The following is a 72,089-nucleotide window of genomic DNA, read 5'->3' on the forward strand; positions in this document are numbered from 1 at the left end:
GTCGGCTACCCCATTAGCCTCCCTATAAACATGTGTGAAAGACACCACACTAATTAAAGGACATTTACGAAATATGGATTCCATACCGATCATAATGAGCGGGCGACTGCTTGTATGTGCGAATGTGAAGATCAAAAGAAATACTTTCATGTTCAACATCTACGTGTTGGAAATGGGTTGGGACGACCAATGTACCTACCGGTTGTCCAGAGTGGATCCAGGTCTAGACGTAGACAATGGATCCAACAAGTCAGGTAATGATCCATTTCATATTGATCCAAACAAGGTCAAAACCTAGATCTGACTTGGTTTGACCAAACATTCTCGATATGTATAAGTAAAAAGAGCATATAAAAATATCATTTATGTTTGGAAAAGTTTATATAAGGTTACATCCTTAAAATGTAGAAATACAGATGCTCCTAAAAAATTCATCAAAGAATATTGTTTAATGTTGAAAAACCCTCCAATTGATCCTCTCGACATAAAGATGTATGAATATGATAAAAAGAAAGATTTTGAGTCCTGAAAATGGCGCATCTTACAACACATTACCTAGATTGTCCACTTTCAAGATTTTCATATGTTTGTAGATCTACTTGATTTTAACTATTTTTGGAGCTTATAATTTTATAATTAGATATAAAAATAGATATTTAGATAATCCTAATTATTTTTTACACCATAATTACATGTTATAATAAAATTTGAAGGTGATTGTTTAAGGTTGCAACCTTATAGAAACCATATCCTGTTTTTTTTAAGTACAAGGTGGTCACAAGAACTCTTGTTCGGATTTCAAATGAGGTGAATGTGAGTGTGTCATTGACTAAACTCAAATTTTGAAAAAATGTTTCTCAAATTTCAGGACACACCCCAAGCCATCCAATTGACATCGGATGACTAAAAGTAATTGTAACCTCAGCGCAACAAAGATAAATGATATATATATATATATAGATATATATATATATCAGGCCAAAAACAAATGAAGCAAAAATGATAAAAAAACACCGGAAAAGGAGGGCCTGGCCAAGCTGAAGCGGGTGTTGTGCTTTGATACCACTTGTTGTGTGCGGAAGCTCTAACCCGATGGGTTGATTTTCGGCAAATAAAGTACAATAAATAAAACATGAAATACATACTACAAGAACATAAAGCTTTACGTGGTTCACCTAAGAGAGCTACATCCACGGGCATGGCAAACTGAAATCCACTATACCAATGAAAGTTACATCAAAGATTTTGGATCAAACCTCGACAAAATATCCAATTGAGCAAACTCTTTTAAATCTGCTCTCCCAAACGGTGCCATGCCAATTCTCTCATCTCTATTCCATAACTAGACCACTATCTAAGTAGATAATAATTTTGAGAACAAACAAGACTTTATCTCATTAAAAGGGGAAACAATTCAAAATCTCCATGAGAACTGCTTCTCTACAAGAAACCAACCTCTCACTTCTACGAGAGTATTCAGGAGGCATCATCAATGTTTCTCTTCATATGAAGCTCTCTTCTCTCTAAGAGGAAATGTAATGTTTCTCTTCATAGGAAACTCTCCTCTCTAAGAGGAAATTACATCTTACGTATAAGAGACTTTATTTCTCTCTTTAGAGGAACCACCATTCCCATATGGTGACGTAAATAGGGCACACAAAATTCTCTACACTTTTATCCCATATATATAAGATTAGAAGTCTATGCTATATCACATATATCTCAAAAGACCAAAAGATATATCCAAGAGTTTCTATTTCTCTTAGGAAACTTATCAAATATCAATCTCAATCCCACATGAATATCTCAATCCCACATAATACGAAAATATCTCAATCAATCCCAAAAAATTTGCTATTTATTTATGTAGGTTATTTTGGATAGCACCAAATCCAACAACAGGCTGGCACTGGCCGTAGCGTAACCCTAGGGCAACAATTTATGGCCGAGGCTATACGTTTTTTGGGGCTGTCCAGGTAGAAGAAGTCTTAGAGCGTCAAATGGACCATTGGAGCTCAAATAGTCCTTCAATTTATGGGAAATTGAATTAGCATTTAAACAGTGGTGGTCAAAAGGACATTAACCCACAAGACTTAAACTTTTTGTAAGTTTTGGCTTGGGATAATTTTGGGTCGAGTCCTTGTGAGGGTTGATGCAACTAGTCTATGGGCCTAGGTTAATAGTAAAATTTATCAACACACTTAAAAATTGAACCGTCTAAAATTTTATTTAAGGAGTAATTTGATAAATTTAAAAACTCATTTTGATACGTCATTTGAGAGCAACTTGATATTTCATCAAAACAATGATAGGCTATTTGTAAAGATAAATAAACAAGAGTAAGATGTTAAATAGTTCACATGTGATGAGTAATTTAGTAAATTTCCCAAATGAGGTATAGATGCAAGTAACTTTGGTGCCATACATGGTTTGTAAACAATCTTTTATTATATAAGGAATTGAGATTGGGTCAACATGGTGTAGTTAGGTTTTCATAGCACAACGTCGCAGTTCCATTCCTATGTAACTTTGTAAAAAAAAGAAAAAAAAACATTCTTTTATTTTATACATGCTCGTTCTATTTATAGTGCATAGAAATCCCTCCTATCTTATAGTTGATTAAATAATATGATTGTTTGTTTTTTTAAAACCGAACTTCAATGGCACTATCTTTTGTTTTTCTTCTAATATGATTATAAACTTAGATGTATCTTTTGTTTTTCTTCTAATATGATTATAAACTTAGCTGTATCTTTTGTTTTTCTTCTAATATGATTATAAACTTAGTTGTATCTTTTGTTTTTCTTCTAATATGATTATAAACTTGGTTGACGTGGAATACCTACTCTTTTTAGCTCCCCCTTCTTTCCTCTTTCTCTCTTTCCCTCCATGTCTTCCCCTTACCGCTGTTTTTCTTTTTCTTTTTCTTTTTTCTTTGTTTCTCTATTCTCTTATCCTCTTTGTTTTTTTCATTCACTCAATGAAAATCTATTTTAACATTAAAGCAAATATTTATTATATATTAAGCAAGATTATAAACTTAGTTGATGCGGAATACCTACTATTTTTATCTCCACCTCCTTTCCTCTTTCTCTCTTTCCCTCCATATCTTCCCCTTACCGCTCTTTTTCTTTTCCATTTTCTTTTTTCTTTTTCTCTCTATTCTCTTATCTTCTTTGTGTTTTTCATTCACTCAATGAAAATATATTTTAACATTAAAACAAATATTTATTATATATTAAACAAGAGCAACACCCTTTCTATTTTTGTGTGACATGTCCCTGTTTTTTCTTTCCTAATAAATCTCCTTTATTTTACAAAACTCAGATCCCTCTCTCTATCAATGTTTTCAAAACTCTTTCCCTAAAATCCTCTTTATTCCCCTCTTGCTCTCTTTTCCGACTACAATCACGATGCTTCTTTCAAATCTAGGTATGCTTTGGTTATTATTTTTTATGGATCTTAATTTTCTCTTTCCTCTCATGGTTTTTCCATGCATTTTTTTCCCTTCTTTGAGGAGAGTTATTTTTAAAGCTATTGAAGTCCAAAAAAAAAGATAACAAAAATTCTTTGGATTTATCATTCTTCTTCATATTAATTGCAACATGTTTTAAAAAAATTATTTTATATATATATATATATATATATATATATATATATATATATATATGGAGAGAGAGAGAGTTTAGCATACCGAAACCAGAGAGATAGTTATTTGAAGTAAATAAATTTTAATGAAGCTTATTTGAAGTTACATCTGTTTTGGTCATTGTTTTTATGGATCTTATTTTTTTTTCTTTTATCTAATGTTCTTTCCATGCAATATATATATATATATATATATTGGGTGGATAGTAATTCTTCAAATAATAAAAATCCAAAAAATTAATGGTTTGAATATAATATGTTATGAACACAATAATGGTTTGAATATGAATATTGGTTATTCATTCTTTAGCTCATACCTAATCTATGGAGGTCAATTTAGAAGAGTTGAATTTAGAAGGTGCTAACATGAAGGTAAATTTGTTGGTTGTTCCAAAGCAAAGTATACAAATTTGTTGCAAGCCTTTTTACTAAAAGACAAAGTTCATTGCCAGCATTTCATATGCTTTGGATTTGTTAGAAATCATGTATTAATAAAATTGTGATTAAAACCTTTCTTTTTGACTCAGGTGCAAAAGTACATGATACAAACTTATAGGGGGGCTAATCTTCAGAGGGCACAATAGATCTGCGAGATAATGTGAGTGTTACCCTCATGGGTGGCATAATATATTTAATCAGTCTTTTTATCTTCACAAATTTAGTCACCTTACTTCTATTATTATAGACTAGCATACGTTTACCCCTTTGCATGCATGTGTCTTCATAAAAAAATCATTGGGATTTATCATTTTTCTTTCATACTAAATGCAAACATGCCCAACGTGTATTATTGGAATATTTGTCTTTAAAAATAGATAAAAAAAAAACAATGAGAGTGAGAAAGCATGATTTGTCATAGGCAAATATGGATAGAAAGGTATTTACCAAAAACAATGGATAGGAAGGCGCAATGAGATAGAGTTTCTTCATTTTGAGAACGGAAATTCGTTATTTGGTCAAATGATGCATGGTAAATAAATTTCCATGAAGCGCATTTGAAGTTATACTTGTTTTGGTTATTGTTTTTTATGGATCTTATTTTTTTCTTTCCTCTAATGTTGTTTCCATGCAATATATATTTATTTTTATTTTTTATTTTTTTACAGAGGTTGAATTTAGAAGGGTCGAATTTAGAAGGTGCTTATTTGAAGGTAAATTGCTTAGTTTTTCCTAAGAAAACTGTACAAGTTTATTGCAAGCCTTTAACTTAATAAAATTGTGACCCAAAACTAAATTGTGACCCAAAACTTTCTTTTTTACTTAGGGTGGTGCAAAACTAAGTGGCACAAAATTGTAGAACGTCTAATCTTCAAAGGGAATAGTAGATCTACGAGATACTGTAAGTATTACTTTCGTGGGTGATATAATATATTTAATCAATCTTTTTATCTTTACAACTTTAGTCATGTTACTTTTTATATTACAATCTCATAGGCTAGCATACGTTTAACCCTTCCCATGCATATCCACAATCATCATTTTTGTCTTCATAAAAATTCCTTGGGATTTATCATTCTTCTTTTGTAGTAAATGCAACATGCCCAACATGTATTAGAGGAATATTTGTATTTAAGAATAATATATCATGATAATTTATTTAATGATATATGGCTTGAAAGAGACATTAATATTTAAATCTTAACTTAAGAAATGGGCTTTGATTGCCTAATCTCAATTTGTTGATGACACCAATTTGAATTTGAAAGCGGATCCTACCTCTGTCTCCACTACTACTCAAGAAGCCCTTGAACTTAACTCTATTGTGCGTGCCTAACAGCAACGAGTCGAGTAACGAGTCGAGTGTAGCTAGCGAGTGTAGCGGTAGCGAAACGAGCCCCTGAAGGGGGTCGAGCTCCCTTAACTTAAGGAGCGAGGGGGTCCCTCTAAAAAAGCAAGGAGCGGGCCTTTTCTCTCTCTGTCCGTAAGCGTTAAATACCGTAGTGTAACATATTGCATTCCAAATATGAGAAAAAGTAGCCAATAAAAAAATTGAGCACCTTTCAATCAAAAAATAAAATAGCATAATCGATTTAGAAACTATTGAATATCAAATAGTAAAATATTTTAAATATCTTATTCTTATTTATAGAAAAAACAACATGTTTTTATTACCAATGCTATAACAAACCGTGAGAAATCCTCACAAATAGGTTTTTATAAAAAATTTAATATAAATATTTTTAAAACCTAAAAAATTATTTTCCAATTTTTCTAAATTTATACTACATAAATATGATTTGGACATAGGGAACCCTCAATTTCCCTAGATTTGCAATTTTTTTGTCTCCCTCTAATCTTTTTTTATCAGAAATAGTACATCTAAATTATTTATTTCTTTCATGGTTTTAAAGAAGGAAAATTGTTTCATACGGGCTGGACCGCATTTCTACGTATACAGTCTAGAACGGGTAAAGCATCCATCTTAAAGATGGATGCAAGTAGGTGTTCCATCTAAAAACAATAGAAACTAACGATCCAAATGTTTTCTTATTAGAATTATTCATTTAGTTTTAAAATTTATTTATTTTTTCATATTCATGATCTCCGTGTTAAACTCCATGTTAGAGGTTACACATCCTTAAAAATTAAGTCCTAAATTCCATCTAAAAATAGATTTATTAGGAGGCCGGCATTTCTACATATGCAGGCTTGGCCGCATAGAAATTGGATCCTTAAAGAAATCATAATTATTTACTAAAATTGTTTAATTGTGAGGATAAATTCAATAATTTCTAAAACCATGTTGTATTGAAAATATTTTTCAACAATAAATGTTTCCGTGATTAATATTAAATATCACGTGCATATTACTAGTATTTATTATGCATATGATACAAGATGGTTTTGCGGCATACAAGTTCGTTCTCTAATATTGTGAATTGAAACCCGCCCTCACGCATAGTGATGAAAAAAAAAAAAAGGGAGAGAAAACAATATGACGTTTGGATCTTCAAGACCTTACTTTATTCGTTCTCTAATATTGTGAATTGAAACCCGCCCTCATGCATAGTGATGGAAAAAAAAAAGGGAGAGAAAAAAAATTGACGTTTGGATCTTCAAGACCTTACTTTATATGATGAGACATTGTTTGGGGGAATAGAACGCCCTAATATTGGCAATTCTCTTTATTTTATGGATAATTTCATGAATAAAATAATGGTAAAATGACAAAAATAAATAAATATTGTGAATGAAAAATTAGGTAAATGGGACAATTATTTACACCTTCAAAACTCTTATGTTTTCTTTTAGTTGGAAAAAGTTTATATAAGGTTGAAATTTTAAAATGTAGAATTAAAGATGCACCTCAAAAATCCACCGGAAAAGGTTGGTTTAATGTTGAAAAACCCTCTAATTGATCATCTCAACATCGAGATGGATGAGTATGAAAAGAACAGATTTGGAGTCCTTTAAATAGTGCATCTTAGAACACATTATCTAGACTGTCTATTTTCAAGATTTTCATATATTTATAGATCTGTTTGATTTTGACCATTTCCGGAGTTTACAATTTTATAATTAGTTATGAAAATAGATTTTCAAATAATCTTAAGAATTGTTTATACCAAAATTACATTTTATGATAAAATTTGGCGGTGCACCTTAATTGGATTATTTAAGGTTGCAACCTTATACAAACCACATCCTCTTTAGTTTGATATAATGCTTTTTTTTTTTCTTTTTGGGTAATTAAATAGGGAAAAGAGGCCCCTACCCAATTTTTCAAATAAATTATGAGTTAGCTTTTTGAAGGTATTAGTGGGATGATGTTAGTGGTGGGAATGAAAACCACAACGTGGTCACTAGGACGATACCTCTACGACCCCAATTTGATATGGTGCTTTTACTTAATACATTCACTTTCATTTTTGAACTTCTACCATACTTATGGGATATTAATATGAATGGGAACTTAGGCTAGTGGGAAAACATTTTGGACGTACATCTGTTGTACCCTTTTACAAAATGAAAAAGTTTTATAGTTTTCAACCTTATATTATAGGAGTACGGAACACATCAAAATCCTAACCGAAAAGATTATTCTCACATCTAAAAGCCCTACAATTAGTCTTCTCACCCATAAGATGCATCACATTGTGTCAACTTAAGATGTATGAAAAGAAAATAATAATAATAATAATAATAATGAAAAAATATTTCTAGTCCTGAAAATTCTGTAATTGTGTGATACATTATCTAAACCATCTATTTTCTAAATTTTTATGTGTTTATGAATCATTCGATCTACACTATATTTTGAACTCCAAATTTCATAATGAATTGTATACTATGAGACCATTTATCCTTCTTACAAAGAGGTCACAATTATTCATAGCCATCAGATGTCAAATTGGATGACTTGGGGTGTGCCACGAAGTTTGAGAAAATTATTTTTAGCATCGAATCTAATCATTGACATGATCACAACTCCCCGATTTGAAATCTAAAAGACAAGAGTAATTGTGAACTTCTTGTGCTAAAACTAAATGGTCTCTTTATATACTTTTTATTTTATAATAAAGGTTAAAAATAGATTTTATGGGCATCATAAGGGTTTTAGGCACTAGATCTGTATCCTTTAGCCCTATTTAGATATGGGCCCTACTTTGTTTGTTTAAAGTTGACACCTTATACAAACTACACCCTTAATATTCTTTTGTAAGTGAGGTTTATGTAAGGTGCTGAACTTATGTTATAGAAGTAAGGCACACCTCTACATTTTGCCAAAAGATGTAGTTTTGATGTAGAAAACTTTTCAATGATTTGTAAATCTATTTTCACCCCTCATTATAAAATTTAAAATTTCAAAAATAGTGCAGATCGAGTAGATTTATTTTTAAAGCTTGGAATTTTTTATTTTTTTTCACATCCATATATCTTGAGGTGGAGAAGATCAATTTGAAAATTGTCGAGCATCAAAATGCTCTTTTTTAGTGTCTTTTTGAGGTGCGCCTTGCTCACGCATTGCAAGATTGACGCCTTATGTAAAACAATTTCCTATGTAATGTAGTGATTTAATAGTTTGATACATTGATTAAGGTAAACAAGCCCCTCAAACATGTGCTAATCACAATAACTGAAAAAGGAAACCACTCCAAATGGACGTCCCTCCCTAAAGATTGTGATGTTAGTTTGAGGACAGTTTACAAAACTGCCAAGTAGGGTAGAATGGTTGAGAAGCCCGGGTCATGCTCTGATACGGGGTTAGTTATTTCCATCACAAAACGTGTATAAAAGGGCCTCCATGCACCCTCCCCATATCACCAATTACATCTCTCCTCCGCTTCTCATTCTTTTCACCAGCTGAAGACTTGATGTTTTCATGCCTTCCGCAGGCTTTCTTGAACATGGTTCTCTTCTCATTCTTTTAGCCAGCTCAAGATTTGATGTTTTCATGCTTTCCACAGGCTTTCTTGAACATGGTATTCAGACGGGCCCTCTTCGAGTTAGCTATCGGAGATGCAATGTTGAGTAACAGGTTCAAGAAATCTGTGGAGAAACATGGAAACAATCATGACTCTGCGTTGCATATTTGAAGGTGAATACAATTTTTTCAGAATGCCGGCCAAAGAGGATTTTCTAGATGATGATCAGTAGGTATTTGAGAATGGCGAGAATTCCAAATTGTTTTAAAATTCAAATTGAATGGTTGTGGTCCTGTCCATGTGCTAAGATCAATGAGTGTGTGTTAAGAGATCAATGCTTTAAAAATCAGTGTGTGAAATGGTTGTGAAATGAAGGGGAGACATCAGTTTTACGAGCCAATTATGGCTGCATTTTGATCAAATATGATGGCCAAAGGTGAGTCCCATGTGATTAGCGTGTGAGCTTGATTTATTAGTTAATTGAGTAGGGCTCCGATTCTGCTCCTAAACTTTGCCGCAATGACTCTTTCAAGTCTCGGCTGAATTTGTTCTAATAAAGCCCTGCAAATTCTGGCAGCCCAACAAGCTTTTCTTCTATTTGAAATCGACCAATGTTTAGGTTTTCAATCGAGAGATACAATATTTTTGAAGATGAATTTTACAGAGAGTTTTCCATAAGGTGCTGAGGTTTTTGCTACAATACATGTTTGCCCAATCTATATAAGGTCCCTAACACCCCTCTAGATTATGCAAGAACCAATATATATTTTGCTACAATACATGTTTGCTCGCCCAATCTGATTTGTAGCATAATATAGAATGAATTTTAGAGAGAGAATTCAATGAGCAGAGGTTTTTCTTGGTTACGGAGTGATGAAGGATTTACTCGCAGTTATGACCACACATATGGGGTGCAGGAAGAGGCAACTGGTAGACTGGGGGAGGGGTGGAGATCCTTTTCCTATTGACTATTGAGAGCCTCAGCTCTATATAAACTTTAATGTACTAATGTTAATATACGTCATCATGGTTTGATTTGCGGGATGTCGGAGATGAGGAATGTTAGAGGAGGGACTGCGCTATTTGGAATAAATTAGAGGCAAAAGCATATATAAGGTTGCAACCTTAAAATGTAGAATTACAGATGCACCTCAAAAATCCATCTGAAAAAGTTGTTTTAATGTTGAAAAACGTTCTAATTGATCATCTCGATCTTGCCATCGATATATATGAATATAAAAAAGAAAAAGATTTTGAATCTCAATAATAATGCAACTTAGAACATATTATCTAGACCACCCATTTTCAAGATTTTTATATGTCTATTGATCTACTTGATTTTAACCACTTTTAGAGTTTAAATTTTATAATTAGATATGAAAATATATTTTCAAATAATCCTAAAAATATTTTACGCCAAAAGTACATGATAAAATCTAGAGGTGTGCCTTAATTGGATTGTTTGAGGTGGCAACCTTATAGAAACCAGACCTTAAATTAGAATCTACAATCTTTTTTAACGGGGCACATACCCATACCTCCTCCCATGATTCAGAGTCATGTATACACCCTCTGTATACACCCTCCTCCCATGAACGTCGGCATGGTTGATGGGGTGCATGAAATATGTCTCATTTTAGTAAATTTTGGTTGGTTGCTAAGAGAGATTCGTATAGGATAAAGGTGTCAAATTCCCACATATTTACCCAACTCTTGGTATTTTCATTTCCACTTTGTACATTGGATTTCAAAGGTAGTTGTGAAATTTATGAAGGTACATGCAGGAGTGGATCTTCATAAGTTTGGGTGCGTATTTACACAAAAGCCATTAGTGGAGAAATTATAGTAGCGAGTTTATTTCAAGAATATATAGGGAATGGCGTTTTATTTCTGGGGATATATTTGGTCATAATAAAGTTATAAGACGTTATTGTAAATTTTTTTCCTCTCCTTCATATTTTTATATCTAAAAATTTAAGGGAAAGTATAGAATTAGATCATTTACCTTTGATACAATTGGTCACATTAATCTTGACCATTGGATGTGAAATTGGGTGGCTGCAATTATTCCACTTACTAAGCTCAAATTTCAAACGAAGTTTCTCAAACTTTGTGATGCATTCAAGCTATCAATTTCTCATCAAATAGTTGTAAGGAATTGTGACCACCTTGTATCAAAAGTAAATAGCCTCATTGAATATGAAATATAATTGTTATTGATGTGATCTTGATTTTCAGAAATATACTTAATGTTCAGTTTTCATATAAGATAATTATTGATGGGGTTTGTTTTTGGGGCATGCTTTCTATACTTCCCCTCCCTATTCAACTATTTATTTTGAATGGACAGTTGAGCTGACCCCAATCACAATGTCACACCTCTACACAATTTTAATTTTAATTTTAATTTTTTTCTACAAAGTATTTTGATATTAAATTTGAACTTTCACTTCTCTCTTAAATCTCTTAAATCGCACTTCTAAAAAGTATAAAAAAATATTCTCAATAAAAAAGATGACCAAAATTCTTTCAAGATATTTTGGTTATTGTAATTTATTGAAGATATTTTTTTAATATTGCTTTCAAGTGCTCCATTGCAATGATGGTACAACTAAAACTAAAATACTCTGAGCATTGCAATGATGCTACAACTAAAACTAACATACCCTGAGGCATCGGTCAGTGGCTCATTTCATCCAAATTGAACGGCTGGATGGGAGGAAATATATAACATACTTCTAGTAGAAGAAGTATAAAAACTCACTTAATCCAAATGGAACAGCTGGATGGGAGGAAGTATATAACATACATCTAGTAGAGGAAGTATAAAAACCTTTCCTAGAATTATGTAATTTTTGTCCTCCTTATTGATACGGTAGAAATAGTATACTATTCAGTTCTTTTATTTGATGGCTTTCGGGTTTTGTTTGGTGTATTTTTTGCCCCCCCTTATTGATACGATAAACATAGTATACTATTCCATTCTTTCATTTGATGTCTTTGGGCTTTTTTGTTTATGTTTGAATTGTTTCTTTCTACCATAGGAAATTTTGAAAAACAAAATAGCGAAGATTTATATACGGTCTAGAAAACATTTTTGGTATTACAAAATGGACCATATTTTATGCAATGTTACACAGAGATCTTGACTTTTGTGATTTACTTTTATTCTCCAATTTTGCACTCATTGGACCATGTTTTTTTATTTTTTATTTTTTATTTTTGTGGTTTTTTGGGCCATTGGTTTCCCTTGATAGCGTAATCAGATATTGGAAGCATAGGATGACCCATAGTTATAGCTAATAGACCAGTCCAATGTTCCCAGCATTAGACTATTATTTCATCCTAGTTTTGATTATTTTGGTTTAAAACGTCAAATAAGTAAAAAAGCATACTATAATCGCTTAACTCCTATTCATGTCGATTTATCAGTGTAATTAATAGGACCACCTGATCCATCCACTCTATATCATTTTAGGTAGGTTGCACCTTTTCTCTATTGTCACTGCAGAAAATCTTCCCTGATAAATTTTCTTATGCAGTTCATTAAAAATAAAAAATCACTAATATATGATTCATGTACGGGGTAATGATCTTATTCAATTTCTTATAATGAGAAATTTATGGTTAACAATGATGTAATATTCCACAGATTCTTTGACAATGGAAGCACAATTTGACCCATTTTAGGGGGATATTTTTCCCATTTTTGTGTTTTTGAGAGTTATACCAATTTTTGGTTTGCCTTATATAGTTGGTCCTACTTTGTTGAGCTTATGGTGCATGGACAAATTTCAATATTGAATATCTTAATGTATATCGTTGAAATATAGAATCATTGAACCAGAGATTATATCTTTGAAGCAAAACATAATTATACCAATTACCGTGGTCCTAAGCAACGACCTTTCATTGGTTTGATGGACCTTTTTTTCTGTGTTGCATTATGGTATGTGATTATCAACACTTAATCTAATTAATCAAGCCCAAATATTTAATGTTTTTCATTGATAGAGGTAGATATCTCATTCTTCCATACAATGTAGAATATCATGTTATTAGCATTTGATTTCTAATATTTCAGAGAGATTAAACCAGCAATGGTTAAGATACAATGTTTAAAAATGACTGACTATGTGCAATACACTAAAAAAGCAAACATATTGGAAGAATTAGTCAATCAAGTTATAGAAGCATTCAATTGCTATTATGATCTATGCATTAAATAAATTCTTACACGGTAAGAACAATTATAAAGAAGGAGCTAAGAACAATAATAAAGAGGGAGCTGAATTACATGGGAAAATTGTTCCCAATGCCTATAGGCGAAAATGAGTAGTAATTTTGTCTATCTTTATCACCATCCAAATTTCATCGCATGGTCACAGTTGTCCGGTATTATTTCAATTTTAAATTTTTTTTTACAAATCCAAATTACTTGAAATTTGGAGCGTGTGTATATCTTAGTGAGATGTACCTAATAAAAATGTGGAAAAAATAATTCACAAAATATAAATTGACCAAAATACTTCTGAAAATTAACAAGGGTATTTTGATCAATTTATATTTTACGAATTATTTTTTTCATGTTTTTATTAGCTGAGCTTCACTTAGATATACACACGCTCCAAATTTCAGATTATTCCAATAAATAAAAATAAAATGAAAATTGAAATACTACCAGATAACACCGTGCGATGAAGTTTGGATGGTGATGAGGGTAGGCGAAATCACTGTTCATTTTCACCTATAGGAGTTTTGCAGTATCTTTCAATTACATGTTCTATAAATTTTGTATGTGTGTTTACTGTGACGTATATTTTTTGAATTAATACAAAGCATTATGATCTCTTTTACTTATAACATGCATCACGATATGGTGATATTGAAAAAAAATGTCAAGTCACCCAAGTCAAAGATAACCACGACATAAAGTAAAAGGGGTTGTATACAATGAGACCATCCGATGTGAAATCCGATAGCTTGGGAGTATCATGAAGTTTGAGAAAAATTCTTTTGAACTTTGAGCATGGTCAATAGAATAAATGCGGCCACCCAATTTCACATCCAATGGTAAAAGATTATTTATGACCACCTTGTACCAAAGGTAAATGGTCTCATTATATTATTTTCCCAAAGTAAAGTATGACTTGGCTGTATATAGACGAAAATCTTCCCCTCATGACGAATCTTTCTTTCATGACAAATTGAAGATGGATCGATTGCCGAAGGTAGGGCATAATTTGGGAAATTTTTTGAGGGTCCATTTTATGGGAATTTATAGCTGGAAAGGAATATGATGACTTTTGAGAGAAGTATCCCAGACTTTGAGGTTATTTTTTTTTTTTTTTTTTGGAGAAGTTCAAAGATCTTATTAAAAGTTCAAAGGGGTTACAGGGAAATTATGGAAATACAACATCAGAAACCACTAAGTTGGTTAAGGATGTGCCATTCTTCGATAGAGTATCTATCAAAACATTGACCTCCCTATACACATGAGCAAAGGAAAAAGAAATAGAAAGATAGAAAAAACTTGAAGCAAGAAGGAACGCAATTCCCAAAGAACCTTCTTCTCCCTCTTACACCAGTTGATAACATTTAAAGAGTCCCCTTCCCCAATACAAATTGTCCTAATGTGTTTCCCACCGAAGAGCTTAAGACCCTGAAGAAGAGCAAAGAACTCAGCATAATTTGCAGATTTCTCCCCTGAAGGACCTGCATAAGTAAACATAATTTTTCCTTCCCAATCCCTCACAACACCTCCAAAACCCGCTGAGCCCAGATTCCCTAAGGAGCTACCATCAAAATTCAACTTAAAAGTTCCCCTAGGAGGTGAAGACCGTAAGCTTCTTGGCTTACAGTTGCGGACCCCCAAATGTAGGAGGTTAAAAAAATTACACCTCATATCAGTTTCAACAATATCTTTCCCCATTTTCAAGATCGATAAATACATCCATATAGCATGAAGAATTTTATCCAAGATTCTAATAGGAGGCAAACAAATAGTTAGGAGGTTATTAAGAGCAAGATCATGCATAAAGTTTGGATATGGTTTGAAATCACTTAAGGAAGGTAGAGGAACTTCTATGTTAGAGATCCCTTTGAATATGCATTATCTCATTAATCTGAATGTGGTTAACATAAGGCTGAAAGGAAGGTGGGTGTCTCTAATGGCTAGTTGTTTTCAATTAAACTTTGATGGTAGCTTTTGGGGAATCCAGGATTGATCGGTATTGGAGGAGCTCTTCATTAAAGTGTGATCTTTTGCTTTGTTCATCCAATTGGAAGAGTTGTTTGTATTAGTGATGGTCATGTGATCTTTTGCTTTGCTCGTCCATGTTGATGTGTCTCAACAAATCACGTTGATTTGACGACACTTGTACAAAGACTTCAATTGACAGTGGACAAATTTGGTGGGGTTTTTTAAAGATCGAAGGGGACTCCCAAAAATATAATTACTTGCTGTAAAAGGAAGTGACGCCACCATGGAAATTGCGATCCTTGTGATTACAGGTTATGGATCGTGCCAGAGGTCTCCTTAAAACATGGCTAATGATATGGCAGATGGATTAGCTAAGCTTGGGCTTCTCTTTTGTATTTATAAGTTTCTGATTCTTTGTTTATTTGAAGAGCTGTAACCTTTGATTGAGATTAATAAAATTATGTACTCTTGTTATTAAATAAAGAAAAATGAACACCCACACTTAATCATAATGAATGGGTGCATGCTTCTATGGCCAAACGTGGCGAAAAAAATAAATACTTCCATGTTCACCCTGGAGGGGTGGGAAACGGGTCGGTTTGACCCGTAGACCCACTGGTTGGCCCAATTAGGTCCAAGTCTAGCCTCATAAAATGGACCCGATGAGTTGGGGAAGGATCTATTTGACCTTGACCAAAACTAGGTTTGGTTCGGAGCTTATGTCCTATGGATCAAGTACAATCTAACCAGAGTTACTCAGTATATATAGGATATTTTAATGGAAAAAGTTTATATAAAGATACAACCTTATAATGTAGAACTACGGATGCACCTCAAAAATCTATTGGAAAAAGTAGTTTTAATGTTGAAAAACCTTTTGATTGATCATCTTGACATCGAGATCTATGACCATGAAAAATAAAAAGATTTTAAGTTTAAAAAATAGTGCATTTACAACATATTTTCTACACCATCCATTTTCAAGATTTTCATATGCTTATAGATCTACTTGATTTTAACCATTTTTGAAATTTAAAATTTTATAATTAGATATGAAAATAGATTTTGAGATAATCCTAAAAACATTTTACATCAAAATTATATACCATGACAAAATTTGAAGGTCCACCTAACCTCTACAGCTACGGATGCATTCATATGCCAACTGTACCCTTTTAAAATATGTATATAAACTTTATATTATATAAATAACCAATTTTTTTATTATTCTACTTCTAAATTCATACTAGATGCAACCTGAGAAGTCAGGTCCAGGTCCAAATCACTTGGACTTGACTCCAACCCAGGACTAACATACACTTAGTCGGGTTGGGCCCGAGTTAGGATCGACCCAAATCCCTCCCAACCGTTTACAACCCTATCACCAATTGCCTGTATCAATCCTTGAAGGCCACTTTTAATGCGCAGTTCTTGAATAGTCCTTCAATTTATGGGACAGTTGTCCGTTAAATTGAATTACTATTTAAATGGTGGTGGTGCATAGGACCATAACCCACAAGACTTTTATTTTTTTTTTTGCGAGTTTTGGGCTCCGCATTTGCCAAAGATATAATTTTTTTTGAGAAGATGACAGAATTTAACCTTTTCTTCACAACAATGGTTTCAATGTCCTGTATCATCGTCGTCATCTGAGCTTTATAAAAACTATTCAAACTATTTGAAGTGGACGAACCCATTTGTAACATTAAAAATTACAAATTCGGTTCAATACATCAAGTATCAAACAAGAGACTAATTGGTGATAATAGAAATCCAATGAGCACAAAATATAAAAATTATGGGACTTTTTTGGTTCAAAAAAATAAAATGGATAACTATGATAATTTCCCATATACATAATTACAGATTTCTATTATATATTTTATAAAAATGTATACAATGAGACCCATTATTTTTATTACAAGATTGTATGAATTCCTACTCAATAGATGTCAAATTGGATGATTTGGCTTAGTCACGAAGTTGAAGATTTTTTTTTTTTTTTAAACTTAAAGTCTTTTAAATGACACTCTTACCATTGCCAATTTGAAATCAAGACAAGAGTGATTATGTCCTCCTTATGCAAAAAATAAATGGTCTCTTTGTATACTTTTCTATATTTTATTCTATTATATTTTTATTACATGGGGTTGGTTCTAGATCTACGTCTGGTCCCCCATGTTAATATTGGGTTGGGTCCTAGTGAGGTCCGATGCGACTTGTGTACGCCCTATGTTAAATGAAATTTATCAAAATACACTTGAACTGTCTACATTTCACTTAAGGTGTGATAAATTTTAAAAATCGTTTTGATGTGTCATTTGTCAAGCGATTTAAAATTAAAGAATGATGGGCAATTTTTAATAAGATAAATAAAAAAGAATAAGATGTTAAATAGTTCAAATGTGAGGAATAATTTGGTAAATTTCCCAAATAAGGACAATATGCAATTCACTTGCGTGCCATACATGGTTTATCAACAATCTTTTACCATGCAAGCTGGTTCTCTTCTAGTGTATAGAAGTCCCCCTTCTCTTATAGTTGATTAAACAATATGAGTTTATTTTTCCAAAACCATATTTCATTAATACTTTCTTTTATTTTTCTTTTTCAGTGATATGATTGCAGACCTAATTGAATGGCACATTTAGGGAAAAATATGGAGTAAGTTCAAGTCAATTTGCATATCATACAAGGTGGTTTCACTGCATACAAGTTTGTTATCTTTTTCGAAATAAAGAGGAAAAAAAAAAAATTGTACTTCATACGATGTGAAATTGTTTGTGGGAATAAAATGGCCTACTATTAGCAATTCTCTTTTATCTTATGGATAATTTCATTAATGAAATAATGGTCAAATAAAAAAGAAAGAAAATAATATGAATGAAAAATTAGGTAAAAGGGACAAATATTTTAGGGGAGCGGTTTGTATAAGACTGAGGCCCTAAACAATCAAAGTAAGGCACGCCTTCAAATAGTGTTGAAAGATATGTTTTTTAGTACTGAAAATCTTTGTGATGACCTGAAAATTATTTTCATCTATAATTATAATATTTAAAAATAGTATAGATCGAGTAGATCTACTTGAAAATCTTAAAATGTACAGTCCAAAAAATGCATTACAAGGCGCACTATTTCCAATTCTCAAAATCTATTTTTTCTTATGTCCAAACATATTGAGATTGAGATGATCGACTTAAGGATTTTTTGGCATCGAAACAATCTCTCTAGTGAATTTTGAGCTGTCTTTAATTTGATTATTTAAGGTCTCACCCTTATATAAACTTTTTCGATTATTTTATACCTCATAACTGTGTTCTCTTTAATTTGATACGGTGCTTCTATTTGATTCATTCGCTTTCATTTCTGAAATTCTACTTATTTTCAGGTTAATGATATGAATGGAATATTAGGTTAGCGGAACACATTTAGGTGCCCATCTTATCCTATTGAAGCCTTATACTATACGAGTAAAGTGCACCTCTGAATTTTGCCCGAAGATGTAGTTTGTGTAGAAAACTTTGTGATGACCTGAAAATCGACTTTCAACCCTAATTATAAAATTTAAAATTTTAAAAATAGTGCAGATTATATAAGTCCTACAAACACTTGGAAATCTTGAAAATAGAAGGTCAAGATAAATTATTACAAGTTACATCATTTTTATGACATGAAATCTTTTTTTTTTGTGTGATATCCATATACCTTAAGGTCGATAATATCAATTTGAGAATTTTCAAAAATCAAAACACTCTTTCTTAGTGGTTTTTTGAGGTGCGCCTTACTTTTTAAAACATAAAAACCTTTATTTAAAGGAAAAAGTTTATAGAGAGCCAAGGCTCTAAACAATCAAATTAGAGCCCACCAGAAAAATTTCACTAGATGGGGTTGTTTTGATGCCCAAATACTCTCAAGTTGATCATCTCGACATCAAGATACATTGGCTAAAGTAAAAAAGCCCCTTAAACATGTGCTAATAATCACCACAACTGAAAAAAGAAACTACTCCAAATGGACGTCTCTCCTTAAAGATTGTGATGTTAGTTTGGGCATAGTTAACGCACTGCCAAGTGAGGCAGAATGGTTGAGAAGCCTGGGTCATGCGTGTGAGATGGGCCCCAAACAGGTATAAAAGGGCCTCCATGCACCCTATCCATACCACCAATTATATCTCTCCTCCTTTTCTCATTTTTTTACTCAAAGTTGAAACAATTTCTCTGAGAAGATTGAAGATTTGATGTTTTCATGCTTTCCACAGGCTTTCTTGAACATGGTATTCAGACAGGCCCTCCTCGAGTTGGTTCTCGGAGATGCATTGTTGAGTAACAGGTTCAAGAAAGCTGTGGAAAAATATGGAAACGATCATGATACCGTGTTGCATATTTGAAAGTGAATGCAATTTTTTCGGAAGGTCGGCCTTTTCTCATTCTTTCCCTTATCCAACCGTCCATTCTGGATGGAGGGTTAAGATTGCCCCAATCACAATGTCACGTTTTTACACTATTTTACTTTTAATGTTTTTTCTATAAACTATCTTGCCACCAAATTTTGTATGTCCAATCTTTTATTAAATACGCACTAGCGAAAAAATATAAAAAAAAAATTTTCAATAAAATAAAATGACCAAAATACCCTTAAAAAATTCAAGGGGTATTTTGGGCATTATATTTTATTAAAAACTTATTTTTAATATTGTTTTTATAGGTGAGCCCTAATGAGAAGATTACACGTACCAAATTTCATATTCATATAATTTTTGTAAAAAAAACAAAAAATAAAATACTTTGAGACATTGGATTTAAGATCAAACGATGATTGTTTGTCTTGATCAAAATTGGACTGCTGGATGGTTGGAAAAGTATATATCTTCTATGCTGTAGAAGAAGCATAGAAATATTTCTCATTAGAGATTACATATCCTTAAAAATTACGTCTAAAAATCCATCTCAAAAATAGACTTTTAAGAAAGTGACTCATTTTTACTAGGATATTGTTGTTTTGCCTGATGATCGTGACGAGCATGCTCATGTAGAAGCATAGTGTGCATTAATTCCCTGGGGCAAAAGAGATATTTGGAAATATTTTTATACGAAAATTTGAGATCTACAAGAGAATCATTAGATGGTTATTTTTAAAAGAAATTAAATTTGGAGTTCCTCATCACTCTTGCTCTCCAAAAGTTTGAATTCTTCTGTATTTGAGGTTGGTCTCTAGGCTCAAGAGGTCATGTCCCCAAAATTCAAGGTCTTAAAAATACACATAGTATGAGTTCTACCTGAGACCAAATGGACAATAAGCTCCTCCAGGACCAGCATATCTTTTACATGTACAACAATTTCCATCGGGAGCAAACTGTATATTAACTCGCTCGGGCAAAAGCCATTAAAGTCGGGCAAATATATGAGCGATTTAAATTGAAGATCGAGGAAAAGAGTAAATTTCGAGGAATATGGGGATTCCATCCACCAAAAGGTTCCAAGGCATTGTTGTAAGATTATGTCTTTTGCCTTAAAAGGTTTTTATTTATTAGACTAAATATGGGTTGGTTTCTTAACATGATTGGGGTTAACATATTCTATGACATTCCTTTCATTTTCATTTTGTAAGCAAATTGGCCTGGCTTTCATTTTGTAAGTAAATTGGCAGCACGCTGTCCCTCTAGATGGCCAGTCGATGCTCCCGACTTTCGGCGTGAAGTGGCGGTGGACTTGGTGTCCGAGTCCCACGCCCATGCGCTTGGGTCGAAGTACACCTTAGCTTTTGAAATCTGAGAATGTTCTTTAATGTTGGAAAAAAAAAAAAAAATATTTAATCCCATAAATAGTGCATCTTGCTACATATTATCTAGACAGTCCATTTTCAAGATTTTCATGCGTTTATAGATCTACCTGATTTTAACTATTTTTAAGTTTAAAATTTTATAATTAGATACAAAAATACCTTTCAGATAATCCTAAAAACTCTTTATAACAAAATTACATATTATGATAAAATTTAGAGCTACCGCTTAATTGGATTATTTAAGGTTGCGACCTTAATAGAATGTCTTATCCCCTTCCATCACCGTCTAATACCTAACCTTAAACAATCCCCCCCTCCATCCCAGCGACAGCGACTAGTTACACAAAAAATTACATGTTCTGATAAAACAACTGGTTGTCGCCGTCTTCACCCTTCCATCACTGTCCAGTAGCTGGGATGGACAATGAGTTGGAAAGTGATGGGGGAATGCTAGTCCCACAAAACAAGTCATTAATCTGGAGGTCTTATCCCCTTCCATCACCGTCCAGTCGCTGGGATGGACAGTAATGACCCCTGTTAACAATATTGCTCCAAATATTACAAAATAAAAATGAAAAAAAAGAAAGACAAGCATTAGATTATTACTAGGGAAAATTATAAAAAACTCCTCAAAAGATATTATCTATGCAACTTACCCCCATCGAAACCATTTCTCTCATTTTTTTTCCCACAATAAGCTTTCTATGCAAAATTCCCCCAAAATAAAAAGTACTTTTTTTAGATGAAAATGCCGTTCCCATATAAAAAAATCAATTTTGTGTGATTTGACGCCTCACAAGTTCTACTGCCGGAGTGCCTTTTGCCACTGTCAGAGCGATGTGTCTCACAAGTTCTATTGCCGGAGCGTCCTTTGCAACTGTCGAAGCGGTATTGCTGGAGCGCCCTTGGCTACTACCGAAACGCTGTGTCGTACAGGTTCTACTACCGGAGAGAGAGGCGTGTGAGAGAGAGGCGTGTGCAATAGTATTAAGGGTAGTTTAGTCTTTTTATTTTATTTTATTTAGGTTGGGGATTATTTGCATAAAAAATTTGTTATAGGGAAAAAACTGAGAAAAAAAATTAGTTTGAGAGTAAGTTGCACAAATAGTGTAGTCTTCGGGTTTTTTTTGTAATTTTTCCTTATTGGGTTCGAATGCTATTGCCACTGCCCCACTCATACTAATACTAATACTAATACTAATACTAATACTGCCACTGCCCTTGTGTCCTCCGAAAGGTTACCGACTCTTATTGAATTCTCTTCGTTTCTCCTCCTCATTTCAGTTCCAGCCTTTCCAACCCCACCAGCTCTTGGTGGGGCGACATAAATGCCCTTCGTGGACCCATCTTGGGCAGGGACAGTGGGTCCTTCAGTTGCTGAGGCCTGTCAATGAAGGAGTTGGTAGGTGGGTTATTATACAAATCCTACTACTTCATGGAAGATATCATCCTTTCAGGAATTTCATGGAGGTAGGTTTAACTTTAAAAAAAAAAAAAAAAAAAAAGCAAACTTTATGGAGGATGCAAAACTACAAGCATTTTATTCAACGGTAGTTTAGAATTAATGCAAAAACAACAGAGTTATTCTATCATAAATGAAAAAAACCACAGTAGAAATAGGTTGCAGATCTCCATTTGCCACAGGCAATATTAATCCAGTAACATCAGCAAGATATTATTTGTGAACTGCAACCAAAAGAACAAAAAAATAAATAGTTCCCACCAGAACTAGCACAATCTTCTCTTTCATGCTTTATTTGAAGTTTGTGATAACACCTTGTCATATGCATGGGAGGATTTAATCAATAAACATAACTTCTTACTTGGTAGATATAATCTTAACTATCGCTAATAATGGAAATCACTTGGACCACCAAGTAGTAGCTCATCAATTTGTGTTTCCATCTCATTAATGTATATCCTCTCTTCCATTGCCTGCTAATCCTTCATAATGCCAAACGTTTAGGGCACGTTTGACGATTGGAACTTAAGTGAGAAGGCATCCCAACTTCCAACCCACTCTTGTAGTTCTAAGTTCAGTTAGATTGTTTTTTAAGGTGTGAGAAGTCCTTATCCCTCAACAATGGTGATCGTGGCCCTGCAACCCTCCTTATGGAGAACGAAGCTTCAGGAGCGTGGATCACACACCGCAAGAGTATATAAATATATATATATATATATTTTCCATCAATTCACGCACTCACATCATCCTTCTTATTTTGTTTTCCCTCTCTTGCCTCTCCAACGACACCCTACGTCCCTCTTTCTCTGTGCCTCTCATTGAAGATCATTCTCCTCACTCGAGGGTTTCTTGCCTTCATCAGGTGTTGATTTCTTGCCTTTATCTTCCCCGTTATTGTGTTGAAGCTACGAATACATTGAGTTTCTTTTATTTTTTATTAGGGTTACTCCCATAACCCCAAATCTACAAAAAAATATTTTATTTTTGATTTGTCTATTTTTTTTCTGATTAAGCTCAGAGAAGATTAATCCTTATCTTTACCCCTCATGTTGCTGGTTCAAACTCTTATGAAGTTATGGTGAGTGCTTGGTGTAAGATGTAAAAACTATGTAACGTCAATATGAAAATCAGTTTTGGGACTCAGGACTTCCCCAAGTTGATTAAGCTTGGCTCGTTCAGGGGTCATGTTAGTGGATTTATAAGCTTCTTTATTTTGCTTATTTGTTTCTTCTTTTAATTAGCCACTCATGGCTCATCTATTTATTTGAATTCGATCGATTTATTGTTAGTATTTAGGAATTAGTAGATTTATTGGCTTCTTCTTATGGTTACATAGATATTTTCATTGGTTTTTATGGTATTTTAATGTTGTGGATTCATAAATTTTGTAATTTATTTTATGATCCTCTATATTTCTTATCTTTGATGCCATGCAATTGTTTTGGTTGATTATTTTGCTAGAGGTGATGGATATAAAAGTCTATCAAAAATTGTTTGACAATGTTTAAATCTTAATAAACTATCTACAAATTACGTTAACCTAAATTTTTTTGGGGTGTGCCCCTTAGTGGGTCGTTCCTAAATAAAATACAAAAGAATAAAAATGACCAAATTTTCCATATAAAATTTTCATGAGTATTTTAAACATTTTTTATTTTTTTTAGAAATACTTCATTTATATGTGAGTTGGATTGATGTTCACATGCTCCAAAATTCAAATGAACATGATTTGTAGAAAAATTCTTAAATTTCAAATATTATTAGATAACCGTGACCAAGATAGACTTTGGATAGTGATAAGCCATGAGCAAAATGCTTTAGAAATTCACTCGTAAGTATTTGTAAGTATTTTCTATGTACGCATGGTAAAAATATTAAGGAAAACTTACATTACTTTCTTTAGAAATTTAAAATTAGCTCCAATATTCCATATTTTTGTTTATGTTCTGCCTTTTTAGGAGCACGTCTAGTATTTCAGTTTTGTCTTTTTTTCTATATAACATATTGAGATCAAATTTTTGTGTTTTTTATTACCATAAAGCATCTTTGAAAAATAATTAAACTAAGATAAAATGACCTAAATATATGTACAAACTGTAGGGGCATTTTAGTTTTTTATTTATTTGCAGTTATTAATTTTATATTTTTTATAAGTGTGGATTGGTGAGAAGCATAGACATTCAAAATTTGAGATTAATTTTATAAATAAAAAAATAAAATCAAAAAATCCAAAAAAAGTGGGTTGTGAGTGTAACATATGAAATAGTGAGGGCAATATTTAAAGAGGAAAATTTATCTAAGGTTGGTGCACCTCTAAAATACAGTAGAAAAAGTGTGTTATGAAATTGAGAAACCTTTCAATTGTTCATTTTCATCGTTAAAGCCTTATCAGTGGTAAACATTTGCCTAATGTTTTGAAAGAGCTAAAATTTTCGAAATGACTATGGAGACTCGGCCCAGCTGCAGTTGGAATCATGTTCAATAGTGGCTCTTGGTGCAGACAACATCCTAGGTGTAGGGGAGATCGGAGCAAGAGGTCATGGTGCAGACAACATCCTAGGTGTAGGGGAGATCGGAGCAAGAGGTCACGCCTTGAAGATGCCCGTCCTAGGCTGCAGACGCCGCAACAAACACACCATTGCAATCTCTGTTGACACCATCAACTCCTGTTAGACCGGGGTTCTGCAAAGAAGCCTCCCTAATTAATCATAACCTGAGTCCGAATTTTCAATTGTAGGCTTTCAAATAAACTATAGCACAAGAATGGCCGAAGTTGTAAAGGTGAGTACGTGCCATAACGTTTAGAGTTCTATTTCTATCGGCTTCTAGAGTTAAACATTATTATTTTGTCAAAAATAATAATAACTACTATAGGTTGTGATTTTGTGCTCATGCTTACTGTAACAGGTATGCTAATGAGAAAAAATAACTGCAAGGAATCCATTAATCCCTAGGAAATTAGAATGTAACATGCAAACAAAGGAGCAATCATATGAGTCAAATATTTAATAAGTAATTTCTAATTTTTCCCCTTCATCAAAATTAAAGTAGTTTTTTAAAAAACACTTATGTGATAAACCAGAACTTTCAAATACCAATATTGCTCTTTAAACACTTCACAAGACATTCATTTACATATATTCCAATGTTTCGCGAGTGAATTGTTTAATGAGATGGCGTGAAAACATACAAATTTCATGTAAGTGTTTAAAGTGAAATATTGGTATTTGAAATCACCGTTATCTTTTGAAAATTAAACGCCATCGACATAGTGGAATTCAAACGTTTAACATGGTCATTTAGGGAGTTATTAGTGTTTGAAAATACCAATACTGGTAATTCATTTAGTGGAATGCTATTATTTGAAAATCCCAAGACTCTAATAATCTATTTAGTGAGATATTGGCGTCAAAAAATACCAATATATTTAGACAGACGTAATAATAGTAACTGCATATATTTGCACCATTCATTATCAGAATTGAAGGTGGATACTCTGAGTTTCATGCAACACACAAAGTCCATTGTGATGCACCATATAGCTAAATGCGCATCTTGAGTATTAGTGTTTTAAAACCTGGCAATTTCCAATTCAAATCGTTGATTTGGGTGGAAATTAGTCGGAATGAAACTAGTTTTTGGGATAGTAAGGGTTCAGGCCTCACTTCCCCTAAATCCCTTATATATTATTTTTTAATATTTTATTTTGGTGTAATTTGGTCATATGTACACACACTTCAAATTTTAGATAAATATGATTAGTACAATAATTATAAAAATTCAAATACTACCGGACAACTGTGACAATGTGATTAACTTTGGACGGTGATGAGGTATTAGTGAAGTACTGTAGAACTTCACCTATAGGTGTTTTGTAGTGTCTTCCTATATAGTGCCAAGGCCCTAAACAATCAAATTAGAACCTACCTAAAAAATTTCACTAGAAGAGGTTGTTTTGATGCTCAATTATCTTATCTCAACATCAAGATGCACGGACATAAGAAAAAATTGTATTTCAAATTTTGAAAATAGTATATTTTGTAATACATTTTTAAACTGTCAATTTTCAAGATTTTCATAGATCTGTCGATCTACACCATTTTTTAAGATTTAAAATTTATAAATAAAGGTGAAAATATATTTTAAGGCTATCACAAAGATTTCCAGTATTAAAATAACATTTCTCGACACTATTTGAAGGGAGGCTCTAATTTGATTGTTTTAGAGCCTAGACTCTATATAAACTGCACCCAAAAAAAAAAAAAAAATTATATATATATATATATATATATATATATATATATATATATATATATATGAGCAATGATTTAATGCAATGGTTGTATCATAGTATAATGCAACGACACTTCTAGAAAACCATGTTTGTGGTATTTGTATGACCTCAAATTTTGCACACACTCTCTCTTCATCTCAATAATCAATCTCCAAAAACAAAAAGTTCAATTTGGACCCTAGATATGTTCAAAATGAGTTACCTCCAAAAACAAATCTAGACCATTCATTTTGTGAATTTCAAGATCTTAACCTTTATCAAAATCATTTTTTTTTTTAGCATTGTTCATCTAATGATAATAAAATCATCCAAAAAAATTGGAAATGAAAAAATCCTTCTAAGGCCTAGATCTAAGCATCTCACCAAAATGAATAGCCTATGTTAATTGGGATAGAAAAATACTTTCTAGGTTGTGTTTTGAATTTTTTCTTGATTTGTGATTGTTCATTAGAATGAAAAGACTGTGTATTTCAAAATTTGGATGAAACAAATGGCCATAAGATGGTTTTTTAAGGTTGTTGCATCATATTACTATACAACAGTTGCATGAAATCATTATATATATATATATATATATATATATAGAAAAAGTCTTCCCAACGCCTATAGGTGAAAATGAACAGTGATTTCGCCTACCCTCATCACCATCCAAAGTTCATCGTACCGTCATGATTGTCCGGTAGTGTTTCATTTTTCACTTTTTTCTACAAATCAGAATGACCTGAAATTTAGAGTGTATGTACATATTAGTGGGGCGCACCAAATAAAAATATAAAAATAATAAGGCGCAAAAATATTATCGATGAAAATACCCCCGAAATATTTCGGGGGTATTTTTGTCAAATATTTGTATGTAAAATATTTTTTTGATTTTTTTTGTATATTTAAATATTGTGATAAACACATATTCCAAATTTTAGGTCATTCCGATCTGTAAAAAGAGAATGAAAAACAAAACACTACCAGATAATCGTGACCATGCGATGAACTTTGGAAAGTGATGAGGGTAGACGAAATCACTGTTCATTTTCACCTATAAGTTTTTTGTAGTATCTTCCATATATATATGTATACGAGAAAAGTTTTAATAAGGTTGCAACCTTAAAATGTAGAATCACAGATGCATCTCAAAAATCTATTGAAAATGTTGTTTTAATGTTGACAAAACCCTTTAATCGATCATCTTAACATCGAGATACATGAATATGAGAAAAAAATGTTGTTGAGTCCCGAAAATAGTGCATCTTGCAACATATTATCAAGACCGTCAATTTTCAAGATTTTCATATATTTATAGATCTACTTGATTTTAACCATTTTTAGATTTTAAAATTTTCTACTTAGGTATGAAAATAGATTTTATGATAATACTAAGAATTTTTTGCAACAAACTTACACGTAATGATAAAATTCTAAGGTGCGCCTTCATTGCATTGTTTAAGGTTGCAACCTTATAGAAACCGCACCCTATATATATAACGACCGAGAGAAACCGCACCTTATAGAAATTGCACCTTATAGAAACCTTATAGAAACTGCACCCTAGGGTGACCCCACTAGCTCACAGAATAGTATAAGCCCAATGGCCCAGATTGAATCTCGGGTGATTTGACAATTGAGAGTATTTGAATTTTAATTTTTTTTTTCTACAAATTCAAATCACTTAAAATTTTAGGTGAATATTCTTCTCATCAAGCCGCACCTAATAAAAATATAAAAAAAATAATCTGCAAAATTAAGATGATAAAAATACCCCCCAAAATTTATGGGGGTATTTTGATCATTTTTTTCATGTAAATTTTTTTTTTTAATATTTTTCGAATATTCATCTATTTTTTATCAACACACATATAAAATTTTAAGTAATTTGGATTTATAGAAAAAAAATTAAAATTCAAACACTATCGGGCATTGGGTCTTTGGGCTTATTTTTTCTTGTGAGCCCATTGGGTCACAGAAGCAAATTCCATATATATATATATATATATATATATATATTACAAATCCAAATCGCTTAAAATTTTAAGCGTGTATTCTTCTCATCAAGCCGTGAATCAATTTGAGAATTTTCCAACATCAAAACACTTTTTCTTAGTGGTATTTTGTGGTGCGCCTTACTTGAACAGTATAGGTTGACAACTATCTTTAAACTTTTTCCTCCATGTACATCAGCTAACGTAAACATGCCCCTCAAACATGCGCCAATAACTTTGAACCATTGTGTCATGCGGGCTGTACTGCATTTGTACAATATGCGATCATTGCTGCAAACAAGTGGTCCATCTAAAAACAACAGTAATTAACAATCCAAATATTTTTTTAATATAAGTATTATTTTTGGTTTTTAAATTTTATTTATCTTTTTATATTCATGATCTCTATGTTAAAGATTATATATTATCTAAAACATATATTTTATTGCTCAGCCTGCATTTGTACATGTGCGGTCTAGGCGGCATGCTAAAAAAACATGTGCTAATGACCGTAACTGAAAAAGGAAACTACTCCAAATGGACGTACCTCCTTAAAGATTGTGATGGTAATTTGAGGACACTTTATAAAACTGTTCTCATGCTAAAAAAAACATTTGTACATGTGCGGTATTCGCCGCACATGCTAAAAAACCATTTGTACGTGTGGGGTCTTGGCCGCATGCTAAAAAAACATGTGCTAATCACAATAACTGAAAGGAAACGACTCCAAATGGACGTCCCTCCCTAAAGATTGTGATGTTAGTTTACAAAACTGCCAAGTAGGGTAGAATGGTTGAGAAGCCCGGGTCATGCTATGATAGGGGGTTAGTTATTTCCATCACAAAACGTGCATAAAAGGGCCTCCATGCACCCTCCCCATATCACCAATTACATCTCTCCTCTTCTTCTCATTCTTTTAACCAGCTGAAGATTTGATGTTTTCATGCTTTCCACAGTCTTTCTTGAACATGGTTCCCTTCTCATTCTTTTAACCAGCTGAAGATTTGATGTTTTCATGCTTTCCACAGGCTTTCTTGAACATGGTATTCAGACGGTTCCTCTTCGAGTTAGTTCTCGGAGATGCAATGTTGAGTGACAGGTTCAAAAACGCTGTGGAGAAACATGGAAACGATTATTACGCTGTATTGCTGGCTCGAAGGCGATTTTATAAGAATGTTGGCCGTGGTTAATTTTCCGGTTGATGATCTGAAGATATTTGTCACTGGTGCCACCATCTAACTGGTTTTGCAGGTCCCAATGAAATGGTAAAAGGTGTCTTTGTTGATGGGGTGCAAGAAATATGTCTTTCCGTTTTAGTAAATTTTTCTTGGTTACTAAGAGAGAGCCATATGGGATTAATTTTTCAAATTCCAACATATTTACCCTACTTTGATATTTTCATTTCTGCTTTCTATATTGGTTTTCAAAGAAATTTCATGAAGGTACATGCATGAGTGGATCTTCATCAATTTGGGTGGGGGTTCCGTTTACACAAAACACTAGTGGAGAAAATATAGCAATGAGTTTATGTCAAGAATGTTTAGGGAAAGGAATTTATTTCAAAGAATATGGGAATCTATTTAGTCATTATAAAGTTACAAGGCGTTATTGCAAAAATATTTCATCTCCTTTATATTCTTATATCTAATAATTTAAATATTATATGGATTTCAAACATGGAGGGATTAAAATATATTTGTAATCCCTGTGATCTTGTTTTCCAAAAAGATACTTAATAGGAATAGCTTCCATTTTTCTTATATGATAATTATTGATTGGGTTTGTTTTTGATGGACTAGTTTCTTGATGTATTTTTTGCCCCAATTACTGATAGTGGAAAAATGGTACATTTCAAATTCTTACATGGTAAAAAAAATAAAAAAAAGGGAGCTAAATTACATGTTACATAAAATCTGTATGTGTGTCCTGTGAAGTATATTTTTCGAATTACCAAAGCATTGTGATATATGGTGGTATTGAAAAAAAATGTAAAAAATCACCCAAATCAGAGAGAGCCACGACGTAAAACAAATGCGAGAAATTTAAAAACTGCATTAGCATCTACTGCTAAAACACATTGTAGAATGACAAACTCCATGATATCCCACTCTCATTTGCTTTCAAACATTATCCTAGGGATAGTTACGAAGTATAGAAACCATATTTCTAGTAATGTCGATGAATGTGCGTTATCTCATTAATTTGATAGTCGTTAAAGTGATACAGAAAGGAAGATGGAGGAATATGTGTTATCTCATTAATTTGAATGTGGTTAAAGTGATGCAGAAAGGAAGATGGGTGTCTCCAAGATTGGCTTAAAATAAATTTTGATGGCTCTTTGCGGAACCTGGGTTTTGTTAGAATGGGAGTTCTTCCCTAATAGTGATAGTTGTGTCATCTTTTGCTTTGCTCATCCACGTGGATGGTTTTTTTACTCTCAAAATGTAATTATTTGGTGTAAGGAGGAGGCGAGGCCACCATGGAAATTAAGGTCCATGTGATTACAGGTTATGGATCTTGCCAGGGCTCTCTTTAAAACATGCTTATAGGGAGGCTAATAATACGGTGGATGGATTAATAAAGTTTGGGCTTCTCTTTTGCATTTACATGTTTCCGATTCTTTGTTTATTTGAAGAGTTGTGTAACCTTTGATTGAGATTTTAATAAAATTACGTGCTTTCGCTTTTGAAAAAAAAGAAAAACCATACTGATAGTAACGAATGGGTGGATACCTAACGAGTTGGGGAAGGATCTATTTGTACCAGAACTAGGTCTGGTTCAGACTTGGGTCTAGCTTAGGCCCTATTGGATCACGTACAATCTGACAAGACCTACTTAGTATATAAAAGATATATTAAAAGGGTGCGGCTTCTATAAGGTTACAACCTTAAACAATCCAATTAAGGCGCACCTTAAAATTTTATTATAACATGTAATTTTCTTAGAGGGTTTTTTCTACATTAAAACTATATTTTTAATAGATTTTTAAAGTGCATATGGGATTCTACATTTTAAGGTTGCAACCTTATATATACTTTTTTCATATTAAAATATGTATAAACATTTTACATTATAAAAAAAATATTTTTTATATTATTTTATTTCTAGATTCGGACCCGATGCAACTTGATAGGTCGAGTCTAGGACCAAGTGACTTGGACTTGACTCCAGTCAGATTGGGCCAGTGTCAAGTTCAACACGGATCACTCCCAACCCATTTACATCACTATAACCAATGGCATGCCAGAAGGCGACTTAATGCGTAGTTTTGACTCGAATCTAAGACTAACGGTTTGTTATCAAATGATCGGGCTTAATTGGTTAATTGGTTAGCGCTTGATGATTTGCAATGCTACGTCCTAAACTCAATTCCTATTAGGTTATATGCCCTCTCCACTGATTCATCCAAAAAAAATGACTTACATGCTAGTTGACTTTGGCTTTTTTTAAGCTCTAATGAGCAAGGGCTTGTTTCATAATCATTGCAGGTAACAAATTGTGCCACGGGCGCATGTCATGCATCTTAGGTTTCCCTCGAACAAGGATTGAGAAACAGCACATCCATGTAGCCAAGATGGCATAAGAAGTTTTGCAGTTCGATAAATTGAATTACCATTTAAATAGTGTTTGTGCAAAGATTCATAATCCACAAGACTTTGAATTTTTTTTTTAGTTTTGGGCTCGGCACTTGCCGAATCCAATACAATATATATTTTCATTTTAAATTTTTTTTCAAAGAAGATGGCCGAATCCATCTTTTTCTTCACAACTATGGTTTCAGCCGGTGGTTTAAAAAACGGATCGGTACCTCGGATCGGGCACACAAAAAACTCATCCGGATCAAGAACCGTCTATCCGGATTGGAAATCGGCCGAATCGGTTGGATTAAGCCTTAAAAAAATCTAAAATAATTATTAAAATTCATTCTAAATGTTGTTTTTTAGGAATCCAATAGGTTTTTTTTAGGAATCCAATAAAAAACGAGGGTACTCCATTAAGAACTTTTATTTTTTACATCAATATGTTAATATTGAGATTTTTTTCTTGTATGAACTACTGTTAACCATTATTACTAATTATAATTAGGGTTTTAAAAATCGGAGAGTCGCAACGGACTCGCCCAAATCAACACGGAATCAGACACCCTGTGTCGATTCTTTTGCAAAATTGGGAATCGGGAGGCGATTTTTAACAGTGAATCGCCCCTATTCCAACAGCTTAGTGACGTCACAGGGCGAATCTATTCCATCTATCAACGAATTCCTAGGATTTTTGGTGGAATGGGGGTTGTAATTCTTTCTACTTCTCGAGGTATAATGATAGATCAAGAGGCTCGACGAGAAGGAATTGGAAGAGAGATTTTATGTTATATATGGTGATCCTTCAAGTATACGAATTTTATCTGTAACTTCCTATTTATTTTATGAAAAAGAGAGGAGAGACAAGTTGGCCAATACCGCTTATCCTCTATTAGTTGATACTTCAAGGAAGGGAGTTACCTGGAATGAAAGAACAAAAATTAATTCATGAAGGTTTAATTACTGAATCACTTCCCAATGGCATGTTTCAAGTTCGCTTCGATAATGGAGACCTGGTTCTAGGTTATGTTTCAGGAAGGATCCGACATAGTTTTATACAGATATTACCAGGTGATAGAGTGAAAATTGAAGTAAGTCGTTATGATTCAACCAGGGGAAATATTATTTATAGGCTTCGCAACAAAGATTTTAATGATTAGACGGCTTCTTAAAAATTCCTTTTATTTCTTCCATAAGGATATCGAGGCTCAAAAGTTCAAGAAACTTCTTTTTTTCTTCTAAGGAAGAAATTCAGAATTTAATTAAGTAAGGAGCGACACATATGAAAATATGAGGACAATTTGGTAATTGTGTTTCAAAATATCATTTCAGGTTACCCTTTCTCTCCATCACGCTGGCATTAATGTTTTTGTAAAGGTATTTATATCTTATAGACTTTATCCAATTCTTCGATGTGGGACTCGCACTAAGCGATATTATATTGAAAATTCATACAATATAAGTAAATATTGTACAAAACTCTTTAGTAGTGTGCGAAGGGTTTCCGTGGTTAGCAGCAAAGGTTTTATGTGTGACGTTCCAAGTTCGAATCCCAGTTGGAACGCTAAAGTAAAAAATTCACGTTTTATCTTCAAAAAAAAATTTTAAAAAAATAATATCACAAATTTTTTTTTAAAACTGATATCATATAAAAAAAAGAAGATAGGTTTTTACTTTTGTCTTTAAAAAAAAACTAAAATTTGTCTTCATAAAAAAAAAAAGAAAGATAGGTTTTTGCTTTTGTCTTAAAAAAACTAAAATGAAGAAAATAATATGATAAAAGAAATAAAAAAATAAAAAGTAGAACAACAAGGAAAAAAAAAGAGGTAATATAATATCTTCTTTTTTTTCTTGTCAAAAAAAAAAAAAGCAATACAAAAAGTATCATATTTTCTTGTAAAAAAAATTACAACAAGTATTTCTTGTCAAAAAAAATAAAAGATATTTCTTAATGTACAAATATTTTTTAATAAATACAAGGAATAACTGATCTAGTTATAATTTTTATTTTTATAATATGGTAAGCTTTAACATAAATTAGGAATATTAATTTTAAGATATGATTGAAAGACATTTGAAATATTTTCTGTCTCTAACAATCTCTTCCATTAAATTTATTCTAAAATTCTAAAAAATTATATTTTTAAAAATTTGAAGTGTTATTTCGAAAATTGATGCCCATTCGAATAATTTATATATTGATAATCAAATATTTTATTTACTTGCATTATAAATCTTGTGATGTATTATTTTTCTTACAGTTGTCAATAATACATTTTAAATTAAATGATATTATAAATATTTTAAAATTACTATTATTTATATAATATTATAGTTAGATAGGTTGAAATAATTTTGGATTATAGTTAGTTAGATTGTGATAATTTGGTGTTTTTTTTTTTTAGTGGATTAGGATTTTCCAGCAATTAGAGATTTTAGTGGCCATTTTTTTATTGATTTAATCCATTATTTATGTAGTCTATGTATGATTATATATTTTATCCATGGTAATTCTATGTTTTTTATTTTATGTGATGCAAATTTAATGGTTAACATAAGTTCATACAGGAAAAGAACATCTTAATTATTCACAAATTGATTAAAAATGAAAGTTAATAATGTAATACCCATATTTATTATTGGATTCTTAAAAAATAACATTTATAATGAATTTTCATAATTTTTTTGGATTTTTTTTAAGGATTAATAGGACCGATTCGGCCGATTTCTGTTCCGGATCCGGATCGCCGATACACCGATCTGGATGGGTATTTTAAGTGCTCGATCCGGGGGCTCCGATCCGTTTTTTAAACCACTGATTATAATATGATAGTAAACATGATTAAAAAAGTATCAGAAAATGTTTCCATATCATATGATTAAAAATAAAAATAAACCCCCAATAAATTCTAATGTTATGATATTAAACAATTCAACAATAAATTATCCAAAAAAAATGAAAATAGATTTATCAAAATTAAAAAAATAAAAAAAAAAAAGCCTATCAACCACATGCACGATATTTACAAAAAAAAAAAAAAAAAATCAATATGGAAATAAATTTACCAAAAAACAACTTTAATAATTATTTGGCACTCCAATTAAGTCATTTGTTTAGAGAAATATGCAGATGAGGCTCATTGAATATGACACGCTAATTTGGAAACATGATATGTTAATATTTATAATGTAATTGACACGCTCATTAATAACATTAAACTAATTGATATGCTCATTAATTCATTTTTTAGAACATAATTAAAAAACTAACCCTTTATATATTTTAATATTTTGATACTAAAAAAAAATTAAAAAGATATTAAATTCAAAAAATAAAAAAATGACGTATTCACTTCCCTAAGTTGTCACTCCATTTATTGTTATAAAGAAAAAAAATTTATTGCTTTTAATAAGTAGCATATTAATGCATTTAGAAATGGGAGTGCCATAACATTTAATAATTAGTGTTTAACAAGAAGCGTATTAATACATTTAGAAATGGGAGTAGCATTTAATAAGTAGCGTATTAATACTTAGAAATGGGAGTGCCGCAATATATTTTTAGAGGTGCTTGCATTTAATAAGTAGCACTTAAAAAAATGTTAAGGGTGCTTGGTTTAAAAAAATAGGAGTGCAGCGTAGAGTACTAATGTTGTGAATAGGTTAGGGGGAATTGTCTCACATCTAAAAGTGGGAGAGTAAATTGATGATATAAAAGCCACAATTTTATATATGTCAACAACAAAATAAAGAGGACGTGGGATGCATCAGTTGCCTTCCACAATGCCTCTAGAGAGAACTGACCACACTTGGTAAGTTTGGTAGTAGTGGGCAACGTGTGGCGTAGTAGTGGGCAACGTGTGGTGGGTAGGGTATACCTGGTTCACTGTAGAAGAATCAGACCCAATAGTGGGCCACCCGGTTCATTGTAGTAGAATTCAACCTAGTCGTGGGTGGAATTCGACTCAGTAGTGGGCAATGTGTGGTGGGTAACCCGGTTCACTGTAGTAGAATCCGATCTAGTAGTGGGCTGATTCACTGTAGTACAATCTGACGCAGAAGACGCAAAATCGACCGATACGTTGTTGTGTATGAATCGGAACAGGGTGGCTGTCAACGCAGAATCGACGATTTTGCCTGATTCCCTGTGGTGGTTGTGTATAGTCGAGAATCGACGATTCTACTCTAAACACGCTCGACTTCTGATATTGTGTGGGAACTTTTGATATTGTGTGGGTTCTCGACGAGTCTACTCTAAACACCCCCCACTTCCGACATTGTGTAGGAATTAGAACGGGGTGGCCGTTATCTTCAACTCTTTGGGCTTAGGAAACCCATTTGTAACATTAAAAAAAATAAAATTGGTTAAATACATCAAAGTATCAAACAATAGACCATTTGGTGAAAATAGAAACCGAATGAGCGCAAAGTATATAAATCATGGGACTATTTTTTGTTCGAAAAATGAAATAGATCTCTATTTTAATTTCCCATATACACAATTACAAATTTTCTATTATATTTTATTCTAATATATTTTTAGTGCATGGGGTTGATTCTAGTTCTCAGCCTGCCCCCCATGTAACTATTGGGTTGAGTCTTAGTGAGGTTCAACGCGACTTGTGTACGCCCTATATTAAAATGAAATTTATCAAAACACACTTTAAAGTTGAACCATCTAACATTTCACTTTGTTGGCTCTGTGTGGTCATTAAAGGCCTTCTAAATGCTTGTAAAATGAAATTATATAGTAGAACATGAACTCAATGAGAGTGTGGTCCCATGTAGATCATACTAAGTAAACGATGTTTGTTGATACTGGACTGTATTTAACGTGCTAGGTCAGTCTAGTTGGGAAAAACCCATGTTACATGGACATAGAAAAACAAACCGATGAGGTTTAGATATGTTATCCTTTAATGAGGTCGGAGTATGCCCGAAAGAGTGAGCCGATGGATTGTGTGACCCTTGTATGTGATGGAAGCCTTAAGAGACGGAGCCAAAGCCTCATCATTTGTACCATCACAGTATGCACATTGATAGCCATTTTGAAGAAAGTGAACCATCTTTCAAGATGAAGTGTGTGCATGTGCGAGAGATACCCCCTGTGCACGATTGAGTAATGGATTGCATCAGGTCAGGATGATCTTGGTTTCGTCTCCAGGGTTCATGAAATCCATATGCTGGGATTGCGACCTCTTGTTCATTAGATAAACTTTTGGTGACCCACTAATGATCTCCTATATGGACTGTAGGTCATGGGCAATGCTGGGTTGGTTTGAGCAAGCATGTGTTGTCCATAGTCCGCATTTGGAGATAGAGTGTCCTAGTGTATATTGATTCCTAAATCATATAGATCATTTTTCTATCAAAGTATTTAATTTTGTTCATTTCAATAATATATAATTTTTTTTTTTAGAATTGTTATTTGAAATTTTCTAAGTCTCTATATATTTAATTTATCAAATTTAGATTTATAAAAACAGATATATTGATTTAAATATTCAAATAAAAATTTTATATTTTTTAAAAAATATAAAAAAAATGATATAATTGTATGGGAGGCCCAATAGGACTTTTGGGCCCACCAAAGCAAAATAGGTGGGGCCTGTTATGTGCCACAATAGGTGGCACGCCCCACCTAGGTAACCTTCTATTTTATTTGATCAAGCTCTAAAGTTTGAGAGATAAACTTGTGTTGTTTTAAAAAAGCCTAAATCTTTGAGAAAATTTTGAATGAAATTTTTGTATGTATGAGAAGACTGATGCATAAAAGAAGAAATGATAATATTATCATATATTAGTTTCTTATTTGAATTAATTGATAAAAAAATTATTTAAGAAGTGAGGAATAATGGTTCTAACACCTTTTCTGGAATGTTGATAGTCCATGTATGGAATTGAGAGCTCATATCTCTCATTCCACAAGTCACCTAGGATCAATTGTGCATATTCAATCTCACATGAGTGGCAAGCCATGGAAAACCGTTAAAAACCTTAATTTTATTCAAACACTATAAAAATGGGAGTACCCCACCCAAAATCTCTACAACATATTGCTTACACCTAAATCCTCTCTCTTCTGTCTCCCATAAAAAAAGAAGGGGTATGTCCCATCTCTTGAGTTTTCTCTCTCTTGACCAAAGAAGGGGGCTTGCCCCACTCTAGAATGTCTCTTTCTCTCTCTCTCATCTTGGAAACTCTCTCTCCTCTCAAAGAAACCCTAAAAGGGGGAGCACCCCACTCGCTATCTCTCTCATGGTGTCTCTCGTGTCTCTCATCATCTCTCATATTACATTGGGGTTAAGTCTATAGGGGTGAGGTAGAAAGAGAAGTATCTCTGTCAAACTAGGTTATCAAGGGGGTTCACCTAGCTATTGAATTTGTGATCAATGAGGGTTACGTTCTATTGGTGTGGCTTGTCCAAATCTTGCTTTCCTGGTTGAGATTGATAGTTGACAATTAGATCCTGCACCATCAGAAGGTGGTGACTCGGTGTGGGGTGTAAGAAGGCCAATTGAAGTAATATCTGACACCCTCTTTTATTTCTTACTTATTTACTTATTGTCTTCTCCATTCCAAAGCATAGGTTCTTTTTTCTTTGTTATCCAAAGAAAGGTTTTGAATGGCTTCATGTTCTTGAGATCCTAGTTTTATTCTTTTATTTTATTTTATTTTATTTGAAGTTGTTTTATTGTAAAATGACTACTTGTAAGTGGTCTAAGTCAAGAAGAGAAAACAAAATTTAAAATAAAATAAAATTAAAAGAGCATATACTCCGGTTAGATCATACAAGTCATTCTTTCACACTTAAGAGGTGTGTTTTGATAAATTTAAAAACTCAATTTGATCTGTTATTTGACAAGCATTCAAAATTAAAGAATGACAGGCTATTTGTAATTAGATAAATATAGATGAATAAGATGCTAAATAATTCTAATGTAAGGATTAATTTTGTAAATTTCCCAAATAAGGTGTACATACAAGCGTACCATACATGGTTTTTCAACAATCTTTTACCCTACAAGGTGGCTCTATTTTATAGTGTATCCACTTTTAACTTTGTTTTTCCCCAAAGGCAATTTATATAATGAGATTTTCCTTTGATACAAGATGGTCACACTTAATCTTGACCATTGGATGTGAAATTGGGTGGATGCATTTTTTTCATTGACCAAGCTCAAAGTTCAAAAGAAATTTTTGCGAACTTTGTGACACACCCAAGCTTTTAGATTTCACATCAGATGGTTATAAATAATTGTGACCTCCATAAACTAAAGGTAAATGGTCCCATAGTATACAATCCCTTATTTTATACCTCATAACTCTATGTTTTCTTTAGTTTGATACGGTGCTTGAAAATCTTGCAAAATAGAAGGTTCAGATAAATTATTACAATATACATTATTTTTATGATTTCAAATATATATATATATATATATATATATATATATATATATATATATATATATATATATATATATATATATATATATATATATATATATATATAGATATATATATTTGTCATGATCCATATATTTTAAGGTCGATAAAATCAATTTGAGAATTTTCCAAAATCAAAACACTTTTTCGTACTGGTTTTTTGAGGTGCACCTTACTTGAACGGTGTTTACTTGAACAGTGTAAGGTTGATGCCTTTATTTAAACCTTTTCGTCTAATACAAGCTAAACAAGCCACTCAAATATGTGCTAATCACCATAACTGAAAAAAGAAAACACTCCAAATGGAATGGTTGTGATGTTAGTTTACAAAACTGCCAAGTGAAGCATAATGGTTGAGAAGACCGGGTCATGCGTGTCAGATGAGGTTGGTTATTTTCACCCCCAAACATGTATAAAAGGACCTCCATGCACCCTCCGCATATCACCAATTATATCTCTCCTCTGAAAGAATTTTCTCTAGAAACTTCAAATGATTGAAGATTTGATGTTTTCATGCTTTCCACAGGCTTTTTTGAACATGGTATTCAGACGAGCCATCTTCGAGTTAGTTCTTGGAGATGCAATGTTGAGTAACAAGTTCAATAAAGCTGTGGATAAACATGGAAACAATCATGATGCTTCATTGCATAATTGAAGGTGAATACAATTTTATCCGAATGTTGGCCACAGAGAAGTATTCAGATCATTATCTGTAGGTATTTGTCAATGGCGCCAATGCCAAATTAGTTTTAAAGTTGAAATGAAATGGTTGTGGTTGTGGGCATGTGTATTTGTGTGTGTTCGTCGAGAAGACTAAGATCAATGAGTCATATGGAGGATAGTTTTGTAGTTTGAACCAAGTGAGGGACGCTGGTTTTCCACTGTTCAAATGAAAACAAAGGGAAGGGTAGAATTATGGGTTTTTATTTATTTATGTCAAATATGAATTAGAGACTGCTAACTATTTGTATTTGTTTTCTAGTAGGTACATTTCCTTTTTGAGGGTGGGATTTAAGCGTCCATGGGTCTTGATCACTTGACATTTGATGAGGGTGAGATAGTTTGGGTTGTGAATATCCGATGAAATTAATGGAAAATTTCTAGTCAATACATAAAAAAGAGAGACTGGATTCGACTTTTATGGATCACGAGTAAATGATGCGGGGACGTCAAAAAGATGTTTAATTTTAGGAAAATTTAATGGGATTGTATACTATGAGACCATTTAATTTTGGCATGAGATCACAATCAATTTTTAGGCTTTAGATGTGAAATCCAATAGATAAAAATGCATCACAATATTAGAGAAATTTTATTTTGGACTTTGTGTCTTGACACATCATCAACCAATTTGTTTCGAATACAATGTCATAATTGATTATAAGCTCCTTGAATTAAAAATAATTATTATTGTAAATTCATTGTATTAAAAATAAATGGTCTCATTGTATACATTTCCAATTTTAATTGGATATTAAGAGAACTAAATGGGCTCAGTGTATTGTATGATATTGTTGTTTTGCCAAATAAGCATGCAAACCATCCTCATGTGGGAGCATACAGTACATTAAGTCCCTCGGACTACAGAAACATTTTGAAATTTTTTTATTTGAAAGTTTGAGATCCACCTATGAATCATAGATGATTATTTTTTAAAAGAACTTAGACTTCCGCAACACTCAAATCTTGCCCTCCAAAAATTTGAATTTTTTTTTTTTTTTTGAGAGTGGCCTATAGTTTCAAGAGGTTATGTCTCTAAAATTTGAGGTCTTAAAAATACCCTTAGTCTGACTTTTACCTCAGATCAAATGGACAATATGCTCTTAAAGGAGCAGCATATATTTTAACACATACAATATATGCTCGATCGAGTGCAAGCTGTATAGTAACTCCCTCGGGCAAATGCCAAAAACTTGGGGAAATATATGAGCGATTTAATTAGAAAAATTAGGAAAAGTTAAATTTCGAGGAATATAGGGATTCCGTCCACACAAGGCTCCAACGCATTATTGTAATATTATGTCTTTTGCCTTAAAAAATTTTATTTGATAAACTAAATATGTGTCGGATTCTAAACATGGGGTTAACATATTCTACGAAGTGCTTGTCATTTACATTTTGTAAGTAAATAAAAAATATACGTAAATTGGAATGGCAACGGGTTGGGTCGGGTCTCGGTCTGGGTTTGGCTGGACCTGGACTCAGATCTAAAAAAATGATATGGACCCAAACCCGGCCCGTCCCAAAAATTAAAATATCTATGCACTAAACTGTATTTAAATATATTTCATATATTGAGACCCGAAAAATATTACTAAACCCGAACCCAAACCCGACGGGATCTAGACCTGAATAATATTCGGGTCCAAAATTTAGACCTTAAACTGACCCACCGAGTCCAATTTTTTAACCCCTACCTTAGATTAGGTCTACCCATGTATCCTGAGTTGGGCCCGGCTCTGTTTCCACTCCTAGCTTCCAAGTTGGGCCCAGGTCCGTTGCCACCCCTAGCTTCCATGTTTCCTCTTACATGATTATACTTGGGCCCAGTTTGGAGGGACTTGTCAAGTGATATATTTTTTCTTCCATTAGATGGCCCAACTCTAGTTTCCCCAACTTTTAAACAATTAATGTAGGATGCCTTGAAAATTTTATCCTCTCTGTTAGGAGATTTAAAGTTTTAAAAATGGTACAAAAGCAAGACGCACATCTTTCAATACTAAAAACTCTTGTTCCCTTTTTCATATTGATACATCTCGAGGTTAATATAGTTATGTGAAGGTTTTCAAGCAATACAACATTTTTTTTTATGGGTGAGGTTTGTATAGAGCCGATGCTATAAACAATCAAAGTAAAGTGCACATTCAAATAATATCGAGAAATATGGTTGCAATATTGTAAATCATTGTGATAGCCTGAAAATATATTTTCATCTCTAACTATAAAAGTTCAAGCATGAAAAATAGTGTAGATCTATGAAAACTTGAAAATCTTTAGAATTGACTGTCCAAAACTGTATTACAAGATGCACTATTTCCAGAACTTGAAATCTATTTTTTCTCATGTCCATGCATCTTAATGTCAAGATGATCAATTTAAGGATATTTGGGCATCAAAACAACCTCTTCTAATGAAATTTTTGAGGCGCACTCTAATTTGATTGTTTAGAGCCTTGGCTCTATATACACTTTCTCCTTTTTAGAATTTGATATTAATTCAATTGATGGAATTACAAAGTCCAACTAACAATGGCTAGTAGTGATGCATTTGGATGTTGATGATGTTTTGAAAGGCATTAGATGCCACTAGGATGAGGTTTTGGAGTCACAATAATTTTTGGGATGTGTTCTGGTTTCTGAGGTATATCCAAAACCAGATGCCTGAGTTGGCCAATTCACCAAATGCTATTGCTCTATGTGAAGGCTTGACAATTTTGGTTCTTAGATATCTTTGTCCATTTTTTAACATATCTTACCATTGTACACCTATATATCACATACAATAATGCCCACATTAATACATTACACACCACATGTATGACAAGATACTGTCGATACTCATAGAAAACAAAGGTGCATTCTTCCACATGCATAGATAGACATGCCTAGTTAGATACATGTACATTTGAACATACATGACTGCAATTGCACTGCTGCAAAACCAAGAGTAGTTTGATATCAAATAGCCAATTAATGGATATAAAAGTTGAATGAACTAAAAAATATTCACAGAACCTATGCATTCCCATAGCAGTCTTAATTCGATGAACCCCATGATATAAAGCACAAAAAAATAACAATATTTTTAAAAATAAAACGAAAGCACTTTCATATATCATTATAGAGGTCAAGTCTCTTGTAGCTTAGAACCCCAAGTTAATAAAGAACAACAAAAAAATCCTTTATAAGTAAAACATCAAACACTGAGTGTGTTAAATATTGACACTGATGTCTAGTGTTAAATCTTTTAAAAATTCCAAAGAACTGTAAAAACCCACCAGTTTGGAATTCAAGTGACTAAGTGATTTTTCCATTGTGGTAACTGAATAATGTTTGAGCAAAATAATTATTTTTTTAGCAAAACAAAGTGGTAAACAAATACTCGAGCAACTAAAAAATCATGTTCACAAAAATACTACATGAAACGTCACGTGAAATCCATACCTGTGATCTCAGTTGTAAAAATCGATCATCAAATTGAGCAGCTGGCAGATGATTTTCAGCTCAGTTGAGAAAAAAATGAATAGATCTTGTAATATGTCAAAATCGATCACCAAATATCGAATTTTCAATGAAATTAGGACTTGAATCTTGTGACTTAACTTCATGATCTACAAAAGCCCTAGATTTTGATTGAATAAAAAATCTGGAGTATGCCAGATTTGTTCAACTCAGTTCTCAAAAATTGAGTCGATCTGGGATTTTCAATGAAAATAGGAATTGAATCTTGCGACTAACTCCATCATCTACAAAAGCCCTAGATTTTGATTGAAAAAAAAACAAAATTGAATAAACAATCTAGAGTATGGCAGATTTTTTCAAAACCTAGCTATAAAATTGAGTTGATGCCCTAGTTGCTCAAAATGGAGCTCCAAATCTAGTGTTTTAAATGAAATTCGGAGTAGAATATATTGACTAAATCTGTTATCTATAAAATTCCTAGATTTTCATTGATAAAAAAATTCAAAAACAAGGCCATAATATGCATTATGGTGATCTTTTTTAATACGCAAAGGACACGAAAAACAGGCAAAACATCAAAGTTCTATGTGTTTTCGGTGCCGATACTTCATTTTATACTGTTAAAACTATAATTTCAGTTATTAATTGGCTGAAAAACCCTAAAGAGGCTGAAAAAGCAAGAACAGTAGAATCAAATATTCAATAAGACAAATGTCTATATATATATATATATATATATATATATATATTAAAACACCAAAACCGGCCCTAACTGGTTCCGATCTAACATGCTGGTTCTGGTTCTAGCCAGCTGGTTCTGATTCTAACCAGCTGGTATTTGTAACACTAGACTTGACTGCATATGGATGAAATCTTCCTCTCAAAACAGATGAGATAAATCTAGAAAAAGCATTAGCATCTATTGCTATAAAGCACTACAGAAGAACAATAAAAATTGCAATCGTTCTCTCATATTTTTTGCAAAGCCAATGATTTAGTGTATCGACTTACTAAATATGGAGTTTCTTTTCTTTTCTTTTCTTTTTTTTTTTGACCAAGATCATTGGTACTATTAGAAGTTACTCAAAAAAAAATACATCATCAGAAACAAGAACAGAAGAACAAGAAGTACCCCCCTTAGCAAGAAGGTCGGGTACCCCATTAGCCTCCCTATAAACATGTGTGAAAGACACCACACCGATTAAAGGACATTTACGAAATATAGAATCCAAACCGATCAAAATGAACGGCCGACTGCTTGTATATGCGAATGTGAAGATCAAAAGTAATACTTTCATGTTCAACATCTACGTGTTGGAAATGGATTTGGACGACCAATGGACCCACCGGTTGTCCCGAGTGGATCCAGCTCTAGACCTAGACAATGGATCCAACATGTCAGGTAATGATCCATTTCACATTGATCCAAAACCTAGATCTGACTTGGTTTAACCAAACATTCTCGATATGTATAAGTAGGAAAAGCATATAAAAAGATCATTTATATTTGGAAAAGTTTATATAAGGTTACATCCTTAAAATGTAGAAATACAGATGTGCCTAAAAAATTCATCAGAGAATATTGTTTAATGTTGAAAACCCCTCCAATTGATCATCTCGATATAAAGATGTACGAATATGACAAAAAGAAAGATTTTGAGTCTTGAAAATGGCGCATATTACAACACATTACCTAGATCGTCCACTTTCAAGATTTTCTTATGTTTGTAGATCTACTTGATTTTAACTATTTTTGGAGCTTATAATTTTATAATTAGATATAAAAATAGATATTCAGATACTCCTTATTATTTTTTACACGATAATTACATGTTATAATAAAATTTGGAGGTGATTGTTTAAGGTTGCAACCTTATGGAAACCACATCCTGTATTTTTTAAGTACAAGGGGGTCACTAGAACTCTTGTTCGGATTTCAAATGAGGTGAATGTGAGTGTTGACTAAACTCAAATTTTGAGAAAAAGTTTCTCAAATTTCAGGACACACCCCAAGCCATCCAATTAATATCGGATGACTAAAAGTAATTGTGACCTCATCGCAACAAAGATAAATGATATATATATATATATATATATATATTAAAAATAAAATTTTAGAATCTTTTATTTCTAGACTCAGATTGGATGCAACCCGATAGGTTGGGTTGATATTCAAGTGACTTGGACCTGACTCTAGTCTAGATCTGACTTAGACATAGTTAGGTTGGGTCGGGAGCGGGGTCGACAAGGATCCCTCCCAACCCATTTGCAACCCTCTCGTCGATGGATGGCATGTATCATACATGAATTCAAAAGGTCATTTTCAATGTGGAGTTCTGACTCAAATCAAAGAAAAAAAAAAAATTTTCTCAAAAATCCGACTAACTTCCTACTTGACTTTGGCATCTAAAACATTGTACTGAACAAGGGCTTGTTTCACAATCATTACAGGCAACGAACTATGCCATGGGTGCATATCATGCATCTTAGATTTCCCTCGTCGAATAAGGATTGAAAAATGCACATACGTGTTGCCAAGATGGCATAAGGGTTGCAACCTTGGTCTAGGCTAAACTCTTGTCCCCAAGTGCCCCAGGCCTTATTAAGGTCAGGCCAAAAACAAATGAAGCAAAAATGAAAAAAAAACACAGGAAAAGGAGGGCCTAGTCAAGCTGAAGCGGGTGCTGTGCTCTGATACCACTTGTTGTGTGCGGAAGCTCCAACCCGATGGGTTGATTTTTGACAAATAAAGTACAAGAAATAAAACATGAAATATACACTACAAGAATATAAAGCTTTACATGGTTCACCTAAAAGAGCTACATCCACGGGCATGGCAAACTGAAATCCACTATACCAATGAAAGTTACATCAAAGATTTTGGATCAAACCTCGATAAAATATCCAATCGAGCAAACTCTTTTAAATCTGCTCTCCCAAACGGTGCCATGCCGATTCTCTCATCTCTATTCAATAACTAGACCACTATCTAAGAAGATAACAATTTTGAGAACAAACAAGACTTTATCTCATTAAAAAGGGAAACAACCCAAAATCTCCATGAGAACCGCTTCTCTACAAGAAACCAACCTCTCACTTCTGCGAGAGTCTTCTGGAGGCATCATCAATGTTTCACTTCATATGAAGCTCTCTTCTCTCTAAGAGGAAATGTAATGTTTCTCTTCATAGGAAGCTCTCTTCTCTCTAAGAGGAAATTATATCTTACGCACAAGAGACTTTATTTCTCTCTTTAGAGGAACCACTATTCCCATATGGTGATGCAAATAGGGCACACAAAATTTTCTACACTTTGATATCATATACATAAGATTAGAAGTCTATGCTATATCACATATATCTCAAGAGACCAAAAGATATATCCAAGAGTTTCTATTTATCTTAGGAAACTTATCAAATATCAATCTCAATCTGACATGAATATCTCAATCGCACATGATATGAAAATATCTCAATCAATCCCACAAAATTTGCGATTTATTTATGTAGGTTATTTTGGATAGCACTAAATCAAACAGCAGGCTGGCACTAGCCGTAGCCTAGCCCTATGGCCACAATTTATGGCCAAGGCTATACTTTTTCAGGGCCAAGCTGGCCGGCCCCTTCGTCCATCGCTAGTCCTAGGCATAAGAAGTCTTAGAGCGTCAAATGGACCATTGAATCTTAAATAGTCCTTCAATTTATGGGAAATTGAATTAGCATTTAAACAGTGGTGGTCAAAAGGACAACAACCCACAAGACTTAAACGTTTTGTAAGTTTTGGCTCGGGATAATTTTGGGTCAAGTCCTTGTGAGGGTTGATGCAATTAGTCTACGTGCTTGGGTTAAAAGTAAAATTTATCAACACACACTTAAAAATTGAACCGTCTAAAATTTTACTTATGGAGTAATTTGATAAATTTAAAAACTCATTTTGATACATCATTTGAGAGCAACTTGATATTTCATCAAAACAATGAAGGGCTATTTGTAAAGATAAATAAACAAGAGTAAGATGTTAAATAGTTCAAATGTGATGAGTAATTTAGTAAATTTCCCAAATGAGGAATAGATGCAAGTAACTTCGGTGCCATACATGGTTTGCAAACAATATTTTATTATATAAGGAATTGAGATTGGGTCAAGATGGTGTAGTTAGGTTTTCATAGCACAACGTCGCAAGTTCCATTCTTATGTAACTTTGTAAAAAAAAAGAAAAAAAAGCATTCTTTTATTTTATACATGCTTGTTCTATTTATAGTGCATAGAAATCCCTCCTATCTTATAGTTGATTAAATAATATGATTGTTTGTTTTTGTAAAACCGAACTTCAATGGCACGATCTTTTGTTTTTCTTCTAATATGATTATAAACTTAGCTGTATCTTTTGTTTTTCTTCTAATATGATTATAAACCTAGTTGACGTGGAATACCTACTCTTTTTAGCTCCCCCTCGTTTCCTCTTTCTCTCTTTCCCTCCATGTCTTCCCGTTACCGCTGTTTTTCTTTTCCTTTTTCTGTATTCTTTGTTTCTCTATTCTCTTATCTTCTTTGTATTTTTCATTCACTCAATGAAAATCTATTTTAACATTAAAGCAAATATTTATTATATATTAAGCAAGATTATAAACTTAGTTGATGTGGAATACCTACTATTTTTATCTCCCCCTCCTTTCCTCTTTCTCTCTTTCCCTCCATGTCTTCCCCTTACTGCTGTTTTTCTTTTCCTTTTTCTTTTTTTTTCTCTCTCTATTCTCTTGTCTTCTTTGTATTTTTCATTCACTCAATGAAAATCTATTTTAACATTAAAAAAAATATTTATTAAATATTAAGCAAGAGCAACACCCTTTCTATTTTTGTGTCACATGTCCCTATTTTCTCTTTCCTAATAAATCTCCCCTATTTTACAAAACTCCGTACCATCTCTCTATTAATGTTTTCAAAAATATTTCCCTAAAATTCTCTTTATTCCCCTCTTGCTCTCTTTTCCGAGTACAGTCACGATGCTTCTTTCAAATCTGGGTATGCTTTGGTTATTATTTTTTATGGATCTTATTGTTTCTCTTTCCTCTCATGGTTTTTCCATGCATTTTTTTTCCTCTTTTGAGGAGAGTTATTTTTAAAGCTATTGAAGTCCAAAAAATAAGATAACAAAAATTCTTTGGATTTATCATTCTTCTTCATAATAATTGCAACATGTTTTAAAAAAATTATTTCTTTTATATATATATGTATATATATATATATGGAGAGAAAGAGAGAGTTTAGCATACCAAAACCAGAGAGATAGTTATTTGAAGTAATTAAATTTTATTGAAGCTTATTTGAAGTTACATCTGTTTTGGTCATTGTTTCTATGGATCTTATTTTTTTCTCTTTCATATAATGTTCTTTCCATGCAATATATATATATATATATATATATATATATATATATATATATATATATATATATATATATATATTGGGTGGATAGGAATTCTTAAAACAATTAAAATCCAAAAAATTAATGGTTTGAATATAATATGTTATGAACACATTAATGGTTTGAATATGAATAATGGTTATTCATTCTTTAGCTCATACCTAATCTATGGAGGTCAATTTAGTAGAGTTGAATTTAGAAGGTACTAACATGAAGGTAAATTGGTTGGTTGTTCCAAAGCAAAGTATACAAATTTGTTGCAAGCCTTTTTACTAAAAGACAAAGTTCATTGCCAGCATTTCATATGCTTTGGATTTGTTAGAAATCATGTATTAATAAAATTGTGATTAAAACCTTTCTTTTTGACTCAGGGTGCAAAACTACATGAAACAAACTTATAGGGGGGCTAATCTTCAGAGGGCACAATAGATCTGCGAGATACTGTGAGTGTTACCCTCATGGGTGGTATAATATATTTAATCAGTCTTTTTATCTTCACAAATTTAGTCATCTTACTTCTATATTACCCTATTATAGACTAGAATACGTTTACCCCTTTGCATGCATGTGTCTTCATAAAAAAATCATTGGGATTTATGATTTTTCTTTCATACTAAATGCAACATGCCCAACGTGTATTGTTGGAATATTTGTCTTTAAAAATAGATAAAAAAAAGCAATGAGAGTGAGAAAGCATGATTTGTCATAGGCAAATATGGATAGGAAGGTATTTACCAAAAACAATGTTTAGGAAGGCGCAATGAGATAGAGTTTCTTCATTTTGAAAACGAAAATTCGTTATTTTGTCAAATGTTGCATGGTAAATAAATTTCCATGAAGAGCATTTGAAGTTATATTTGCTTTGGTTATTGTTTTTTATGGATCTTATATTTTTCTTTCCTCGAATGTTGTTTCCATGCAATATATTTTTATTTTTATTTTTTTTAGGAGAGTTATTTTTAAAACCATCGAAATCCAAAAATTTAATGGATTGAATATATTATGTTGTGAATATAAATGGTTTGAATATATATGTCGATCATTCATTCTTTTTCTCTGACTACTATCTTACAGAGGTCGAATTTAGAAGGGTCGAATTTAGAAGGTGCTTATTTGAAGGTAAATTTGTTAGTTTTTCCAAAGACAACTGTACAAGTTTATTGCAAGTCTTTAACTTAATAAAATTGTGACCCAAAACTTTCTTTTTGACTTAGGGTGGTGCAAAACTAAGTGGCACAAACTTGTAGAGGGGCTAATCTTCAAAGGGAATAGTAGATCTACGAGATACTGTAAGTATTACTTTCGTGGGTGATATAATATATTTAATCAATCTTTTTATCTTTACAAATTTAGTCATGTTACTTTTTATATTACAATCTCATAGGCTAGCATACTTTTACCCCTTCCCATGCATATCCACAATCATCATTTTTGTCTTCATAAAAATTCCTTGGGATTTATCATTCTTCTTTTGTAGTAAATGCAGCATGCCCAACATGTATTAGAGGAATATTTGTATTTAAAAATAATATATCATGATAATTTATTTAATGATATATGGCTTGAAAGAGACATTAATATTTAAATCCTAACTTAAGAAAAGGGCTTTGATTGCCTAATCATTGCCAACTTCTTTTTTCTCAATTTGTTGATGACACCAATTTGAATTTGAAAGCGGATCCTACCTCTGTCTCCACTACTACTCAAGAAGCCCATGAACTTAACTCTATTGTGCGTGCCTAACAGCAACAAGTCGAGTGGAGCTAGCGAGTGTAGCGGTAGCGAAACGAGCCCCTGAAGGGGGTCGAGCTCCCTTAACTTAAGGAAACAGGGGGTCCCTCTAAAAAAGCAAAGACTGGGCTTTTTCTCTCTCTGTCCGTAAGCGTTAAATACCATAGTGTAACATATTGCATTCCAATATGAGAGAAAGTAGCCAATAAAAAAATTGAGCACCTTTCAATCAAAAAATAAAATAGCATAATCGATTTAGAAACTATTGAATGTGAAATAGTAAAATATTTTAAATATCTTATTCTTATTTATAAAAAAAACAACATGGTTTTATTACCAATGCTATAACAAACCGTGAGAAATCCTCACAAATAGGTTTTATAAAAAATTTAATATAAATATTTTTAAAACCTAAAAAATTATTTTCCAATTTTTCTAAGTTTATACTACATAAATATGATTTGGACATAGGGAATCCACAATTTCCCTAGATTTGCAATTTTTTTGTCTCCCTCTAATCTTTTTTTATCACAAATAGTACATCTAAATTATTTATTTCTTTCATAGTTTTAAAGAAGGAAAATTGTTTCATACGGGCTGGACTGCATTTCTACGTATCCAGTCTAAAAAGGGTAAAGCATCCATCTTAAAGATGGATGCAAGTAGGTATTCCATCTAAAAAGTATTGAAACTAACGATCGAAATGTTTTCTTATTAGAATTATTAATTTAGTTTTTAAAATTTATTTATTTTTTCATATTCACGATCTCCATGTTAGACTCCATGTTAGAGGTTACACATCCTTAAAAATTAAGTCTTAAAATCCATCTAAAAATAGATTTATTAGGAGGCCTGCATTTCTACATATGCAGGCTTGGCAGCATAGAAATTGGATCCTTAAAGAAATCATAGTTATTTACTAAAATTATTTAATTGTGAGGATAAATTCAATAATTTCGAAGACCATGTTGTATTGAAAATATTTTTCAACAATAAACGTTTCTGTGATTAATATTAAATATCACGTGCATATTACTAGTATTTATTATGAATATGATACAAGATGGTTTTGCAGCATACAAGTTCGTTCTCTAATATTGTGAATTGAACCCCCCCCTCATGCATGGTGATGGAAAAAAAAAAAAGGAGAGAAAAAAATATGACGTTTGGATCTTCAAGACGTTACTTTATATGATGAGACATTGTTTGGGGAAATAGAACGCCCTCATATTGGCAATTCTCTTTATTTTATGGATAATTTCATGAATGAAATAATGGTAAAATGACAAAAAATTATGGATAATTTCATGAATGAAATAATGGTAAAATGACAAAAATAAATAAATATTATGAATGAAAAATTAGGTAAATGGGACAATTATTTACACCTTCAAAACTCTTATGTTTTCTTTTAGTTGGAAAAATTTTATATAAAGTTGCAATTTTAAAATGTAGAATTAAAGATGCACCTCAAAAATACACCGGAAAAGGTTGGTTTAATGTTTAAAAACCCTCTAATTGATCATCTCAACATCGAGGTGGATGAGTATGAAAAAAACAGATTTTGAGTCCTATAAATAGTGCATCTTAGAACACATTATCTAGACCATCCATTTTCAAGATTTTCATATATTTATAGATCTGTTTGATTTTGACTATTTATGGAGTTTACAATTTTATAATTAGTTATGAAAATAGATTTTCAAATAATCTTAAGAATTTTTTATACCAAAATTACATTTTATGATAAAATTTGGCGGTGCACCTTAATTGGATTATTTAAGGTTGAAACCTTATACAAACCACATCCTCTTTAGTTTGATATAGTGCTTTTTTTTTTTCTTTTTGGGTAATTAAGTAGGGAAAAGAGGCCCCTACCCGATTTTTCAAATAAATTACGGGTTAGCTTTTTGAAAGTATTAATGGCATGATGTTAGTGGTGGGAATGAAAACCACAACATGGTCACTAGGACGATACCTCTACGACCCCAATTTGATATGGTGCTTTTACTTAATACATTCACTTTCATTTTTGAACTTCTACCATACTTTTGCGATAATAATATGAATGGGAACTTAGGCTAGTGGGAAAACATTTTGGACGTACATCTGTTGTACCCTTTTACAAAATGAAAAAGTTTTATAGTTTTCAACCTTATATTATAGGAGTACGGAACACATCAAAATCCTAACAGAAAAGATTATTCTCACATCTAAAAGCCCTACAATTAGTCTTCTCACCCATAAGATGCATCACATTGTGTCAACCTTAAGATGTATGAAAAGAAAATAATAATAATAATAATAATAATAATAATAATAATAATAATAATAATAATAATAATAATAATAATAATAATAATAATAATAATAATAATAATAATAATAATAATAATAATAATAATAATAATAATAATAATGAAAAAATATTTTTAGTTCTGAAACTTCTGTAATTGTGTGACACATTATCTAAACCATCTATTTTCTAAATTTTTATGTGTTTATAAATCATTCGATCTATACTATTTTTTGAACTCCAAATTTCATAATGAATTTTATACTATGAGACCATTTATCCTTCTTACAAAGAGGTCACAATTATTCATAGCCATCAGATGTCAAATTGGATCACTTGGGGTGTACCACGAAGTTTGGGAAAATTGTTTTTAGCATCGAATCTAATCATTGACATGATCACAACTACCTGATTTGAAATCTAAAAGACAAGAGTAATTGTAAACTTCTTGTGCTAAAACTAAATGGTCTCTTTATGTACTTTTTATTTTATAATAAAGTTTAAAAATAGATTTTATGGGCATCATAAGGTTTTAGGCACTAGATATGTATCCTTTAGCCAGATTTAGATATGGGCCCTACTTTGTTTGTTTAAAGTTGACACCTTGTACAAACTACACCCTTAATATTCTTTTGTAAGTGAGGTTTATGTAAGGTGCCGAATTTATATTATAGAAGTAAGGCACACCTCTAAATTTTGCCCAAAGATGTAGTTTTGATGTAGAAAACTTTTCAATGATTTGTAAATCTATTTTCACCCCTCATTATAAAATTTACAATTTCAAAACTAGTGTAGATCGAGTAGATTTATTTTTAACGCTTAGAATTTTCTTTTTTTTTCACATCCATATAAATCCATATATCTTGAGGTGGAGATGATCAATTTGAAAATTGTCAAGCATCAAAACGCTCTTTTTTAGTGACTTTTTGACGTGCGCCTTGCTCACGCATTGCAAGATTGACTTCTTATGTAAAACACTTTCCTATGTAAAGTAGTATTTTAATAGTTTGATACATTGATTAAGGTAAACAAGCCCCTCAAACATGTGCTAATCACTATAATTGAAAAAGGAAACCACTCCAAATGGACGTCCCTCCACAAAGATTGTGATGTTAGTTTGAGGACAGTTTACAAAATTGCCAAGTAGGGTAGAATGGTTGAGAAGCCCGGGTCATGCTCTGATAGGGAGTTAGTTACTTCCATCACAAAACGTGTATAAAAGGGCCTCCATGCACCCTCTCCATACCACCATGTCTCCTCCTTTTATTCTTTTACTCTTTAAGTTGAAGGACTTCTCTCTCGAAAGTTCAGAAGATTGGAGGTTTGATGTTTTCATGCTTTCCACAGGCTTTCTTGAACATGGTATTCATACGGGCCCTCTTCGAGTTAGCTATCGGAGATTCAATGTTGAGTAACAGGTTCAAGAAATCTGTGGAGAAACATAGAAACAATCATGACTCTGCGTTGCATATTTGAAGGTGAATACAATTTTTTCGGAATGCTGGCCAAAGAGGATTTCTAGATGATGATCAGTAGGTATTTGTGAATGGCGAGACTTCCAAATTGTTTTAAAATTCAAATTGAATGGTTGTGGTCCTGTCCATGTGCTAAGATCAATGAGTGTGTGTTAAGAGATCAATGTTTTAAAATTCAGTGTGTGTTAAGATCAATGAGTTAAGGGTAATTTATTAAAAATAATTGGTAGTTTGAACCAAATGAGAGACACTGGTTTTCCACTATTCAAAGGGAGGGGAGGGTAGTTTTATTGGTTTTTATTTATCTTGAATATGAATGAGAGACTGCTACCTATTTTTGTGTTTGCTTTCTAGTAGATACATTTCCTTTTTGAGGATGGGATGTGAGGATATTACTGTTTTACCAAATGAGCGTGTAAGGCATGCTGATGTAGGAGCACACTGTCCATTAACTCCGTTGGGCAAAAGAAATATTTTCAAAAGTTTTTATTTGAAATTTTGGGATCTTCATAAGAATCATTAGATAATTACTTTTTAAAAGAAATTAGACTTTGAGTTATGCAACACTTAGATTCTACCCTCCAAAATTTTGAATTTTTCTTTTATTTGAGGTTGATCTTTAGGTTCAAGAGGTTACATCCCTATCCTAAATAGGTGCGGTTTGTATAGACTTGAGGCTCTAAACAATCGTATTTGAGCCCACCTTCAAATAGTGTCGAGAAATATGGTTTCAAAACTGAAAAGTTTTGTGATAGCTTTAAATTATATTTTCATCTTTTGTTATAAAATTTAAAGCTTCTAAAATAGTGTAGATCTATCAGATTGATGTCGAGATGATTAATTTGGTGATATTTAGGCATCAAAACAACCTCTTTTGGTTAAAATTTTGAGGTAGATTCTTAATAAACCTTTCCCTTCTAAAAATACTCTTAGTTAGAGTTTTACCTAAGATCAAATGAAAAATATGCTCCTATAGAAGCGGAATATCTTTTTACTTGTACATCATGCTCTAAAATAAGATGATTATTTAAAAAAAAAAATTAATTCCATTTTCCACTTTTGATGCTTCTATTCAAAGGAGGTCTGAAATTTTATAAACGCTAAGCGTGAGTTGTCCTTAAAAATTAGGGCTCGTTTCGTACAAAGAGTGCATTGATGGGTGTTTGATTTCTTTATACTGGTGTTTCCAACTAACCGGTCAAATGAACTGAAAATCCAGTTTGGATCAGAGATTCGTTGATCCAGATCGGCAAATCGTACTAAAAGAACAAATATTAAAATAAAAATATATATATATATATATATATATATATATATATAATAGGTGGGAAACAAGCAATTCGGCCCTTCCGGATCATTGGATTCCCCAATGAAACTAAGCAAATCCATCTGAGTTTGCCGATTCTTGGTATCCAAATGCGAACTTGAAGTCACTGCCCAGTGCAAAAGCCATTAAACTTGGGCAAACAAAATGATTAGAAAAAATATACAATGAGACCATCTATCTTCGGTACAAAGTGGTTACAATTAATTTTGACTATTTGATATGACTTAAGTGCCAAAAAAGTCTTTTGGTTCAAATTAAGGCTATGTGCAAGTCTTTTGGTTCAAACTAAGGCTATGTGCAGTGAGCAGATGGAGCACTAATGAGTGGCAGCTTTGCGAGTTAGGGTTGACCAAGCTCAAACTTTGAAAGATAATTTTTCGGAATTTGTGACACACCCGAACTATCACATTTTACATCGGATGGTTATAAGTAATTGTGACCTCCTTATATAAAAAATAAATGATCTCATTTTATACAATCCCATTTATTCACCTTAAATTTCGAGGAATATGGGATTCCATCTGCCCAAAGGTTCCAAGGCGATAATGTAAGATCATTTTTTTTCACTTAAATTTTTTTATTTGACAGAATAAATATGGGTTGGATTCTAAACATGGCGGTGTTAAATTTGTATGTAGTCCATGTCATTTTCTTTTTGTAAGTAAATAAAAATATTCATACTTGGCATGTCATAGCTTCCATGTTTCCTGTGACAATTATATTTGGGGCCAGTTTGGAGGGCCTTGTCAGGTGATGTATTGTCTACCCTAGTTAGGGATAAAAGATTTTTCTTTTTTTTGCTTTTTCCATTAGATGGGCCAACTCTAGTTTCCTCATCTTTTAAACCTTTAAAGCATGATGGCAAATTTATTTTCCCTCATCAGTACGAGATTTGAAGTTTTAAAAATGGTATAAAGGAAAGATGCGCAGTTTTTAATAGTTAAAATCTTTTTGCGTTTTCATATATGGATGTCAAAATAGTCATTTGAGCGTATCAAAGCATTTAAAACAACATTTTTTTTTGGTATGTACACGATGCATACTATTCGTCTACTCCCTCGTGCGAAACACCAATTTAGAAATATTATTTTTGTTTAATTTTTGGGAGCCACATAAGAACTATTACATGATTCTTTTAAAAAGAAAAAAAAAGTTGAATTTTGACTTTTGGGCACTTTGATCTAGCTCTTCAAAAATGGGACGGTCAGTATTCAATCTTGAGGATTTATTTTCTTCTAGTATGTATACAATTTATTCTGGAAATTTTTTATTAAGATTAGTTTATGGATTATAGAGATACATCCTCAAATTTTGAAATCTAGAAGGTATTCCTAACTTGTGGTATGCCCAAGGGAGTAAATGGATAGTGTATTCCTACATGAGTAGGAAATCTTTTGGCTTTTTCTATTGCCTCTTAGTAAACAGGTGAGGACTTACATACACCTTTAATTGTTTTTGACAGCTTTAACTATTTATTTTCTTTAATTAATAAAAAAAGATATGAAAATTGTTTCATGCATCGGGGGATGTATTTCTACATCTGTATTCCCCAAGGTATAAAACATCCAACATAAAGAACGATGCAAATATATGGTCCATCTAAAAATAGTAGAAACTAACGGTCCAAATTTTTTTATATTTATTTATAAAATCTATTTTTTTTTCATACTCATGACCTCCATGTTAGAGATTATATGTAACTAAAATTGAGTCGAAAAATCCATCTCAGAAATGGACTTTTATAGAGATTATATGTAACAAACCTTAAATGCTTGTAAAAAGGAATGTTCCGAATATCCGTGTTAAAGAACGTCATCATAGTTTAATTTGCTGGACAACGGTGATGGAAGTATATTAGAGGGACTGCACTATTTTTTACTGCAATATAATTTATACTCTTTTTAAAGGGCAAAAGATTCATACCTCCTAGGATTCACATTCTTGTATACACCCTCGGCATAAAAAATAAGTAAAAAAAATACCTCTTTATCACTCTTTTATTAAATTACAACAATGATTTGACCTATTTAATATGAGTTTCTATGAGTACAAGATATATAAAAATAAAAATAAACTCTATATTATAAAAGAGTTACGATCTTACGAGGCCCCCACTCATACGAGCTGCATAGCACTTCACTTTTGTGCAGTTAGATGTACATCCCTATCTCGAGGAAAGAATGAGATTCCAACTCACAAGTAAAAAGTGTAAAATAGTCAAAGTTCAACCCAAAAAAAAAAAAAAAGTAAGCTTTCTATACTTCCTCTAGAGCATAAAACCTATATACTTCTCTTTATCCAACAGTCTATTCTGAATGGAGGGTTAAGATAGACCCATTCACAATGTCACGTCTCCACGTATTTTTTTTTATTATTTTTTCTATAAACTATTTTGCACCAAATTTTGTACGTCCAATCCCGTATTAAACTCGCACTAGCAAAAAAATATAAAAAAATATTTTCAATAAAATAAAATGACCAAAATACCCCTAAAAGTTTCAAGGGGTATTTTGGTTATTATATTTTATCGAAAAATTATTTTTAATAATTTTTATAGGTGGGCTCCAATGAGAATATGACATTTACCAAATTTCATATTCATACAATTTGTACAAAAAAACTAAAAATAAAATACTTTAAGACGTCGGATCTAAGATCAAACGGTAAGAGTCTCTCTTGATCAAAATTATACAGGTGGATGATAGGTATGCAATCACACACTCTTCAATGGATAGAAACACGCCTTCTTCCCTGATGAAGTTTTTCTCTCAAGTGGATTACAAATTAAAGAACTAAGAGCATAGGCTCTGTTCTACGATGAAAGAAGCCATACATAACTATTGACAATCAAGCTTCGAGACCCTATTGGCCTTTCTTTAGGTAGCTTCAAGCAATAAGACTTCCGGCAAGGGTGGCCAGGAAAGGGGAGGCATCAGTTTTACGAGCCAATTATGACTGCATTCTGATCAAATATGATGGCCAAAGGTGAGTCTCATGTGATTAGGGTGTGAGCTTGATTTATTAGTTAATTGAGTAGGGCTCCGATTCTGCTCCTAAACTTTGCCGCAATGACTCTTTCAAGTCTCGGCTGAATTTGTTCTAATAAAGCCCTGCAAATTCTGGCAGCCCAACAAGCTTTTCTTCTATTTGAAATCGACCAATGTTTAGGTTTTCAATCGAGAGATGCAATATTTTTGGAGATGAATTTTACAGAGAGTTTTCAATGAGCAGTGGTTTTTCTTGGTTACGGAGTGATGAAGGATTTACTCGCAGTTGTGACCACACATATGGGGTGCAGGAAGAGGCAACTGGTAGACTGGGGGAGGGGTGGAGATCCTTTTCCTTATTTTTAACTTTTGACCATTTCAACCTGTTTATTTTTTTTGTCCTGGCATCCCCATCCTTTGTGGAGATTTTTGGATGCACATCTGGCCGCATAAGAGTGTGGTCTTATACAACCCGTATGTGTGAGGTTTTCGTAATATCATTACTTATTATAAAATGTAAAAAGATAAAATTTTATATTCTTTTATCTCCAGACTGAAACTAGACCCGATAAATTACATTCAAGTCCAAGTGACTTGGACCCGACTCCAATCCAGATCTGACTTAGACCTAATTAAGTTGGCTCGGGGTCAAGGTCAGGGTCAGGGTCGACACGGATCCCTCCCAACCCATTTATAACCCCTATTACCGATGGCCTCCATCATACATGAATTTCAAAATTTCACTTTTAATGTGGAGTTCTGACTACAACCAAAGACTCACATTTTTTTCTCAAAAATCCGACTTACTTCCAACTTGACTTTTGCTTCTTAAAAATTGGAACAAACAAGGGTTTGTTTCATAATCATTATAGGCAAAAACACTATGCCATGGGTGAATTTCATTCATCTTGGATTTCCCTTATCTAGACCATCCATTTTCTAAATTTTTATACTTTTATAGATCTGCTAGATCTACACCATGTTTTGAACTTTACAATTCATAATTAGGGTTAAAAATCAATTTTAAGGATATGCAAGTTTGTGGCGAGACGAAACACTATTCATTTTTTCCTATAGCCGTTTTTATTACTTTTTCATATATATATATATATATATATAATAGATAGGTGCGGTTTCTATAAAGTTGTAACCTTAAACAATCCAATTAAGGCGCACCTTAAAATTTTATTATAGCAGGTAATTTTGTTGTAAAAAATACTTAGTATTATCTTGAAATCTATTTCCATACCTAATTAGAAAATTTTAAATTCCAAAAATGGTTAAAATCTAGATGAATATATGAAAATCTTGAAAATGGATGGTCTAGATAATGTGTTCTAAGATGCACTATTTTCGAGACTCAAAAACTTCTTTTTTCATGTTCATACATCTCGATGTCGAGATAATTGATTAGAGGGTTTTTCAACATTAAAAAAATATTTTATATAAACTTTTCCCTATATATATATATGGGGAAAGTTTATATAGAGCCGAGGCTCTAAACAATCAAATTAGAGACTACATCAAAATTTCACTAGAAGATGTTGTTTTGAAGCCCAAATATCATCAAATTGATCATATCAACATTAAGATGCATGGACATGAGGAAAAGAAATAGATTTCAAGATTTGAAAATAGTTTATTCTATAATGCATTTTTGGACCATCAATTTTCAAGATTTTCAAGTTTTCATAGATCTATCGATATACACTATTTTTTAACCTTTAAAATTTATGAATAAAGATGAAAATATATTTTAACGCTATGACAAAGATTTCAAGTATTGAAACCACATTTCTCAGCACTATTTGAAGGTAGGCTTTAATTTGATTGTTTAGAGCCTTGGCTCTATACAAACGGCACCCTCTCTCTCTCTTTCTCTCTCTCTCTCTCTCTCTCTCTCTCTCTCTCTATATATATATATATATATATATATATATATATATATATATATATATATATATATATATATGGTATTCTTTTGTAAATGAGGGTTAGTTAAGGTGCCCACCTTATAATATAGAAGTAAGGCACACCTCTAAATTTTACCAAAAGATGTAGTTTTGCTATTGAAAATATGACCTGAAATTCTATTGTCACCCCTAATAATAAAATTTTAAATTTCAAATGTAGTTTAGATCTAGTAGATTTATAAACACTTGAACATCTTCAAAATATACAGTCTAGATAACTTGTTATATGGTAAATTAGTTTTGGGACATGAAATCTTTTTTTTTTTTTTTCCACATCCATATATCTTGAAGTCGAGAAAATCAATTTGACAATTTTCTAATAATGCTCTTTTTTAGTGAATTTTTGAGGCGCGCCTCACTTGTACAGTGCAAGAATGACACCTTATATAAACTTTTTCGTGTGTAATATAGTGCTTTACTAGTTTGATACACTGGCTAAGGTAAACAAGGCCCTCAAATATGTGTTAATCACCATAATTGAAAAAAGAAACCATTCCAAATGGACGTCCCTCCTTAAAAATTGTGATGTTAGTTTGGGAACACTTTACAAAACCTGGATAAATGGACCTAAGAATGGGGTTAGTTATTTCCACCCCTAACCCTGTATAAATGGGCTTCCATGCACCCTCCCCATGTCACCAATTAAGTCTCTCCTCCTCTTCTCATTCTTTTAATCCAAGTTCAAAGAATTTTTTCCCAAAAGTTCAGAAGATTGAAGAATTGATGTTTTCATGGTTTCCACGGGCTTTCTTGAACATGGTATTCAAACGGGCCCTCTTCGATTTAGTTCTCAAAGATGCGATGTTAAGTCACAGGTTCAAGAAATCTGTGGAGAACCCTGAAAATCAATCATTATGCTGCATTGCATATTTGAAGGTGAATGCAATTTTATCAAAATATCGACTACAGATTTTCCAGAGGATGATCTGTAGGTATTTGTTAATGGCGTGACTTCTACATTAGTTTTAAAATGCAAATGAAATGGTTGTTGTCATGTGCATGTGTATCAGCGTGTGTTCGTTGTTAAGAGTAAGATCAATGAGTTAAGGATAATTTGGTCGTTTGTACAAAATGAGGGACGCAGGTTTTCCACTGTTTAAAAAAACAGAGGGAAGGGAAGTATTATGGGAATGGTTTCTATACTTCCTCTACAACATAGAAGATTTATGCTTCCCCTGCCATCCAGCCGTCCAATTTTGATCGAGAGAGTCACTCATCGTTTGATCTTAGATCCAACGTCTCAAAGTAATTTATTTTTAGTTTTTTTTATACAAGTTTTATGAATATAAAATTTGATACGTGCCATCTTCTCATTGGGTTGTACCTATAAAAAATATTAAAAATATTTTTTCGATAAAATATAATGACCAAAATACCCCTTGGAACTTTCAAAGGTATTTTGATCATTTTATATTATTAGAAATATTTTTTTTTATATTTTTCGCTAGTGTGAGTTTAATAGAGGATTGGACGTACAAAATTTGGTGTGAAAGTAGTTTATAGAAAAAATTTAAAAAAAAAATGGTTTAGGGATGTGATATTGTGATTGGGACAATCTTAGCCCTCCTTTCTGAATAGACGGTTGGATAAGGGGAAGTATATAAGTTTTATGTTGTAGGGGAAGCATAGAAAGCTTTCCCTTTTATTTATCCCAAATATGAATTGGAGATTGTTATCTATTTTTATTTATTTTTAAGTGGATACATTTCCTTTTTGAGGATGGGATAGGAGTGCCTATGGGTCTAGATCACTGGTCATCTTGACAGGTGAGATAGTTTAGGGAGGTGAGATAGTTTAGGGAAAGTATAAAATGAGACCATTTACTTTTGATATACGGTGGTCAAAACAATAATGATCATTGGATGTGAAGTTGGGTGGCTGCAATTATTTCATTGAACATGCTAAAACTTCAAAAAGAAATTTTCTCAAACTTTATGACACATCTAGGCTATCAAATTGCACATCAAATAGTCGTAAAGAATTGTGATCACCTTGTATTCAAAATAAATAGTTTCATTTTTATACATTCCCGATAGTTTAACATTTCTGAATTGTGAATACCTGATGAGATGATTTCAAGAAATTTCGTAAAAATGAGAAAGCTGGGGTTCAATTTTCGAGTAAAAGAGGTCGTGGTGCCTTGAAGGTGGGGTTCAAAAAATATCTATCATTTTATTAAAGTTTAATCGGATTCTAAGAGAAATTGAAATAGGGCCACTGTATTCTAGGATATTGTTCTTTTGCCAAATGAGCATATTTCATGTAGGAGCATACCCTACATTAACTCCCTCAGGCAAAAGAGATATTTTGAAATTTGGTTTTCTTGAATTATAGGATCCACATAGGAATCATTCGATAACTATTTTTTTTAAAAGAAATTAGACTTTGAGTTCTGAAATTTTGATTAATTTTTTTTAGGTTGTTCTTTAGGTTCAAGGTGTCACATTCGCACAATTTGAGGTCTTAAAAATACTTTTTAGTTTGAGTTTTACCTAGATCAAAATGGATAATTCTTTGATGTCTACAAAATGCTCTATCGGGACCAAACTGTATATTAACTCCCTCGGGCAAAAAGATATGGGATGAGTGAGTTGTTCTTTCAAAATTAGTGATCATTCATACAAAAGGTGCTGTGGTTGGGTGTCCTTTCTCTTTATACAAGTGTTTCATAACTGATTGGTCAAGTGAATTAGCCTTTAGGAAAAAGAGCCCAGGCTTAATTCGTTAGCGATTGACGATTTGTAATGCTACGTCCTAGGCTCAATTCCTATCAAGGGATTAGCTTTTTGGAAATCAATTTGAAAATATTTTTGTTATATTTTTCTCTAGTGCGAGTTTAATGGAGGATTGGATGTGACAAAATAGTTTATAGAAAAGAACTTAAAAATAAAATAGTGTAAAGACGTGACATTGTGATTGAGACAATCTTAGCCCTCCATTAAGAATGAACGGTTGGATAAGGGGAAGTATACAACTTTTATGTTGTAGGAGAAGCATAGAATGCTTCCCCAATAGTAAAAAGGTATAATATTGGGAACCAAGCATTTCGGCCGATCTGGATCACCGGATTCCCCAACGAAACTGAGCAAATCCGAATAAGTTGGGCTTATTCTTGGTAACCAAACACGAATTTTAAATCACTGCCTTGGGTAAAATTTATTAAACTTGCACAAATATATGAGCTATTTAGTTTCAAGTGTACATGGGCCAGTTTAGAGGGGATTTTTTCTGGTTAATGTAATTTCTACCCGAATTAGGGTAAAAATATTTTCTCCATCCCTTCTCCATTAGATGGTCTGAAAATTTATTTTTCCTCTTAATTTCGACATTTAAATTTTAAAACATGGTATAGAGGCAAGATTCACAAACTTTAATAGCTAAAATCCTTTCCTCTTTTCATATCTCGAGGTCAAATAGTCATTTGAGGGTTTTCAAGCCTTAAAACTATATTTTTCTATTAGCTCCCATTGTAGCATACTATGCTTCTACTCCCTCATGCGAAACACTGATTTAGAAAGGTTATTTTAGTCAAATTTGTGGGAAGTACATAAGAACTACTAGATGACAACTTTAAAAAGAAAAAAAATTGAAATTTGAGTTTTCTGAACTTAGGTCTAGCTCTTCAAAATTGGACGGTCTCTATTCAATCTCGATGCATTATTTTTTGGGTGCGGTTTCTATAAGGTTGCAACTTAAACAATCCAATTTAGGCGCACCTCCAAATTTTATCATAACAAATAATTTTGGTGAAAAAAATTCTTTGGATTATCTCAAAATCTATTTTCATATCTAATTATAAAATTTTAAACTCCAAAAAAGGTTAAAATCAAGTAGATCTATAAACATATGAAAATATTGAAAATGGATGGTCTAGATAAAGTATTGCAAGATGCACTATTTCTGGGATTCAAAATTTTTTTTTTTTTTTTTTATAAATTCATACATCTCAATGTCGAGATGATCAATTAGAGTCTTTTTCAACATTAAAGCAACATTTTCTGATGGATTTTTTGTAATACTACATTTTAAGGTTGCAACCTTATATAAACTTTTCCCTTATTTTTTTTAGTATAGAGAGAGTTTATTTTGAAAATGAAAAATTATAAAGATTAGTTTATAGGTTGTAGAGATTACATCTGCAAGATTTGAGATCTAAAAGGTATTTCTAGCATGCCTTGTACCTGAGGGAGTAAATAGATAGTGTACTCTTGGGAGTAGGAAATCATTAGGCTTTTTCTATTAAGCCTTACAGTTATAGTATTAAGATCAGGCCTTATATAACCTTTAAATTGCTTTCATAGCTTTAACCTTTTATTTCGTTTAGTTTGAAAAAACGTTATCGTTGCTGCTGACCTTCAGCTAACTGGCGATGAAATTGTAAAGGGTGCGGTATATATAAAGCCGAGGCCCTAAACAATCAAAGTAAAGCGCACCATCAAATAGTTTCGAGAAATGTGAGTTTCGAGAAATGTGTTTTTAATATTGTAAATCTTTGTGATAGCCTTAAAATATATTTTTTATCTTCAATTAAAAAATTTAAAGCTTAAACAATAGTGTAGATCAAGCATATTTATGAAAACATGAAAATCTTGAAAAAGTGATGGACCAAAAATGCGCTACAAGATGCATTATTTCCAAAATATAAAATCTATTTTTTTTTCTCATGTCCATGAATCTTGATATCAAGATAATCAATTTGAAGATATTTGGGCATCAATACAATATTTGAGGTAGGCTCTAATTTGACTATTGAGAGCCTCGGCTCTATATAAACTTTAATGTACTCATGTTAATATACGTCATCATGGTTTGATTTGCAGGATGTCGGAGATGAAGAATGTTAAAGGAGGGACTGCACTATTTGGAATAAATTAGAGGAAAAAGTTTATATAAGGTTGCAACCTTAAAATGTAGAATTACAGATGCACTACAAAAATCCATCTGAAAAAGTTGTTTTAATGTTGAAAAACATTCTAATTGATCATCTCGATCTTGCAATCGATATATATGACTATAAAAAAAAAAAAGATTTTGAATCTCAATAATAGTGCAACTTAGAACATATTATCTAGACCACCCATTTTCAAGATTTTTATATGTCTATTGATCTACTTGATTTTAACCACTTTTGGAGTTTAAATTTTATAATTAGATATGAAAATATATTTTCAAATAATCCTAAAAATGTTTTACGCCAAAGTACATGTTATGATAAAATCTAGAGGTGTGCCTTAATTGGATCGTTTGAGGTGGCAACTGTATAAAACCAAACCTTAAATTAGAATCTACAATCTTTTTAAAGGGGCACATACCCATACCTCCTCCCATGATTCAGAGTCAAGTATACACCCTCTGCATAAAAAATACAAAGTACCTCCTCATCACTTTTTTGTTAGTTTATATTAAAGAGTAATGACACTAAGAGACCCTCCGACACCAATGTGAGTAGGACCCCAAAGGATCACCATTAAATTTTGAAACAGATCTCTAAAAAAGTTATGATATGGTGTGGGACTTGGGTGAATGGTCTATTGATAACTTTTCTAGAGATCTGTATCAAAATTTAATGGTGATCCTTTGGGATCCTATTCACATGGGTGTGGGAAGGTCTCATAATATCATTATTCTACATTAAATTACACCAATGATTTGAACTATTTATTATCGGACATGGTTTCTATGAATCCTAGGACTCATATGTAGAAATGAGTCCCCTCTTAAAAATCCATTTTTGGAGTTGGATTTTGGACCTAACGTTTAGGACTATAGAATCTAATATCTAACATGGACATCATGAATATGCCAAGAAATAACTTTTAAAATTTGAAAATGATAATTTAATGGAGAAGGTAATTAGACTATTGGGTGGGGTCAATCAATGTTCCCACCCAACCGGAGGGGTTTACACCCCAACAATGGACCCAACAAGTTGGGCTAGGGTCCATTTCACCTTGACCAAAACAAAGTTGGGTCCAAACCTAGATCTAGCTTGGACCCTATCAGGTCAAGTCTTGTTTGACCAAACCTAATGGTTATATATAAGTAGGAAAAGTATACAAATGTACTATTTACTTTTAGTATGTGAATGTGACAATCACTTTTGTCGATCGGACTTCAAATCGGGTGGCTGTGAGGTTATCAATGACTAGACCCAAACTTTGTAAAACATTTCTCAAAATTTGGGACACACACCTAAACATTGCAATTTGGCATCATACAACTAGGATTAATTATCATTTCCATGTAGCAAAGATAGTCTCATAGTATACCTCCCTAAATTATATATTTTGCTTTGTTGCAGGGAAAGTATAGAATCAGACCATTTACCTTTGATATAACGTGGTCGTATTAATCTTGACCATTGGATGTGAAATTTGGTGGCTATAATTATTGCATTGACCAACCTCAAACTTAAAAAAAAAAAAATCTCAAACTTTGTGACACATCCAAGATATCAAATTTCACATCAAATGGTTGTAAGGAATTGTGACCACAATGTATTAAAGGTACATGGTCTCATTGTATACAATCCCATAAATTTACAGGACTTTTTTAGGTTTGAAACGATAAAATGGATCTCTATGCTAAAATGGATCTCTATGCTAATTTCCCATATATATAATTACACATTTCCATTATATATTGGGAAAAGTTTATATAGAGCCGAGGCTCTAAACAATCAAATTAGAGCCCACCACAAAAAATTTACTAGAAGAGGTCGTTTTGATGCCCAAATATGCTCAAATTGATCATCTCGACATCAAGATGAATGGAAATGGGAAAAAATAAATTTCAAGTTTTGGAAATAGTGCATCTTGTAACAAATTTTTGGACCGTCAATTTCCAAGTGTTTGTAGATCTGCTCTATCTACACTATTGTTGAAGCTTTAAATTTTATAATAAAAGATAAAAATATATTTTAAGGCTATCACAAAGATTTTAAATATTGAAACCAAATTTCTCTATACTATTTGAAGGTAGGCTCTAATTTGATTGTTTAGAGCCTTGGATCTGTACAAACAACACCCTTACATATTTATTCTATATATCATACGTTTCTTGCATGAGGTTGGTTGTAGGTCCTTGACTGGTCCCCCATGTAGGTCAAAAGAATGATGAGCTATTTGTAATTAGATAAATAAACAAGAGAAAGATGTTAAGTAGTTTAATGTCAAAAAAAAAAGATGTTACATAGTTCAAATGTGAAGAGTAATTTAGTAAATTTCCCGAATAAGAAGTACATGGAAGTCACTTGCGTACCGTACATACTTTGCCAACAATTTTTGACCATACAAGCAGGTTCTCTTTTAAACAATATTTCATTGACACTTTCTTTTATTTTCGTTTTGAGTGATACAATTGGAGACTTATTTGAATGACACATTCAAGGAAAAACAGGAGTGATTTGAAGTTAATTTGCATATCATGCAAGATGGTTTCGAGGCATACAAGTTTGTATGAGAGAGAGAGAAAATGAAGTTTGGTTCATCAAGACCATACTTCGTATGATGTGAAACAGTTTGTGGGAAGAGGAAGCGCTTCCATTAGCAATTCGTTCTCTTTATCTTATGCATAATTTCATGAATGAATTAACGGTCAAATAACAAAGGAAACAAAATGAGATGAATGAAAATTTAGGTAACGGGACAATTATTTTATACCTTATAAATGAACTCCTACCTTATTTTTGGATAATGATATGAATTGAAACTTAGGCTAACGGGACACATTTTCTATGTACACCTGTTGTACTCTTTTGTAAAAATACAATCAAAAGATTATAAATATAAAATAAAAAATAAAAATAAATAAAAAAAGAAAGAAAGAAAAGGGAAACATTATTGTTTTTTTGTAGGTGAGGTTTATCTAAGGTTCTGCCCACTTTATACTATTGAAGTAAGGAGCGCCTCTAAATTTTGCCCCAAGTAGTGGTTTTGCTGTAAAACACTTTACAATGACTTGTATCTATTTTCAACCCTAATTATAAAATTTGAGATTTCAAAAGTATTGCAAATCGACCTTACTTGGACAATGTAAAATTAACACCTTTAATAAACTTTTTCCTGCGTAATATATTGCTTTAATAGTTTGATGCATTGGTTAAGTAAACATGCCCCTCAAATATGTGCTAATCACCGGGAAAAAAAAAAAAGCCAAATGGACGTCCATTTGTAAATATTGTGAGGTTAGTTTAGGGACAGTTTACAAAACTGCCAAACGATGCAAAATGGTTGAGAAGGCTGGGTCATGCGTGAGATGGGGTTAGTTATTTCCACTCAAACGTGTATAAAAGGGCCTCCATGCGCCCTCTCCATATCACCAATTTCATCTCTCCTCCTTTTCTCATTCTTTTACTCCAAGTTGAAAGAATTTTATCTCGAAAGTTCAGAAGAGTGAAGACTTGATGTTTTCATGCTTTCCACAGGCTTTTTTGAAAATGGTATTCAGACATGCTCTCTTCGAGTTAGTTCTCGGAGATGCATTGTTGAGTAACAGAAATCTGTGGAAAAACATGGAAGCAATCATGACTCCACGTTGTAGATTTGAACGTGAATACAATTTTATCAAAATGCCGGCCACAGATGACCTTATGAACAAAAATCTGAAGGTATTTATCGATGGCGCCACCGTCCAATTTGTTTTAAAGTTCAAATAAAATGGTTTTGCATGTGTGTTTGTGTGTCTTCGTTGATAAGAGTAAGAAGAGCCACTGCATTGAGTTAAGGATAACTTTTTAAGGATAGTTTGGTAGTTTCATCTCAAATATGAATGAGAGACTACAACATTTTTGCATTCGTTTTCTAGTGTATACATTTCCTTTTTGAGGATGGGATGTGAGTGCCCATGGATCTAGATCAGTGGGCATTTGATCAGGGTTAGATAGTTCAATATTTTTGAATTGTGAATATCTGATAAGATGAATGGAAAATTACAAGTCAGAGCATAAAAAAGAAAGAACTGGGGTTTGATTTTCATGGATCGCGAGAAAGAGAAAAGAGGTGGTGATGTGGTCGTTATATTAGGATATTGTTGTTTGGAAAATGGTTTGATAGGACTGCGGTTTATCAAAATCTTAAATTCATAACCAGACAGAGAGAGTCTGAAATTCAGGTTTCATATCCAAACCGGGTGAATTCTCACCCCAATTATGGTAAAACAATTTTCTTTGTCCTTTTTCCACTAGATGGCCCAAATATAGTTCAACTTCTAAACAATCAAAGCATGATGGACTGAAAATTTATTTGCCCTCCCAATTACGAGATTTAAATTTTTAAAAATGGTACCGACGCAAGATGTAAAATTTTCAACAGTTAAAATCTTTTTCTTTTCATATCTCGAGGTCTCAAAACAGTCATCTGCTGAGGGTTTTGAAGCGTTAAAACAACAGTTTTCTCTTAGCAAGTATACTATGCTGCCATTGTAGCATATTATGCGACTACTCCCTCACATGAAACATCGATTTAGAAATATTATTTTAGTCTAATTTTTTGGAACCACAAATGAACTACTAGATGATTATTTTAAAAATAAAAATTTGAATTTTGTTTTGTTTGAACTTAGATCTAGCTCTTCAAAAGTTTATTTAATCTTGAGGCATTATTATTTTTAGTACATCGAATTTATTTCAAAAACTTTTTTATTGAGATAAGTTTATGGGTTGTAGAGATTAAATCCCCAAAATTTGAGATTAAAAAGATATTCCTAGCATGTGCTATACCTGAGGGAATAATTGGATAGTGTACTCCCTTAGGAGTCAGAAATATACATTAATACTGTAAAGGGGGGCCCTTATATAAACTCTTAATTGTTTTGATAGCTTTAACTTTTTATTTCGTTTAAAAAAGAAAGGCTGATGCTACTTTCAACCGATGACTATTTATTTCTAGGGAGGTCACAATTATTCTTGTTCTTTAGATTTCTAATCTGGTGGTTGTGAGCATTATTGACTTGAATTAATGACACACTAAGCCATCCAGTTTAACATCTAAAATGATCGAAAGTAATTATGATCTTCTTATATGGAAGATAAATGATCTTATAGTATAGAATCCTAACCTTAAATGCATGGAAAACGGAATATATTGAATATCAATGTTAATATACATCATCATAGCTTAATTTGCAGGATGACGGTGATGGAAGTATGACACACACTAAGCCATCCAGTAGTTTGACAACTAAAATGACCGAAAGTAATTATGATCTTCTTATATGGAAGAAAACTGATCTTATAGTATACATTCCTAAACTTAAATGCATGGAAAAAGGAATATATTGAACATCAATGTTAATATACATCATCATAGCTTAATTTGCAGGATGACGGTGATGGAAGTATGTTAGAGGAGGGACTGCTCTATTTACGTGTCAAAAAAAAAAAGGGACTGCACTATTTGGACTAAATTAAAATTTACAAACTTTTTTAAAGGGAAAAAGACCTATACCTCTTGCAATACATACCCTCGGCATAAAAAATACCAAATACCCATTATCACTTTTTTTAAAAAAAAACTTTATACAACGGTGAGGCTCTTAACAATCAAATTATGACACACCTCAAAAATTCACTAGAAGAGGTTGTTCTGATGCCCAAAAATCCTCACATCGATCATCTCAACCTCAAAGTGTATGAACATGAGGAAAAGTGGATTTCAAGTCTTCAATAAGTGCGTCTTGTACTGCATTTCTAGACTGAGAATTTTCTAGATTATCAAGTACTCATAGATTTGCTCGATCTACAATATTTTTAAAACTTCTAATGGGAAATAAATCCACTTTACATTCTAAAATATTAGCTAATTAGTTCCCAATCTCATTATCAAATGTCACACCAATAATAAAAATCTTCTCAAAATTTACCTTGAGACCTAACCTCCCTTCATAGCACCTAACTCCTACATTAAACAGAAATTTATCAATGGAAAATGGTTTGATAGGGCTGCAGCC

General features: G+C 32.4%; 1 protein-coding gene and 2 long non-coding RNA genes across 3 annotated transcripts; 2 read left to right on the top strand and 1 right to left on the bottom strand.

Annotated features, from left to right (window-relative positions):
- Positions 1-14,432: 14,432 nt before the first annotated feature.
- LOC148781541 (uncharacterized) lies at positions 14,433-14,946 on the bottom strand. Its single transcript, XM_088869929.1, has 2 exons — positions 14,581-14,946; positions 14,433-14,501 (listed from the first exon to the last, which is right to left on the bottom strand). The coding sequence occupies exons 1-2, from the start codon at positions 14,944-14,946 to the stop codon at positions 14,433-14,435; spliced, it is 435 nt and encodes a 144-aa protein (XP_088726055.1).
- A 7,541-nt stretch (positions 14,947-22,487) lies between these two features.
- Positions 22,488-25,398, top strand: LOC148781542 (uncharacterized). Its single transcript, XR_016057644.1, has 2 exons — positions 22,488-23,321; positions 25,008-25,398. It is a non-coding gene; the product is annotated as an uncharacterized LOC148781542 (long non-coding RNA).
- A 14,799-nt stretch (positions 25,399-40,197) lies between these two features.
- LOC148781543 (uncharacterized) lies at positions 40,198-40,824 on the top strand. Its single transcript, XR_016057645.1, has 2 exons — positions 40,198-40,407; positions 40,733-40,824. It is a non-coding gene; the product is annotated as an uncharacterized LOC148781543 (long non-coding RNA).
- The last annotated feature ends 31,265 nt before the right edge of the window (positions 40,825-72,089 follow it).

The sequence above is a fragment of the Amborella trichopoda genome, chromosome 6 (genome assembly GCF_054954075.1).
Source record: "Amborella trichopoda isolate Santa Cruz 75 chromosome 6, AtrichopodaSantaCruz75HAP2 v2.0, whole genome shotgun sequence".
Taxonomy (NCBI): Eukaryota; Viridiplantae; Streptophyta; class Magnoliopsida; order Amborellales; family Amborellaceae; genus Amborella; species Amborella trichopoda.

What these genes read in the sequence shown, in the direction of transcription:
- LOC148781541 (XM_088869929.1), bottom strand. Translation starts at nt 14,946, where the DNA reads ATGGGGAAAGATATTGTTGAAACTGATATGAGGTGTAATTTTTTTAAC. An exon ending in GGTGTAAGAGGGAGAAGAAG is followed by an intron (nt 14,502 to 14,580) that starts GTTCTTTGGGAA and finishes TCATGTGTATAG; the next exon opens with GGAGGTCAATGTTTTGATAG.